Genomic DNA, 69,177 nt, shown 5'->3' with positions numbered 1-69,177 from the left:
TACTACTTTATATGCTGTTTGGGAAACATCACTTAACTCCCTAACTCGGGGTCGGTCGCCCTCCAACGGGTCCCAAGATAAATCTGAGGGGTCATGAGATGATTAATGGGAGAGAGAAAAGAAGAAAAACCTAAGTACTTTTTTGTTTTTTACTTTTCTCTACTCGTTGATTTGTTGTGATATATTGGACAATTTGAACAGCTATTGAAATGAAACTATGTGAGAAGTTTAGAGGAGAAATGACTGCCACAACTCAGACATCTGAAACATGACGAGGATTCACAACTAAACACTGATATTTCTTTTATAAGGGGTCACCAGTCAAAAAGGTTGGAACCACCAGTTTAATCTTTAACAATGTGTTTTGTTTTGTTTCCTCTTAGTCGATCAGTTGACTAATCGGTCGTCTTGGTCTTAGTCGACTAAGATTTCTTTAGTTGATTAGTCCTTTTTCTTATGTTTTTTTAATGCTGAATGACTTATTTCCAAGAAACTTATGAGCACGTCTCTGGTAAACACAAGATTTAAAGTGGTGCTTTTCTGTGATTCTTTGTGGAGAAACTCAGTTTCACAGATCTGTCAATTAAATCAACTAATTGATTAGTTGTCAAAATCGTACAAGCATTAGTCGACTAAGAATTACTTTGCACTACCTCAATTTTACTTGTGTACAGTACTTGCATTAATGTACTTAAGTACTTTCCATATAGGGCTATTAACCAATATTATATCGATATGATGATAGGAGACTAGATGTCTCAGATTTTGGATATCGTAATACGGCATAAGTATTGTCTTTTCCTGGTTTTAGAGGCTGCATTACTGTAAAGTGATGTCATTTTCTGAACTTACCAGACTGTTAATTAGACATTACATCTACATTATTGATGATTATTTATCAAAGATGGTTGTCTAAATATTTTGTCAAAGCACCAATAGTCAACCCTATATAATCTTTGCAGTGGTTTTATTTTGTCAAAAATATGGTGATATTTTATTTTCTCCATATCACCCTGCCCTATTTCCACCACTGATGTACTGTAGTTTTGTTATTTTAACAATCAAGTGCAGGCCAACAGACTCCACTGCTAATTCAGAGAAATTCAAGACGCTGTGATCTCTCACACACGACTCTGTGTATATTTAAGTGGAATTTCTTTTCTAAAAATAACCAATTATTAATATAACTCTTCATGTTCGACTAAAAGCTCCCACATTCTCTCTCTAGATCAATGGTCCTCTTCCTCGTGTAGCACATTAACCTTCTGGATGACTAGTCAATGACTGAAAGAGCAATGATTTACCATCATGATTATTAAATCTGAAAATATGCTTCTGCAGCACGTTAAGCCCGGCCATCGTGCAACCAGGTGATCTCAATTTGGTGAAATGAGAGCTCCATCGAGCGGATTTGCATTAAAGATGTATGCCCAATTTTTGCCACCACGACCTTTTAAATGTCCTTGAATCCCCCTTGAGCCAAACACGCCTACAGTACTTAGACTGAATGCATTTTTTAAAAAATGAACAAAAGAGAGGAGTGCTCTCTGTTCAGCCTGCCCGACGAAGATGCCTGCATTCATCACTGACAAATGAAGCCAAAATGTGACTGATATTGAAAATACACATAAATCCAAAGTCAAAGGCATTAGGAGGAAGTTGCTTGTACAATCATTAGGCTACAGAATATAAAACCACTGGGCTGAAGAAACAATGCACCGAAACGTGCTCTATATAAATCATCAGCTTCATTAGAGGTTCACATTGTTAAAACTTTTTCTCCATCTCTATTTCTCTGCAGTGTAAAATACAACGATATAATTGTGTCATATATCACAATAGCGTAAATATCACCATCCAACATACAAAATAAAATAAATGTTGTTATCTGATGCTCTCAGTGTCTTTGATTGCAGCCTTATAACAAATACTCTTAAAAATCCATACAAACCAAAATGAACATTGCAGCTACTCGACACCCTCACAACCCTCCCTGCTACTTTTTCAGCCATTATTCTCTCCACTCTCCCATGTGCTGTGGCAGGCGGGGCTGCCCGGTGCTGGAGCTCGGGGTGCCAAGTATTTGTGCCCTGACCTTCTGCTCTCTGGACGGGTCCGAGAGTGAAAGCACAGGAGATGGGACACTCGGCCTGCCTGGTGTATTATTCATGAGTCGCCCCTGAGTGGGCAGTTATTCAGCATCCGAATCCCAGATGTGGTTCAATCTGTGCTCCATTCAGCGTCCTGACTGCCGGCCATTGATCACGAACGAGGTACCCGGGTGCTGAATAAGCGCAGGGGCTTTATGTTAGAGGGCTCAAAGCGCCTCACTGATAGCACAAAGATCCATCACTAGACGTTGGACACGGGCCAGAGTTTGCTCGCTAGAACTGATCGGACAGGCTGAGAGGGGATGCAACATTTATTAAACAGGAGCAGCACAGCATGTGGCGGAGATGTGGCAGTAATACGTTATATGTGAGGGATCCATGCAACGTGGCAATAGAGCTGAGCGTATGCAAGTAAGCATCTCTGCTTCTGAATCAGATTTCACTTCCACAGAAGTCAGCTGCACTGTGATTATATTTATACAGCAAGAAGTACACACTCACACACACATAGAGAGAGAGGAAATACTATGATGAGGTCCTTCTCTGAAAGGTGCCAGAGGCAAGGCATCACACTCTAATAGGCATCACACTATTAATGGACAGTTGAGCATAGTGAATCATTTGTCCACTTTAATCATCAATCAAATATAGGCAGACAAATGTGGCATGACCACAACTCTTCCCTGGCCGCAATTGTCAGGATGATGATCATCCATCATCGATCATGTTGCAGAATTACTGTCTAATTTGAAATGAAATGTGAATAATAATAATAATTACATGTCAGCTCAGACATACAGGACTCACTGTGGTGTTTATTGAAACGGTCCCTACATAACAGTCTTCAGAGTTCATGTTCAGGTCAGCGTTTCATGTTAATTACTAGGGGAGGAAAAAAGAAAATTGATTCACCTATGTATTGCAATTATTTTTTTCCAGTTTTGAAATTGATGCTTAAATGCCAGAATCTATATATTTGCTTCATTTGAGTCTATGTAGAGGTAGAAGGAAGTTACTGCTTGTATTGTTGTAGTCTGAGTAACATGACGTCATATCTGTTCCGTATCCGTCAACCAAAACAAACCGCAGTCGGCTGCAGCGAGCCAAAATGAAAAAGTAGAAAACGGCGGAGGGTCCGCATGGATACGACCTGCACCCTCACATTTTAAATCCAAAGTGGTGAACACTACACATACAGTAAAGTATGGAAACACTTTGGGTTTCACACATTGACAGGAAAAGCAGAGTTAGATATCACGGCTAAAGCTGCATGCTAACTCTGTCATGGACAGGAAACGTTATCGTATTGTGGTAACGTGCGGTCGAGCCAGCCATCACTCTCATCTCCGTGGTCAAATCGTCCGACACAACAACTGTAGAGCACTCATATACTGACATTTATGGTAAATACATTCAAACGGTCCCAATAGAGCTGACCATGGATGTATAAAGAGAAGGGAGCTGACGGCAGAGCTAGCGACGCACTTGGTGAAGTTAGCGGAAGAATACATGTGTGACTACATCTGGTTTTTAAAATAAGGTGCTAACAAAGGGAACTGTATATGCAAAATACATATACGGAAATAAGATTGATTGGATTATATTAACCAGAAGAATAAAACATTACATGTCTCTTATAAATTAAAAAAGAAAATACCACTAATTTGTGAGGGGAATGTGTTTATTCTTTGATTTTTGAGTTGCTGGGAAAAAAATGAATAAATAATTCCTGATAATGACTGATATATTTGACTTCAGGACATCTCTGACTACATACATACTGAAGATCAAACATTTTTACTGTATCAAATTAGATGTTTTCCAAAATAAAAGTCCCTAGAAGTGTATGATTCAACTTTTTCCCATGGTCTAGCGTTAAAAAAGTTAACAAAAATTGCAATAAATTGTAATTTCAAATCACAATACTTAAAAATCGCAATACATATCGAAGTATTGTGATAGTGTCGAATCAGGAGATAGGTGTATCGACCCAGCCATATTATTAATTACATACTTTTTAAGATCAGTATTAAACTATTTTCCAAATTAATTTTACCTTTCACACACTGGATCTCTCTTTTGTTAGCAGATTTCTTTTTTTCTTCACATTTCTGATTTAATATTGTTTGTTAATAAAGGAGACAATCTGAGGAGTTTCAACACATTTAAGACCTATGAAAAGTTCACAACGTGGGATGCTGGGAAATGTCTGAGTTTGTTTAACAGGAATGGGTATTTTTTTTTAAAATTTAGCAAGCATTAAAAATGGCCTCAGTCTTTGAACCGAGTTATGAATCATCTTTTACATAAACATTTCTTGAGTCTTTTATCAAATGAATCACTGATTTTCTCAACATTTTAAAACACTCTTCATGCCTCTCAGGACCTTTTTGATGCTGTCAAAATAACATTACATATTCAATTTCAGCATGTTTCTGAGAGGACCATATTTCAATTCTTCCGCTCAACAACCTCAGTTCTTAAAATAAAAGCTTAGCCAACATTGAAGATGCTCACAGGTTTCTCCACAGTCTAAATAAGTGATTAAATCCTTTTTTAAAACTTTACAGTAATTAGTAATAAAAGCCAGTAAAGCCGTGAGTAAGCTATGCGTAAAAACTATATGCCTGAGACGGAGAAGTGGATTTTTGCTGTCTAAGGCGTAATGATGAATAATAGCCTTATCAACAAAGCACAACACATCCCAACACGCTGAGATCTTATCACTGCTCATTTCCTCAGCTCATGTATTTCCTGTATCTCCGGTGGGATAAATGTGTCGCGTGGTTCCCTGCACTCCCACTGACAACCTAGTCATGTCAAAAGACTCGGGCTTTATGGTAACGGTCCTTTCACGAGACAAGAAAGGAGAAAAAAAAGTGGCAGGTGTAAGCAGATGCATCAGCAGTATTTGCAAAAAGTCACCAGATTCCCACGAGGGACAAGCTAGTCATTAAAACAAACAAGAAAAGAACTGATGAGTGCATTAATCAGAGCGCGGCCAAGCATCGGCGGTGAGCTGCAGTCCGTGGCGTTCCTCCCCAGGAGCGGCTGCACCTGAGGGAGGGGGGATTAACGCAGCTCTACGCTGGAGCTCCTGTATCTGAAATCTGCCTGAGCTCATCGTTTCTGCTCCTCGCTAAGAGGCTGTGGCTGGATATCAGACTCAGGCAATCTATTCCCCTGCAGAGCGCTGGCTGACCGACATCAATGCCGTGCATTGTCGAATTATTAATTAAATGCATGCAGGCGTAATCAGATGCAGACATGGTCAGACCTCTGGGACGGCTAACATAGAATTGAAGCTGAATCTAAATTGCAGATTTCTTTCTTATTTTTCAATGCCAGCCAGCTTTGCTGTTTTAAAAATTTAGCATCACTTTGCACTTATTTAACTTAGTTTGGATGCAAATCACGCACGACCATGACTTTTCTTACAGTCCAGACAACAAGAAAGTGCATGACAAAACGGATTTACAAAAGTCTGCTTTTACAGTCAAATAATTCAGTATAGGCTGTAGCATAAATATGTTTACATATAGGAGATAAGATGTGGGTGTGTATGCTGTGTTATATTGTTTTTATTCCCTCTCCACAGACGTGCAAAAATGCCACAGCTTTCAAACGTGAAACAAAATCCTCCATATATTTCATTAACTTTTGTTAATGCAGTTGCTATGGCTCCGGGGTATTTGCTCAATGCCTGCACTTTTGCTGAAATAATAAGATCCATCAGTCAGCGCGGAGCAAAAAACAGCTTAATTTGCAGAATAAAGGTCATTGGAGCTGTTACTTTTGAGGGGCTTTGACAAGAGAACAGTGTTCAAAACAACAAACTCTGGAAGAAACACTGCCTTGAAATATTACAGTATACACTGAGGTGTTCACTTGTAGTTCTCAAAATCAGTGTCAAGCTTATAACGCTGAGCTGACTATTATGATTTGCCCTTGTGAACTGGACCCAACCCACTCATTTTCCTACAGCAGCACACGGTATATACACTACACATCTCCGTTCACACTGCCAGCAACACATCTGGCCTGTGGCGGGAAACTATTTCTCAGCATATGTGCTGATGAGTGTTTCCAAATCTTTTAATTCACATGTGATTAAGAGATTATTGAGCGTGCACGGGTCCAAACCAGCGTCTCATGAAGCGTTAATTGCATTCATTGAATATTTAAAGAATGAATCAGTGTGTCCTCTAAATCCAACAGATATTTAAAATGTACTTATACGCTGTTCTCGTATATTCTTTTCATTATGTCTCATCTACGTCGTGAATGGCTTTTACTGAGTAAAATCAAATTCCTACCATGTTTGCCAATAGAATGTGTCCTTGTGAAGTGAGAGAGCTGTCTGCCTTCCACAGCACACACACTCTCTTTCATTAATCAGCACTAATTAAACGTATTGATTGAGCCAAACATCAGGATTTCCAGTTGAAAGGGTTTACTAGACTGTAAAATGCACACAACAAAAAAACACACTACCAAATGTAGAAGCCACTTATGTGCCCTTGAAGGCTCCGTTGCTTCAGAAGAAGCTCAGAAAATGAGACAAAGATGCGTCCGCTCACTTCTCATTAAGTAATGTCAGAATTTGCGGCGTCTCGAAGGCAAATGTCGTCCTTGTCTCTACGGCGAGCTGAAGCCACTGAGGCTGAACTGAGTATCAATTTGTTTTCTGGCAGCATGACCTCTCATGCAGGATACAAAAAGTTGTGTGAAATGAAAACGCAGCTTGAATCGACCCCTAACCCTGGAGGACCACCAGATAGTATATAACAACAACAAGAACCTACACATCACAAGTTCTGATGAACAGACACTTTATTAGAGGGGGAATCACTTTAAAGCTCACTGAACATGTTACAGCTCAGTGCATGTCATCCCTCGACAGACTGAAGCTGTGTGTGGGTCTGATAAAAAAAAAAATCTTTTTGACCACATAAATGTTCTGCACACACAAACAAATAAATCTAAAAATATATATCATATAAATTTTGTTCAGACTTTTTCCATATTACCGTAAATTAAAAAAAGTTGTGTAAATGTGCATAATAAGGGGATGAAATGACCAGATATTGATCTCCAAAGACAACCATCTATCTCCAAATTAGGTGATTTTTAATTAATCAGATAAACTGATGGATTCAAAAGATTACAGTACTTCTTAAGATAAATAAATAATTGGATTAGCCGACGATTGCATTGTCACAAAGCACAAAAAGGCGGTTATTTATGTTCAAGGAAAACTGATATTTTGGAGATACCGTTCAGAGGACAGTGACGAAATATAAAAAAAAAAAAAAGAATATATGGGTTTAGTCAACTTGTCTGACAGCCAAAATTACACCTACATTAAAGTCGTAAATGAAAGAAAATAAAAACGTGAGACGTTAGTCCATGTTTTCTGTTATTCTGAAGGGCCACGATGGTCCAAAAAACACAACTGACTTTGTTTGTTGCTTCACTGGATTAGAAACTGTGAAACTGGTCATCTAACTTTGTAATACAAAGGCAAACAGCAATTATGAGATAAACATGAGTTTGCATGATGTGAATTATTTATTTGTGGATGTGTTTGTGTAGTTATAAAGGAGGGGAGGGAAAAAAAGAGGGATGTTAACATTGGGAAGTGATTAAAGACATCATTATATACCCAAAAACAAGACGTATTGTCTTATATGTATATCTTGTATACACAAAGTGTCAGTCTCGGGGTCAAAACAAAACCTGCATTGCTGTCGTGCCAAGGTACATATATGATAAATGACTTTATGACAAATTGCTATAATGCGGGGAACCCATGCAGAGCGGCTCCAGTGTATGCAGCTCCAACAGGGCAAAACAACAGTATATACTGTAGGGCTCCAGTTGCTTCAAATGAGACAGGGTGTGTGTGTATATGTGTGTGTTGTTGTGAGTGTTCACCTAATGTATCTGCCAGTTAAATCATTTTTACAAAAGCCATCTTGGTCTGTTTATTTTCCCTACAAAAGGAAATCAACAGCAGTAATGATTTCATTATTAAACCATGGTGCTAGATCTGCTCATTGACTAATAGACTAATGCAACTTTAATCAGCTGCTTTATCCTGCACTCTGTTGTCATCTAGTGGCACAAAAGTGACACAACACAACCTTTATTCAATACTGGAGCAAAAAATGTTCATCACATCACAGCTGCTGGATCCACGTCTCATCCTTGGCTTATAAGGACACAATATTATGTAAAAAAAATCCTCATTTTCCTCACAGAAATTCACCTTTAGATTAGATTGAGAAGATATTGCAACACACACACACTTGAAGCAATATTAAATGTAAAATAATTTAAGGTGAAACCAGTAAATGCAATGTTATTATCAGTCATGAAACTCATCAGAAACATAAAAAAAACGTAAATAATCTAAACTGAAGCAGTTCAGCTGCTTATGCACCCTGTAACACACTTCTCCATCATTAGCATTCACTGCATTGCAACAACAGGCTTTTAAATCTCTTTCTTTCCTCAAACTAATAGTTTTCCTGGCAGGACATGCAGCCTCGGAGCCGTGCAAAAACAACCCCCCCCCCACCAAAAAAACAATACATGTCTGCAGAATTATAAAACTCTCCGGGTGGGGATGATACAGCCCTTTTCTTTGGCACAGCACGCACATTTCCATGAGATAGACTCGCCAATAGCCTAATTAAATAGAAAGCACTATTTGTCACATCAAGCAGCCAGCAGCAGCAGAGCTCTCTCTCCAAAATGCCAAAAGGACTGCGCCTCAAGTTCAACAATACAAACAAACATCTCTTCTTTTAACAAACATCTGCAAAGCTGTTTATCATCACAGACACTGTGGTCGATGGTGGTGACATGCCTGCTGCTGCAGCATCATTAGCTTCCTCTGCAGATTCAATCAAAGACCCTTTTTGTTTTCGCGTTTGAACTCACCCTTCAGGAGACTTAGAGATTTAAAGTTATCGCCCTCGACCAGACTGGATTCAGATGCTCCACGGTGCAACACTGTCTCCCATGTTTAACAGAGAGTTAGAGCTCAAAGTGCAGGTGGGTGAATAAAGGTAGCAGGTAGTTTTCTGGAGTTGTTCAGTAGCAACACGGCGCCGAGCAGAAGAAGTCATGTGGTTGTGTGTGAGAGGAGCTCTCCGCTGCTTCCTCCTCTCTTCTCTCTCCTCTCCTCCTTCAGAGACTGAAGCGCGGCCCACTTTAAACTCTGGTGACGTCATGGGCGCTGATGCTGATGATGCACCCCCCCACCCTCCACGCCCCCCAGCACCCAGCCTCACCCAGCCTCCCCCATCTCTCCTTAATAAAAAATAATCCCATAATATTATAAATTAAATATTGCTCAATTTGGAAATGCCCCTTTAACAGGTAAACAACCTGTAGGACACTTTAAACCAGGCTATTAAAGGGATTGTTTGTAATTTCTTACAATATAAATCACCCGGGTCGGTGTCCCATGCGCGCTTGCGTGTGTCTACGTTGTTCAGACTCAGACACTAACACAAACTACACAGAAGCACCAGAACCGCAAAGTTATATCTAGTGAAGCCCGTCTTGCAAAACAGTGTTGGCCGCGGTCGGAAGACTCGGAGAAGACCGTAGCTTTGGTCTCCGTGGCCAGAGTCTCTGCTGTACACTGCTCCTCTGCTCCTCTGCCTGCTTGCCTTCACTCAGCTCGCTCCACCTCACATGTATTCGCGCACACTACACGCTGCAGAAGACTTCGTAGCTCTGAGAATATCTGGTAAATGTAGACCAACAGAGGTTTTCCGTGTCTTCTGAAGTGACGGGGCTCCGCAGCGAGGGACGTTATCGTCTCTGACCGGGTGCTGGTGTCTTCCCTGTTTCCTCCATCCGCGGCTGGGAGGCTGAAGCAGGAAAAGCCAACACTAGGATCAGCAGTGATTCATGGAGACCTCCGTCTGTCCAGCTAACATTAAGCTAACTGACTTTCGTTGACGGCCACAGGTGTCGCTGTTAACAAGCATTTATGATTCTTACAAACAGTCCCTTTAAATAGGCATTATCAGTTGCTACAATCCCCATAGATGTGGGTCAATAGGGGCCTACTACACCCACTAGTAGGTTTTATCATCTATTCACATGGTAGATCACCGAAAGAAGGTATAAAAGAACATGACAGCGACCCTCTAGCGACCGTAGTAATTATGACAAGAGCAGAAGCGAAGTCAGGCGCTGTAGTATATAGACAGAGTGAAACGAGACCGGAATTCGCATCTTGTGTGAAACCAACAATGTGTAATTGTGTTTGTAGTTATTTTAACCCCAAAAAGTGTTTGTTTGTTTGTTTGTTTTTTGTCTTAAACCTAAAGAAGTTGTAGTTTTGTTGCCTAAACCTAAAGAAGTAATTTTTTTGTGTTCAAAATGTGACATTTCATTCAGTTTTACATGTTAGAACGTGTTGCTTCTAAGTTTCATTTTCACTTTTTCAACGTAGTACGGTCAGGATATATTGACCGTTTTATAAAAATAACTTATATTCACTTATATATAAATCATATTTGCTCCATTTCTACCCACCCACAGGTGAGCAACCTTTAGGACACTTTAAAAATGCAAAAATCTTATTCCATGAAAATCTGTCAGTTTTGCCACACACGGCTGCAACACTCAAAATTATATATGAGGTGAAAGTGGGTAAATTGCCCGGAACAGCGTAATTATTATAATTAGCTCCTATATTTTTCTGCAAAAGTGAACATTTCTCCTCTGAACCAGGAGAAAAAAAGATCATGTCAGATGAGGTTTTTCTTCAAGATTGTTCAAAACCCACCTGTACTGACGTATCCTCATCTGCCTCTGACAGATTTAAGCTTCAGAGCTTTAGAGATGAAGTTGACTATAATAATTGGTCGCATAAAGTCTTTAGAAAGTTTCAGGCAACCTCACACCTCGCAATCCTGATGTCTCCCAGAACAGACAAGTTCTGCCGTTTGATTTTCCACATGGAAGATTTAGAAATCTAGCGTTGAGTCTAGTTTCTCACTCTGACATTTAATAGAGTTGTTTCTTAGTGGGAGGTCAGAGGTCGGTGCTCCATTTTTTACTGAATAATTGTGTTACGTGGAAAACATTTTAAAGGATAAGTCTGGTGATATTCAACATTGCCCTTATTGTCAGCAAAACCAACAATGATCCTACAAACAAGCATTGTCCACAGTTAATTTATAAATGCTCAGGATCTCAGAACAGCACACGTTCACCAGCTGTCAACATCTTCATCTCTAGTCATCTGCCCCACCAATCAACACCTCTGCAGCTGCTCAAATCTCACTATTGGCCTCAGATAAACTCTGCTGAGCCACTCATCTGAATCACCTTATTATTACTTTTTCAGATGTTTCTCAGTGAGATTATGTGTAATGTCAAAAATTCCAAATCCCTGAAATAACAACTAAAAATCTTTGACATTGAATTTCTCTAAATACTCTAATCTACATTTCATTGCAATAAGAACAGCATGAGAAAATGACCTGGTACGGTGGGGGAGGAAGTAACTACACCATACTGTAAATACTTCAAGCATATATTATTATAGCTAAATGTACTTAAAGGAACAATGTGTAGCAATTAGGGGGATCTATTGGCAGAAATGGAATATAATATATATATATAAGCATGTTTTCTTTTGTGTATAATCACCTGAAAATAAAAATCATTGTGTTTTCATTGAGTTGTTTATATCTACATACGGAGCAGGTCCTCTTCACGGAGCTGGTCGCCATGTTTTACAGTAGCCCAGAACGGAGAAACCAAACACTGGCTTTAGATAGGGTCAATCGGGTTTTCACTTTTCACTTTTTTCACTCAAAATGACATGTTGAAATTACATGTGTTGCTCACCCAATGGTTCAAACCCACAGATTGATTTATGACGAGGAAAAGCAGCAAATTGTCATATTGGAAAATCTGTTGATCCACTAAGCTCTCCATGTTTTGTATGTAGAATTTTAAAGTACCCTAACCAGTAACTATACCTGTGAAAGATACACTGAAATGTGGTGGAGTAGATGTATAAAGTGGCGCAAAATGGAAGTTTTCCAGTAAAGTACAAGTACAGCTGAAATGTGTACTTAAATACAACTGTATGTATTTAATAACTTTACACCACAACATATGAGTAGCTCTCGGGTGGATGCTCTCTGTGCATGTTTGCCTTGGGCAATTTCAACATACTAGTTGTCCATCCCACCAAAACAAACCGGCTCTATTCCCGGTGGTGTACCCCACTTGTGTGTTTGTGTGTGTGCGTGTGTGTGTGTGTGTGTGTGTGTGTGTGTGTATGTGTGTGTGTGTTCATGCCTCAATCATTTACAAGTGGCCTACATGTTCTGCCTCAGTACAGCTGAGTGTTGGACTTTTGTTTTTTCATACTTTATCAGAAATGTGTTTGCAGCCACATTCGGAGCGTGCCGTCCTCTGTGTACCGTCTCTGGCGCGGCTCCAGATGAACTACATCTGCCCAAAAGTAAAAGAAGACACAGTTGCCTTTGCTTCTGTATTAGCTCGCTGAGTTATCTCACCCAAACAGAAGGGCACGGCTCCACCTTCCCATTGCCACTGGCTAAGGGACATTATGCTCTGTATGAAACATGAAAATCCATTACACCACTCAAGGATCTGCACACAAATTCGTTTTCTTAGAAAAATCCTCTCCTGAAGATATTTGTATTTTTCCTCCTTTGTTTTCTTTTGATCCCTTTTTATGCATGGTTTATACCGAAATCTTTTTAAAGATTCGCCTCCATCTATGCAAGCTATTAGTCAAGAAAACACATATTACATAAAGCACATTTTAAACATTTAAATAGCACAGAATTTGGGGGGAAAGTCTGATTTAGTCTGCACCTGAGTAGACTCCCTCCTGCAGGGGGAGGACACTCAAGGTGAAGGAAACAATGATTTGAATTTAATTCTGTAAAAAGGATTTAATGAAGTGATGGTGATGCAGTGGTTAGTACTGTCGCTTCAGAGCAAGAAGGTCCCGGGTTCGATCTCCAAGCAGGGCCTTTCTGTGTGGAGATTGCATGTTCTCCCCGTGTTCGTGTGGGTTTACTCCAGGTTCTCCGGTTTCCTCCCACCAAAACATCCCCGCCTGGGTGCTGTGAAGGGGGGGGTTTGTCAGGAAGGGCATCCGACGTAAAACCTATCCGGCGTAAAACCTATATGCCAAATCACATATATCATAAAATCAGATTTCCATACCGGATTGGTCGAGGCCCAGGTTACCAAGTAGATGGAAGCAGATGATCTGCTGTGACGACCCTTAACGGGAGCAGCCAAAAGAAGAAGAAGAAAAAAGACCAACACTTGAAAATAAAGTCCACGTGATAACCTTGTGGATTGAGGAGGGAATCTCAAACACAAATGAGATTCAGCCACTGAATACAAAGGAAATAGCAGCTTAATAATGTAAAAGAACTGAAAACAGTGCAACAGAGTACCCACTTGTCTACAGTAGCTGTCCCATCCAATCTTGCACAGATTTGCATGTTTTGGAGCCCAACTGTTGGCCTCTCTCCTCAGCTGGCTGCTGTTATCGGCTGCTTCAGAAGCTGCCTTTGTGGCCGGCTGTAATCCCTGGCCACAAATCCCTGACTCCCCAAACAAAGTAGTGGTGGATGAGGCAACAGATCCACAGCATCAAACAAGACATAGCGTATTCTGGTTTTCCAGCACTGCTGCTGCTTGTCCTCCATCAGATTCAGTGAGTTTGTTCCTTTTTATATTGCATCTGCTGTCTCCTCATGACGCAGCAATGTCTGCTGAGTAAATAGTGTTGGATTGAAGCTCTGGAGCTGTAAATTGGAGGCCTATAGACGTCTGTTCTCAGTTACCATCTTTAATGTGTGTTTGCTCTGCAGTGATTTCTGCCTTCTGACTTTCCTCTTCTGACAGTTAAAGGACCAGTCCATCCAAATAAAACACATTATTTCAGACAGGAAACATTAATTGAAACAAAAGATTAAAGAAGTATTAAGAAATGAATGTATTTGATATTACATGCACAATAGGAAATGTTGAAGACTTGGCATTCACAAGCATTACATTTTTGATGAACTTACATAAACAGCCTTGGATATGGATACCATTTGAGAGTTACAAGTGTGTAGCATAAGCATCACAACACTGTAGTACAACAACCATATGCTGCAAAATAGAAACTATACATGAGAGAGAAAAGAAAAAAATAATATTAAATATATATTAAGCAGGAGACCAAAAACAGCAGAGTGCAAGGCTGTGTTGCATTTGTTTATTCCAAGTTTGACAGCAACGAGATGATTAGCGCACGGAGATTGAAGCAAAAATGAATAGAGTAGAATAACTAGTTTTATTTGCCTAGGTTTATAGATATCTGATACCTGATTTCTGCTGCCAAAAAATACATTAAAATGGAGGTAAATCTAATTTCATTTGTGGTGTTCACAGCTTTGAAAAGTGACATTCTGGAGCGATATATAATCCATAGACTCCATAGTCAACAGTTTTCATTTTAACTATACTTTCTAACAAAGAAGTATCCCTCATAAAATGTGTTGACAGCGAGGTCTGTGGATTATCCACAGGGACGCTGGCTCTGGAAAGAAATGTTGCTGCTGAATTTTTTAAAGATCCCCTCCAGACATGTTAAGATATAAAGAAAAAAACATACTCTGCTTTGAATAATAATTTGAGTCTGATGGGGTTTTCCACAAAAAAAAGATTCAATTACTTTATTAAAAATATCTTTAAAATACATCTGCTCATTCTCTCTCATTGAAAACGTCCAGAATTCAGAATCTCTATTTTTCATATCAAACGTTTAACTACTGGACACAACGGGGAGACTTCTCAGTGTCCTGGAGGTTTCATCCACATCACACAATTGTAAACTGGACTTTGATTTGCTTCCAAACAATGATGTCACAAAATCATGCTCATATGTGCGTCCTAAACTCAGATTAAAGGTGTAAAACGTTCCTCCTTCAGCAGATGAATATGAAAACAAACTCTGTTCATCATTCTGCACAGTGAAGGCCAAACAAGTGAAGTAACAATAGGCAAAGCACAATTTTTTTTGTGGAGGGGAGCTTTAACAAAATCAAAAAGAATAGTTAGCCCAAAACACCAATTGCAATTCAAATTTACAATGTTCAGATCACTACAAATGAAATTACATTAACTTTCTGTGTTGTGGGGTGGAGAGGAAATCTCAGAGACAGATGTATCTGAAAACCTGCAACCATTCTGCACGATTATCAGTAGAAGCAAACAAATATTATCAAATATGCTAATTCTGGTAACACTTCATTTTACAGGTCCACAAATTTCATGGTAATTAGGTAACAAGTAACTTATTTGAAATTTATTTGGAATTACTGCCAAACTACCCCAATATTTACCCCTAAAAATTATCAAAAATGACTTTATTATAAACATGATTTAATAATTATATGCTAAAATAATAATATAATTGTTAAAATAGGGCCCTTAGGCTTGAGAAGTGGCTGTGCACTGCAAAACTAAAAGAAGACACTTCTGATCAGGCACAGATCTCACCATTATGTGACTTATTGTCTACACAAATGCTACCTGGTAGTTAATGTCATGATTCAGGGAGTTTTTTAAAGAAATTTCAAAGAATTTATTTGATCATTATTATCTATTTAAATGGTAAATGGTAAATGGACTTGGACTTATATAGCGCTTTTCTAGTCTTCCGACCACTCAAAGCGCTTTACACTACATGTCGGTATTCACCCATTCACACACACATTCATACACTGATGGCAGAGTATATATAAGGTGCCAACTTTGCCCATCAGGATTTAATCTAAATACTCATTCACACACACCGATGGCTATGCCTCCGGGAGCAATTTGGGGTTAAGTGTCTTGCTCAAGGACACATCAACATGTGACCCGGAGCAGCCGGGGATCGAACCACGGATCTTCCGATTGGTGGACAACCTGCTCTACCCTCTGAGCCACAGCCGCCATCAGCAGACATGGAAATAAAGCAGATCAATTAACTTTGTATTCTTTTCCTGGAAATGTATTAAATAAATTACCAGCTATTTATTACTGCTTATTGGAAAATAGCAGAATATAATTATCAAATAATATTTATAATAGATATAAAATAATACTAATAAAAGTCCAGTCAGGTCCCAAGTCAAGACAGCCAAACAAAGTAATTTTCAATAAATTTTGAGGTAAATATTGGAGTGCTTTGGCAGTAATTCCAAAGAAATTTCAAATAGGTTACTTGCTTGTTGTCACCTAATTACCATGAAATTTGTGGACCTGTAAAATGAAGTGTTACCATCATTTCTTGATTAGATCGCTTTTACCCTGCTTCCCACAAGTAATATTATTAAATGATGAACTTGAACTTAAAGGTGCAGTGTGTAGGATCTGGCGGCATCTAGCGGTGAGGTGCCGTATCTTGAGTCAGTGTTTGGTTGGTGAAGATGGACCCGCTCCATATGTAGATATAAATGACTCATTCTAAGGTAACGAAAACACAACGATTCTTATTTTCAGGTGATTATACATAAAAGAAAACATAGTTCTTAATATTATATTCCATTTCTGCCATTAGATCCCTCTAAATGTTGCACACTGTTCCTTTAAACATTATGGCTAGCTGGATTCGCTGCAGCAAAAAGGATGGAAATGGAAACCTCCACATTGGCTTTTTCTTTATTAATGGTGTGGTGCATAATAGATGTATTGATAATGGAGTTATCTGTGGCAAGGATCAATGAGCTCAAACAGGAAGTGCAGGGAGTCGAGGAGGGAGGAAGCACTTGAGACTAGGGCTGCAACTAAGGATTATTTTCACATCCATGACCACTTTAAAAGTCTGGCGATATAGTGTGTATGTTAAGATTTGTTAACATTTTACATTTACCTAACTTGGGGTTTGTTTGGAGGGGAGGGGGGTTGTTTGTTTACATGATATAATACAGACTCCCAGTTGAACTTTAATGTTGATTCACTCTTTTTAGCTTTTATGTGGTCATCTCTGTCATTTTTGATGATATTATGATTTTGTTTTCTTTTTTAAGAAACCCAAATATGATGTATTTCTAACAATGTGTTAGAAATAAAGTATCGAACAGCCCAAAAAATAAATAATTTCTGTTGCGTTACTGCAACACCTCCCGCCGAGTCTGGAGGAGCCCTTGCTTACAGATCAAATGCAGTGAAAAACAATATTATTTTTGAGAGTAGAGAACAGTGGTTCCCCATCATGTCAGCTTTTGAACCCTTAATACAAAGCAGCATCCAACTGTAGTACTCGCAGCTCCTCGACCCCCAGGAAGGAAACCCACTGGTGTAGATGTTTTACGGTCCATGTGGGGGGCCGGGATTGTAGTCAGGTCTGATATGCTCGAGTGCCCACAACCCAATTTGTCAAAAGCAACTTAGGATTCACACGGTTCCTGTCCATGGGCTCGAGACAGGACACGACCAATCTCTCCTCTCTGTCAGTCCTGGTTTATGGAGAAAAAGATGATTTGGGCAGTCAGATGCTTTTGGTAAACCAAGCACGGCTCAATGGCCTTGTGTCTGTCAGGACAATGTGTAGAGACTTCAGAGCAGATTGTAAAAATGGCAGCCAGTTTCCAGCTGTGCTTAATGTCTAATCTACATGGTGCGGTTGGTCTGACAGCTGACACATCAGTCACTGGTGAAGGTGATGGGCTCCTGTCTGACAGGAGAAAACAGTCATTGGTGCTTCTGATTAATTCTTTCCACAGAGGTCAAACCGTCTGACGGATACAATATGTCCCCTAAATTAAAGAGAGAATCAGAAAGTTGAATAAATTAATAAGTACTGTTCAAATCTTTTTAATGTTCAGAGATTAATCTTGAAAGAACGATTTTGTTTTATGCAAAACCCATTGGAGATTTGATATTTTTGTAACAGGGCCTTGATGATTCCTGTAGAAGTCAAACCTTGTGTACAATATGAAAAGAATCATCAACAGCTTCTTTTAATCCTCTCAGCCGCCACAAGGAACATCAACAATAATAAAAGACACCAAATGTGTAGAGGGAAGTATTAAAGAAGGGAGGGTGTTAAATCAGACACTGAATCCTCTGTGATATTGGACAGAAATAAAGAAAACAGAAGCAGAGCATGTAGAAAATGTCACTTGATTTGTGTGAGGCTGGTGATAACCTGCAAGATGATTTTTAAAGGGCTGTCTTGAAATGGAAATACTAGTCAGTTAGAGAGGAAAATGTGGGACAAGATTAAGTTGTTTTTTTTCCAATACAGTTCTTACATTTGGCAGCTTTCACATTTTTTCATTTGTTTAATTGAAAATGGTGACTTGGTCTTGTTCACTGATCATAAATGTATCCCATCCTAATTAGAAATAAATTACATTAAATCAATCACATGAAGTGGCTTTCGAATGTGTTCCCATGAGTTTCATTCATTAAACGCATTTACACTCTTTGCATAATAATTACACACAACTTGCATGGAAGTAAACTCACATCTGTATGACCTTCACTTTTAATTTCTCTAGTAGATTCTTTTTGGCTCTTGGTGTGAATATATTTTGTGCTCACATCTGGTAAAATGGTGAATTACCTGAAACAGGATCGTTGAAATAAAAATACATTTTAGCATTAAGATTATTGGAAGGTCCAAGGACATCATTGTTATTCCGGATTTTGGATAATTAAACATTGAAGGGAATATAATGCTGGGATGAGAGATCCTGAATAAAAATGTTTTATCTTATGAGCTAAACTTGCATCTCATTTCTTGTGTAACTGCATTAGAATATACAGTTTTTGTTTTTTTGCAGTAATTGACTCTGTCAAGACAATTTAGTAGCTGTTATTAAAATGAGGAAAGCATAATTAATACAACTTTTATAGAACATTTATTATACTCCACTAGAGGGAAATATTGGATTCTTTACTTCACTACATTTATTGGATGCAGATTGATAAACCACAATGTAATCAACAAATAAATTATGATGTAGGCTGTTATTAGCCTACATGTTGTTTTTAATGTTGTTTGACCACTTCTTAAAATCTCTGTTTCTATCGCATTTTCTGTGTATGATGTTCTTTAAAAAAAAATGTGAAGCACCTTGTAACTCTGGTTTCGAAAGGCACCACAGGAATAAAGTTTTTATTATTATTATTATTATTTTTATTAATAGCAGTAGTAGTAGTATTGGTATTGTTATCTTTACTATTATTATTATTATTAGTAGTAGTAGTAGAAGTAGTAGTAGTAGCAGTATTGTTATTGTTATCGTTACTATTATAATAATCATTATTATTATTATTATTATTAGTAGTAGTAATAGTAGTAGTAGTAGTAGTATTGGTATTGTTATCTTTACTATTATTATATTATTATTATTATTATTAGTAGTAGTAGTTGAAGTAGTAGCAGTAGCAGTATTGTTATTGTTATCGTTACTATTATTATTATCATTATTATTATTATTATTAGTAGTAGTAGTAATAGTAGTAGTAGTAGTAGTAGTAGTAGTAGCAGTATTGTTATTGTTATCGTTATCGTCACTATTATTATTATCATTATTATTAGTAGTAGTAGTAGTTGTTGTAGTAGTAGTAGTATTGGTATTGTTATCTTTACTATTATTATTATTATTATTATTAGTAGTAGTAGTAGTAGTAATTGAAGTAGTAGTAGTAGCAGTATTGTTATTGTTATCGTTACTATTATTATTATCATTATTATTATTATTAGCAGTAGTAGTAGTAATAGTAGTAGTAGTAGTAGTAGCAGTATTGTTATTGTTATCGTTATCGTTACTATTATTATTATCATTATTATTATTAGTAGTAGTAGTTGTTGTAGTAGTAGTAGCAGTATTGTTATTGTTATCGTTACTATTATTATTATTAGTAGTAGTAGTAGTAGTATTGTTATTTTTTATTGTTATCGTTACTATTAGCAGTAGTATCATTATTATGGATAAATGTAAGATTGTATTGATCCTTTGGTGAAATCCACAAGCTACCTGGCAGTATATATAGTAAAAACATTATTAAACATTAAAGTAATTTTCATATTAATGCATCATATAAGGTGCATTATTCTGTAATGGGACATTCTGCATAGTGAGTACTTTTCCTTTTTGTATTTTAAATATATTTTGATGATAATACTTTTGTACTTTTACATAAATATTTTGTTTATACTTGTAACAGAGTATTTCAACACTGTGGTATTATTACTACATGCCAGCCCATTCACTAAAAGCTCTGAGTACTTCCCTGGTGGTAGTACCATCCATCCCCAGCAGAGGGCGCGCTGCCACCAACCTCAGCCATGCTGTCCGGAAGACCAATGTAAATATTTTCGTGACGTTTCATCTCCCGGATCATTCACATCCACCCATTAAGAAGAACATCTCCAGCTCATGACTGCAAGCACAGCTGTGTGTTATTCTGTCAATCTCTGTCGACTAACCTGACTGCTCCTCTTTGATACCACAGCTCTGTCTCTTCCTCCTCGGTGTTTCTTTCTCTTCTTTCTGCTGTAGCTGCTGTGTGTTTGTGCACCAGCTGGTTGGTTGTGTATAACATGCAGAAGAGAAGGAAGCCAGAGCCGATCCAACTCAACCCGATCCCAGATGGAAACACTATCAACGGCACTGGAGCCACAGAGTGAGTGTCTGCATTATTCATCTACTAATGATGATGCTCAGACTCAGACACAGATCAATGAGGGAGAGTATTGATAAGGGATCTCTGATTGATTGATTGATTGATTTATTGATTATGGCAGATTCATGTTCAATATGCTATAAAGGCTCGTGACAACTGCAGTAACATATAGATACATGAATAATCCCTTTACAGTGTGTGTAAACTTCTTCTTCCTACACTAAATGCAGTACCTGTGAGGGTTTCTGGACAATATTTGTCATTGTCTTGTGTTGTTAATTGATTTCCAATAACAAATATATACATGCATTTGTATAAAGCAGCATATTTGCCCACTCCAATCATGCGATTAATCGCGACTAAATAGTTTAATCGATTGACAGCCCTAATCTCAATATAATTCTGCATTCAACTTTTGCATTTTCAACAGCTCAGCATTTTAGTTAAAATTCATAAAGGTGCAAGCAACAATTGTTTTCAATTCATCTCCTAAGTATTTTGTATATTGATCAGTTAATCGTTTGGACTATGAAATGTCAGAAAACTGTCCATTCGTAAAGGAAGGTCTTCAAATAGCTTTTTTTTCCTTACCAACAGTCTGAAGCAGAGATATTACTTTATTATAAGAAAAGCTGCAAATTCTCACATAAAAGGCTAAACCAATATTTTTACAGCAAACAATTTATGCACATCAAATTAATGAAGTCACTAATTCTCCTGAAATCATTATTATTAAGTATTTATGTTCACACATGAGCCATTACAGAAATTATGTACTTACAATAAGTGTGTGTGTGTGTGTGTGTGTGTGTGTGTGTGTGTGTGTGTGTGTGTGTGTGTGTGTGTGTGTGACTAATGATCATCATCATTACTATGGATTTAGCTATTGAGATGCAACACTAAATTGTTCAATCAATTAGTTGTCAACTATTAAATTAATCTGCAACTACTTTGATAATCGATTAATCGGTTTGAGTATTTTTTTATTAAGAAAGAAATTAGAAATTCTCTGATTCCAGCTTAGTAAACAATAAACTGAATATCTTTGAGTTGTGGACAAAACAAGCCATTTGAGGACGTCATCTTGGGCTTTGGGAAAAACTGATCGACATTTTTCACCATTTTCGGACATTTTATAGACCAAACAACTAATCGATTAATTAAGAAAATAATCGAAATATTAATTGACAATTAAAATAATTGTTAGTTGAAGCCCTAGTATTTAATAAATTGATTAATTGACTATCTAGGTTACCAAATATACAGTATCTTCAAATATATCTTATGTCTGACTAGTAGTGGAGATGCAATTAATCATTTACAATGTAAGATATCAAATAATCACCCCCTATAGCTCAAGTTGGCCACTTCAAACAGCAGTTTCAGTCAGACTAATTGTCCTAAACACAAAGCATTTATGCTGATAAATGTGTAAAACAGTGTGTAACATTTCGGGGGATCTATTAGTAGAAATGTAATATCTTCAGGGAGTCCGCCATGTTGCTCCGCCATGTTGCTCCGCCATGTTTCTACAGCAGTCCAGAACAGACAAACCAAACACTGGCTCTAGAGAGAGCTTAACGTGTTTTTACGTTACCTGAAGGCCACCGTAGTTCTCCGACACGCTTGTGAAACTGCGGTAACGTGAGCCACAGAGTGCAAAACCGTGGTACCGCCAGCCGCCGTCTGACTTCCGTTGCTCCTAAAGTAGTGTTATTATGGTAAGGATGGCCTCTGAGCAAGGAGAACAGCGTTACCACGGTTTTGCACTCGGCGGCTCACGTTACCGCAGTCTTGGAAAAAGTTAATCGATTATCAAATTAGTGGTTGATAAATTTTTTCGTTGATCAAGTAATCGTTTCATGCACTAGTTTACACTTAATATTGCAACTGCTAAAACTTTCCAAAAAATGACTGTTTTCATGAATTAATCACATTACAGTCAATAGCCCTTTTTTACAGAAGACGTTTTGATACATCGCAGCAGGAAAAGCACAGCTGTACATAATAACACTGACTGAATTCCATGTAGGTGAGCTAGATCCTGATAGTGTGCATGCTGGCTCTTTGCCTAAAGGGACACTGGATGGAACTGATCCATCATTAACGAAATGTGCATCACCTGTGTATCTGCCATGAAAAAGCTCTATAATATAATGTGCAGCTCTCAGGGCCTCAGGTCGTCTCTTCATGGTGTCATGGATGCGCAGGTCGCTCCATCACTCTAACAACCCCCTTTGTGTGGATAGTGATTAGTCAGAGATTGACCTTTGCTGGGAGGCAGCCAGTAGAATAATGTTCCTGTGTGTTGAAGAAGTTCAGTGTAGACTTGTTCCCACCACCGTTCGTTCAACAAAACACAGTAATGGAGATATTAAATAGTTGTGACACCGTGCTCTAGTTCTCAGTTCTCAGCCAGCCAGTCCAGCAACAAGCTGCATCAGTTGAGAATTACATAACATGTCATCCCTTGTGATGGCTGGTTCTTCTACTGTGTTTTAGATGTGGAATATTTCATTGTTTCATCATTACATCATACATCTGAAGGCCAGTTGTGTATTAAAAAGTAATGGATTAAATCCAAACCGGCATTAAATCTCAATTAGGGTTGTCAAAGTTAACGCAATAACGCGCCACTAATTTCTTTAATGCATTAATGCAATCGATATTCCGGAGGTTGTACCAGTCGCAGCTTTGAAGCTAGAGTAAATAGTAAGTATCACATGAAACTAAAAAACCTAAGGAATCCATCGGTACCAACCATGTCATACTAGCTTGTGAAGGAGGCTAAATAACGCTCCAAACGTACGCTAAATTTTGGTGAGGAAAAACTGTCATGTCCATTTTCAAAGGGGTCCCTAGACCTCTGACCTCTGGATATGTGAATGAAAATGGGTTCTATGGGTACCCACGAGTCTCCCCTTTACAGACATGACCACTTTCTGATAATCACATGCAGTTTGAGGCAAGTCATAGTCAAGTCAGCACACTGACAGCTGTTGTTGCCTGTTGGGCTTCAGTTTGCCATGTTATGATTTGAGTATATTTTTTTTATGCTAATTGCAGTACTTGTGAGGGTTTCTGGACAATATTTGTCATTGTTTTGTGTTGTTTATTGATTTCCAATAACAAATATATACATACATTTGTATAAAACGGCATATTTGCCCATTCCCATGTTGATAAGATTATTAAATACTTGACAAATCGCATTTTGAACAAATAAAAAATGTGTAATTAATTTGCGATTAATCGCAGTTAATCATGGATAACCATGCGATTAATCGTGACTAAATATTTTAATTGATTGACAGCCCTAATCTCAATATAATTCTGCATTAAACTTTTGCATTTTCAACAGCTGAGCATTTTAGTTAAAAATTCATAAACAATTGTTTTCAATTAATCTCCTAAGTATTTTCTATATTGATCAATTAATCGTTTGGCCTATGAAATGTCAGAAAACTGTCCATTCGTAAAGCAAGGTGACGTCTTCAAATTGCTTTTTTTTTGTCTCAACGACAGTCTGAAACCGAGATATTACTTTATTATAAGAAAAGCTGCAAATTCTCACATTTAAGAAACGGGAACCATCACAGGGGGGAGTTGTGCCTCCCCTTGGCTTTGTTTGTTGATGATGACATAATGTTTGGCTGGAGCCGAGCTGTAACGGGCCGAGGAGCAGCAACAATCAGGAACTCTGAATGTTTGTATGTCTCTGCTGTTGAGGGAACTCACAACGTCTTTGTGTGTGTCCAGTAATACTGCTGTATTGTGCACTGTGACACTCAGACTGACACGCTGCTGACAGAAAGCCATGCAGCACCTCTTTTCCATAGAAAGACAGTTTTATCTGAGTGCACACGTTCAGCCGTCTGAGGCTCTGAGGAATGGAAAACCCATTTCAGGCCAGGGATGGTAGATGTCTGCAGGCACACACAATATGCACACATTTTGTTCCTTAACACTGCATGAAATCAAACTCTTGCACACCCACATGAAAAAGGAATTTGATTCATCATAGTCACACAGTTACAATACATTTTATTTATCTAATGATGAAACCACATATATATGTTTTATCTCAGATGCCAAAGTAACCAAATACATTTTCCAACCAATTGGCATCTGAACTTGTAGGTATTATGGAGAAGTAGGCCGATGCCTCTTCCAAAAGTTATTGTCCAACAAGGCAAATATCTCTACCTGATTTCTTAATTTTAGCTCTGCAGGGGCCTTAAGGAACCAAAAGGTGTAAGGGTGATTTATTTGCAGAGCGCTGGAGCTTTGCCAAACATATGCAGATCAGTGAAGGGGAAGACTGGATTTAAAGAACCAGGCTTATTTTGCTCCACATGTGGTATAATGGGATGGGGGTGTATGTTTGGGGCTAATTGTGATGTTAAACATTGGAGGAAGAGGTTTTTATTGGTAACAAAATCAACAAATTCCTTAGGATGCAGCTGTCCAAAGGTGTTTGTTTTGAAGAACATGTTATTCTGTACGTATTAGCTTCAAGGCCAAAATGCATTAAATAGTGTCAGACTTTTTGTTAGGTGTCCATGTAACAGTAACAATTACACAGCCATGGCTCATCCTCACAGGTGTTTTGTATTTTTGGCTGATTGCTTCTGTCAGTCTTATTGGTACGCTGTGTTTAATGACCTCATGTAATTCTCAGCATAGCTCCATCCAATAGGCCTTTTCCCCGTCAGACATTTTAATTGTTCACAGTAGAAAAAGCACAGGTGTTACTAATAACATTAATGATGCTCTGTTAAGTGCAAGTCATGACATTGGCTATGTTCCAAATCACATACTTTTTCTTTTTACTTTTAGTGCATACTGCAGCTGCCCTTACAAAGTACGTACTGTTGCATGCAGTATGCACTCAATTGGGACATACTACTTCATCATAACATTGCTCCTTGAACTTTGACCCTCTTGCTCATATGGTGCCTTCGAACGGGGTCGTGTTTACCGTGTTCACGAGAAGAGTCCATATGAACGCCCCCCTCTTGTGGTATTCACGACCTCGTAAGTGGAAAGCTTCTGAAAGCTCCGAGTCCACGAGTTGTGACGTGTTTGTTGACGTTGTCAGAAATGGCGGAGGCCTTGGAAGTTCATTTTTAGGTACATAATAAGTTAACATATTGTAATTTTAGTCGTATATTGTTTTTCTTCGTAATTTTACGTCTGAAGAAAATGTTGATATTCCCAACAGCCTCATCTTCTTCCTCTGTCATTATGCATTTACTGCATTATGTTACCCACTTGCTAGCTTGCTAAATTGTTAGCCTCTGTGGTTTCTAGTTGCCGACAGTAACGTTAATATTGCTGTTGCTTAGCAGCGGTGTTCTCACGACTTAACCACTTGAACGCCACGCATATTGTGCACACAACTTTGCATGTCATAAATACAAGCTCACGAGTTTCATTAGAAGGCACCATCAGAATAGCTAAAGCATGCTGGCTTGCATATTGCAGAATGGGACTGGCTGTAGTAGGACGTCCTGGTATGTTTGGCATTCTGCATTTGATATACTATGTATTGGGACATACTAAATATTTTTCTGGAATACTAAATTGTATGGTGTGACAGCCAGCATGCACAATACCAGGACCCTGAAACTGAAGCAGCTACATGGTATTCAACCATCATTCATTTTACATTTACATTTAATTTTTTTCTACTGTGACATGTCAAAATGTGTTTTGTGAAAAAAGAAAAAAAAAGCCTGTACTGTATAAATATGTTAGATAATCCTAAATGACATCTAGTCTCTCAATATAAACTGAAACTAAAGAAAACCTGCCAGTTGTTTTGAATAGAGAAGGGAGAAAATGATCATGTTTTGCAGATCATGCATTTGGACCAGCAACACAGGAGGATGTGATGCTCATACTAGCAGCACAGGTGTTGCATATTGGCTGCAGATGATCTTAATGCGATCAATGAGCCTCTTATTGAAACCAGAAAATTCCACTCTGGTGAAAAGGAGTTGCCATTACAGCCCGCAAAATGCTTTCTCAGCGTGAAATGGCTGGCAGCCATGGGAGAAATGTACTGAGTGGCCCACATAATGCCAGCCAAGCATGTAATATTATCAGAGGAGATCTGAGAACAAATAAAAACAACCTTGTTCTGGATAGACCTGTTCAGGCTATTTGCTGTTTGCTAACATCCTGGATACAATCCTACTAACAAATGCATCCAAACGTACAGCCTGTGTTGTTTAGGGAATCTTTATAGCTGTTTTATTCAGAAACGTGTTGCTGTTCATTCTTTTGCATATGCTTGTTGTGAAAGAAAATTAATGATTAACACATACAGCATAGCTGACCATAGATTGTGGTGCTGATACTTCATTGGTTAGATAGATACCACTTACTATATCCTGTTTTACCAGAAAGGAGTTGATATACTCAGAGATATGCACGCTTGATTGCAAAAGCATTAATTTGCCTTCACATTAAACACTGTTTTGTTTTCTTGCAGAATAAAATCTATTGAAAATACAATGATGCCTTCCTTGTGACACATCAAACTATACTATTTAGGTGCATTTTGCCTGAGTTTAACCCAGGTTTTATAATGGAAATTAGTGTTGTGAAAACTTCAATCAAAGGGCTCAATCCTCTGTATTAAAAAAGCATTGATGTTATGATGATCTATTTCCCCTGGACCTCTTTCAGTCCACTGTGATCTATGTTATATATTTGGTGGAAAACAGCAGACTTAGGCCTCACACCACACGCAGCACATCTGGTTTCATTTATTTCAATTTAATGTCAAATAACTTCTGTTTCATAGTACTGTAAAGAAGGTGGATGCTGTTGCACCCCAAGTCACAAGGCAAAACAGCGATGCCATCTTCTTTTCAGCGCTTTGTGGCAAGCTGAAGAAATATTTTGTCTTTTGCATTCAGCTTCTACGAAGTGTCCTTGGACATTGTGTGGATGGAGCACAAAAGGCAAGCTTCGTGCTCACTTCCTCCTGCAGGGTGGGGGGGGGGGGGGGGGGGGGGGGGGTGCTGCAGTGTGTAGCTACTGTAGTCCCTCCCACATACGTATTGTGAGGAGAGTTTGTCCTCAGTATCTCCAGCCTCCTCCACCTCCAGCTCTTGTCGACAAAACGCCCACGCTGCCCACAACCAGCTCAAACTCAGCACCTCGTCTCCATGGATATGCAGGCCTACTGTCAAAAATAAAAGCACTTAAACCCTCTCTTTGCTGTGTGCTGGAGCAGCGGAGAGGAGAGCGCACTGCCCTGTTGCTCTCCACTGAGTCGTGATTAAGTACAAAGATTTTTATAAAAGCATAATTACCACTGAGCTTAAAGAAAACCATCATGTTATCGTCATAATAAGCATGCAAATATGACAGACTACCACTTAAAGATGAAACGCCTTACAGTAGCTTGTACACCTGCAGGCATATGAAACGTCCTTATCATCAAGTCTTGCATGCTTTTGTTTTATTCTTTAGCTTTGCATTAAGAACATTTACTCAAAAATGCTCATTTGTGCCTTGTTTCCATTAATCTACATGAACATCTACACTCGCCTTACTGGTCCTTATATTACCTCCTTATAAAGTTACTGATAAAAGCTTAGGCTGGCTTTGTGTTACAGTGTTTTGAGACAGTGGAGTGGGAGGGGAAGGAGAGGTCAAAGAGCAGCTTGTCAGAAGTGTTCGTTCCACAATTGATTTCTCAAGGAAATGCATCGCCATGACAACAGCACCAGGAGAGTGGCGTCAGCGCTCAGAGGAACTCCGAGCTTCCTCACACTGGGATCTGGGAAAGAACACTGAAACACACCCTGCCACCATTTCTGTCTTCCTGCTGGCTCTTCGGTTGGTCGCCATTGTTCCCAGATGCACACACAGCAGTAGATGTCACACACAAAGATCTGTCTTAATAGGTTTCAATAGATGCAGTAGATCTGGACGCATTATTAACTCAAGGACCTTTTTATTTAGGGAAGAATACATTCATAATATATGAATTACTCATCTTTCTCTCTGTCTTTCTTTATCCTCTTGCTAAGGACTAATTTGGAGGCGCTGCAGAAGAAACTAGAGGAGCTTGAGTTGGACGAGCAGCAGCGGAAACGCCTGGAGGCCTTCCTGACACAGAAGCAGAAGGTGGGAGAGCTGAAGGACGATGACTTTGAGAAGATCTGTGAGCTGGGGGCCGGCAACGGGGGAGTTGTCTTCAAAGTCTCCCACCGACCCTCTGGGCTGATTATGGCGAGGAAGGTGAGCTGTGGCCGTGATGGCCGGTTGGAGGTAGGGCTTAAAAGGTTTCAGGAAGCCTAAACTGTGATGGTGTACATTGGAGTTACATACACAATATATAATAAACAAAATGTTCTTCTTCAGTATGTCAGACAGGCATTTTACAGGCATCATCACTGTTTTCAGAAAGTGTGAAGTCAAATTTGTCTCTCATCGTCTTTTATCAGGCCATTAAATAGGCGTTATCGGTCGCTATAAGCATCATAGATGTGGGTCAGTAGGGGCCTACTACGTTGTAAAAGTGAAAGTGAAACTTAAAAGCAACTCGTCACTTTTTGAACACAAACAAAAAGGCTTCTTTAGGTTTAGGCAACAAAACTACAACTTGTTTAGGTTTATTTTAGGAAAAGAAACAGTTAAGTTTAGGGAAAAACATTGTGTTTTGGGTTAAAGTAACTACAAACACAGAGACAACTACATGTGTTTGGTTTCACACAGGATGCAAACTCCAGTCTCCTGGATGAAAACCATGTGTTTTGTGTCCAATCCATCATCCCCAACCTCCATCCCTACACTGTCTATACTACAGGGCCTCACTTCCGCTTCTGCTCCAGTCATAATTACTACGGTCGCTAGAGATCACTGTCGTGTTCTTTTATACTTTCTTTAGGTGATCTACCATGTGAATAGATGATACCACATACTAGTGGGTGTAGTAGGCCTCTATTGACCCACATCTATGGGGCTTATAGTGACTGATAACGCCTATTTGATAGCCTGACAACAGTCTAATCGGCGGCATTTTCCATGAATAACATGAAATGTGGGTTAGTGGGACAGCAGTCTGTCACAGCGTCTATGATATCCACACTGTATGATATCATACAAGGTTGAAATACCAACCGAAACATGCGTCCATATTAAAACATTTTTCGTTATGATAATGTTTTGATAATAACGTGTAGTATATAAGGTGCGCAGAAGTCCCAAAGGAAGACTGAATCTCTTGTATTCATGTTCTATGTGGTATAATGAGAACATAAATAAAACCTGAAGTCTGCTGTATTCCAGCTGATCCACCTGGAGATTAAACCAGCCATCAGGAACCAGATCATTAGGGAGCTGCAGGTGCTACACGAGTGCAACTCCCCCTACATCGTTGGCTTCTACGGAGCTTTCTACAGCGACGGAGAAATCAGCATCTGCATGGAGCATATGGTACTTATCTTTAATAAGTTCAGGCTGCCAGTGTGTTTATACAGCGTTCACTTTGAGTGCTGCTTTACAGGCTGTGCTGAAAGTGTCTGGCATGCTTTTTTCTTCCATGCACAACCTCATTAGTATTGAAAGAAATGTTGTTTAATTGTGTTGCTTTTCAAAAATGTTGCTTTGAATTTCAAAGAGTCCTTTGAGTAGATGCTCTCCATTTTTCTTCTCTCTGCTGACTGTTAGGACGGTGGCTCCCTGGACCAGTCGCTGAAGAAGGCAGGCAAGATCCCAGAGCAGATCCTTGGCAAAGTCAGCATCGCTGTGGGTAGCTCCAACACCTCGCCAACCAGTTTCACGCTCTGGTCCTCACACTACAGCTATATTTGTTTTGTTTTTGGATATAAAACTGGGTTCATCACTGATGCATATGTGCTGGTATTATGTCTTTTGCACTACTAAATAATAGGGATGCACCATATGCATGTTTTTTCAGCCGATATCAATAATCGATAATTACCTGCTTCTCATAACCGATACGATAACATATAATTACCTGCTTCTCATTGCCGATACCGATAAGATAACCAATAATTTTAACATTTTTGTATTTTAAAAAGAAGTTCATAACCTGTAGTTTATTATGCACACCTGAGGTGGATGGTTTAATATTCCAATATATGCATATAATAGATTATTAACAGTTCTGACTCCTGAGTTCAAATGTTCATTTATTTTTTCTAGTAAAGCACATAAAAAAACGTGTACTGCAATTGCCATCATGTTGTCTTCCTCTGGAACTGTGAAAAACATCCACACCAGCGACGTCATGGTTGGCTCTCTACTCAGCATGCTGCTCTTGTTCTTCTTCTTCTTTTCTGTGTTTATTGGCAGATCGCAAACCATCTGTAAAGGTGCACTTACTGTATTGGTGTGTGTAGATGCTGCACTTGTTAAACAATGTTGCTTTGTATTATCAGCTGAGAATTTATCGGCTGTAATGTAATTATCAGAATAATACATAATAACACAAATATCCCATCATCAGCTGATGATTTAATCTAAAATCTTACTACGCTGACATGCAATATTTGTCTTTCCAGGTCATTAAAGGGCTCTCCTACCTGAGGGAGAAACACAAGATCATGCACAGAGGTCAGTTACTATTTAATTTACTAAAAGAAGTTATCAATATGATACAAGACCTTTACATTTATGAATGACTGTGTGCTTTAAATAGCTTGAGTCAGAGTATTGATCTTCACCTTACAGTTATTCCCTACCCAGATGCATAGACTAGATACTTGCTGCACTCAGTGTTGTACATATGATGAGAGGAAGTGGTAACAGACAAGCACACAGCATTCACTGAGGCTTTGCAGCAGTTTGCTCTGTGGTGCTCTCTGTTCTCTGTTGAACAGTTAGTCACCATGTTCTCCTAAATATACTGCATGTCCCTCTTTCAGATGTCAAGCCCTCTAACATCCTGGTGAATTCCCGCGGTGAGATTAAACTGTGTGACTTTGGAGTGAGCGGACAGCTCATCGACTCCATGGCCAACTCCTTTGTGGGCACGCGCTCCTACATGTCGGTGAGTTCAAACGGACACACTCCTCCTTCACTACTGCTGCTGTCATTCACACATTATACCCTTTAGGATGCCTGTTACAATTACAATACGTCTCAGATATTTATATGTGTATGGCAACTGGAGTCCCCAGTTCAGACTCAATTGCCAATTTTGATGACTCGAAAATCAACTGGGACTTTATAAATAGGTTTCAAGTCAAGTGGGCCAAATATCTTTTCAGCATCAGCTATGTTAAAAGTGGGCCATGCACACGGAAACATGTGACAATAAAAAACCCAGAACATTTAGATTTTTTCATGTGTATGTCATCTGTATGTAATGAATTTTAGTTCTGCTTTAGACAGTTCTCTTTTGCTATCAATCAAACTTTATTAGTATAGCATCTTAATAAGAGTTAGTGCAGTTTAAAATACTTCACAGATGACTGACAAGCCGGAAATAAGACAGGACAAGTGTGGACCGTGAAAACAGAAAAGACAACAAAAAAAAATCAACAATTTGATCATTTGAAACCAATGCACGCGGCAATAAAATGATAATGTAATAAAATAGGATTAAAAGCTATAATAACAGTAATAATGTGAAGTGTGAAGTAAAACCTAGATTAATAAAATTATACAAATTAAATACAATAGGTTTTTAATATAATAAAAGAATATAATAATAAAGTTTGCTATGCTGTGTTTTGTGTGTAACTTTCTAATATTTCACAATCCACTAGTGATATAATTGCATGCATGTTGTACAGCCGGAGCGCCTACAGGGAACCCATTACTCCGTTCAGTCGGACATCTGGAGTATGGGTCTGTCCCTGGTTGAAATGGCAATTGGACGCTTCCCCATCCCACCGCCTGATGCGAGGGAGCTGGAACAGATTTTTGGCTTCCCGCTGGAAGGGGAAGCAGCCTGCAGCGAGTCCTCCCCAAAGCCACAGCCCCCTGGGCGACCAGGCAGCTGTAAGTCTTTCAACATGATGCTGGTTCATCCTGTGATTCTGCAGTTTTTTTTTTTATTACAGAAGCTTTGACTGAGAATATTTCAAAAGGTCTTTTGTAATAATTTACCACAAGAAATCAATGACAGTATTGTCATGAAGTGACAACTATTAGTGACCTTGAATTATGAGGCCCTGATGTTTTCCTTCCCCAGCATACGGACCTGACAGACCACCGATGGCTATATTTGAGCTGCTTGACTACATAGTCAATGAGGTGAGTGTGCCCATTATATGACATCATCCTAACATGAACATACTAGTATACATGGTGATGTTGTGATGCTTTTGCCAGCAATTTGAGCGTTAAATTTGATCCATTCAGTGCTGACTTGACCTTTAAATTTTCAGCCTCCACCAAAGCTGCCTGGGATATTCAGCCCGGAATTTCAAGACTTTGTGAACAAATGGTATGTAATGTTTAGTGACAAACACCAATTGAATGTGCTCATCAGACTATATGCCATCTAGTGATGTCAAACTGCGTTACGATCGTTTGTGTCTCCGTTGCAGTTTGGCTAAGAATCCATCAGAAAGAGCAGACCTGAAACAGTTGATGGTAAGTGTTCATATTTATTCCCCAAATGTTTCTTCACCTCTTTAGCTATCTTACCCACTTTCTGTTTCTTCAGGTGCATTCTTTTATCAAACAGTCCGAGGCAGAGCAGGTGGACTTTGCTGGCTGGTTGTGCAGCACCATTGGACTCAATCAGCCTGTGACACCCACCCACGGTACAGCAATGTGATGCCCCCATATGCCAAGATCCTCTGATGACCGGGTGTGTTATGGATAAAATGTATCGGTTTATTCTAAATGGGTTTAAAAGTTGTGCAATCAATAGTTGTATATTTAGTGTACAAACCTACATGCCAAGTGAAATTAACGATGTATTGAACAAGTCTTTGGGCTACATTGAGGCCTGCCTGAAAAGCCATCTTTTTCTAATGATCAAATGATTTAAATCATGACCAATGCTGCTCAACCTGTGTGCTTGATACTCCTCTCTGCCTTGTGTCTTTAAAAGCGCCAACAGTCTTTGTTAGCTTATGTGAAATAAATAGTCTTGTGAATCAAAATGTTGAATGACAGGTCTGACTCGTGCATTTGAAACAAATGATTTATTAATCACTGAAATCTTGTCTGCTTGTATAGAGATTTATGCCGTGGGTTTGGCAGGTGCTCCTTTCTTTCCAGGCTTCTTCTTGGCCATGATCTACACAGAGAACACACAAGATTTCACAGTCACAATCAGCTATTTAAAGAGGACATATGCTTATTTTCATGTAAATACTTGTATTGTGGGTGTCTACTAGAACATGTTTACATGGTTTATTTTACTCATGCCAGCTGTGCTGCAGCACCTCTTTTCACCTTGTCAGAAACGCTCCATTTGAGCTCCTGCCCCCTCTAACTAGCTTTCTTTGAGGGCGTGCCAAACTAGCCACTAGGCAGGTATTTATGCAAATGTGTTACGTGGTGATGTCACCACATTACAGTAGAAAAGGCGGGACTTCAAGCAAGGTGTTTCAGGCCAATCAGGAGCAGTGTTTCTATGGGGGAGAGTAACTCCCTTTGGCCTGGACTTTGGGAATTATAACTTTGCAGACCTTGCACAAAAACTATATAACACACTAAGGAAAGGGAAAAAGCCCAAAAGCATTATAGCTCCTTTGTAAGCCTACAAGTTTTGCTTCCAGCGCCAACTGTTTAGGTTCTTACCGCATGGTCAAGCTTGAGGACGGCATGACCTCAAGCTTGACCTTAGTATTGGCCTAAGGGTTCACTTTGAGTATCATCCTCAAGTTCTTCAGAAGATTCTTCAGCACTCTGCGGTTGATCTTCTTGCTGTAATGACAATATAAAGTCTTAATAATGTGAACTTCTGCTAAACTACAAGTTTGTAATAAACTTTATGTCGCTCAGGACTTCCATATAATCAGGGTTCAGAAACACGGACCTGAAGTGGGAACATCATCATAGTTGACGAGCTAAAACACATTTAAAAGTGAGCGCCACTTACTTAGGTGTAGGGTTCAGTTGAGCATTATTCTCAAGTTCTTCAGAGGATTCTTCTTCAGCACTCTGCGGTTGATCTTCTTGCTGTAACGACAACATAACGAAGTCTTAATAAAGTGAACTTCTGCTAAACTACAAGTTCATAATAAACTTGGTGTTGCTCAGGACTTCCATATAATCAGGGTTCAGAAACACGGACCTGAAGTGGGAACATCATCATAGTTGAGGAGCTAAAACACGTTTAAAAAGGGAGCGCCACTTACTTAGGTGTAGGGTTCAGTTTGAGCATTATCCTCAAGTTCTGAAGATTCTTCTTCAGCACTGCGGTTGATCTTCTTGCTGTAATGACAATATAAAGTCTTAATAATGTGAACTTCTGCTAAACTACAAGTTCATAATAAACTTTGTGTCGCTCAGGACTTCCATATAATCAGGGTTCAGAAACACGGACCTGAAGTGGGAACATCATCATAGTTGACGAGCAAAAACACATTTGAAAGTGAGCGGTGCTTACTTAGTTGTAGGGTTCAGTTTGAGCATTATTCTCAAGTTCTTCAGCACTCTGCAGTTGATCTTCTTGCTGTAACGACAACATAACAAAGTCTTAATAAAGTGAACTTCTGCTAAACTACAAGTTCATAATAAACTTTGTGTCGCTCAGGACTTCCATATAATCAGGGTTCAGAAACACGGACCTGAAGTGGGAACATCATCATAGTTGACAAGCTAAAACACATTTAAAAGTGAGTGGTGCTTACTTAGGTGTACGAAGTGCTTTCTGGATCTCCTCACTCTTCAGGATCCTGCTCAGGTCTTCTGATCTTGTGCATGGGCAGGCTGCAATAAATAAGGCATTACCAATTTAATTCCTCAAGTTGTAAATTATTAAAACAGTAAACCGACAAGTGATGCTCGAACTCAGAACTTCTTTAAATATCACAGTTTCAAAAACACGGACCACGAAGTGGAAGCTCATCACTGACGTGTTCGACAAGATTTACTCGTGCTAAAGTGTGATTGCTCCTTAAATACTCACTTGTAACCGACCTTCAGGGAAGCAGGTTTACGTCAGGTGCTGTACAGCTCTTCCAGATGCAGAAGCCTTCAACGTGGCCACCTGGGGCGAGCCTCAGGAGGTTCCCTTTGTTCACGTTCTGCAGTGACAGCAAAATCATTTAACACTACACCTACCAGACAAGATCATTATGTCAACCAAAGATATCCACACACACACACACACACAATCTTCTTGAGACTGTCACACACTACAGTGTTGCCAGAGCTTGCTCAGAACTCAAAACACATCAATACCTTGTGACAGCTTAGAGACGGCAGGCTACCGTCACTGTTCACAGGCTCAGACGCAAATTACACCATCATGGCAAGACAAATGTTAAACTGTACTTTAAAGAAGTTCAACAAGTATTGTTTTTGGAGCTTACCTTTGGACATCACCAGTGCAGGAATGGCAGAGGCAGCCACGGCAGCGCAGATGGCATAGCGCTTCTGGGTCATGTTGATTCTGCGGCGCCAGGTTTTGGTGGGGGCAAACATGCGACCTCCACGACACATCTAGACCAAAGTTAAGGAGGGTTGACAACTGAAGTAGCATAAGTACTGAAGTAGCTAAAAACCTGCTCAGACTCAATGTTCGTCAGCCATCTGTGCCAGCATATGACAGTAGGCATCTGTCACTGGTCACAGAGTAAGTCGCAAATTACACCATCACTGCAAGCGTTTTGTTTCAGATTGAGTTTTCACAGAATAATTAAAGAGAAAAAAAAGGGAACGCTTCAATTTTGGTCACAAGGATACATTTCCAAAAGCACCCTGGCCTTAGTTCACGTTCTGCAGTGACAGCAAAATCATTTAACACTCACAGGTTGAATTATCTTATTTAAAAGTCATTTCTAAATGTAGTAATACACTGCATATGAGCGATACATTCATAGGTATTACATATAAATATTAAGATAATGTTCTGATATCCATTTACCTTACAGTAATGAATTCTACATTTGAACAAATGACACACCTGGAATATTTCTGAAGAATTTGGCTATACCTTAGTTGTAGATGATGGTCCTCTGCGTTGGATCCTTCTGCGATTCCTCATTTTACCCGTACTAGCACACATACGCAATTTTTCCATCATACACACCTTTTCTTTTCTTCAAATGCATCCCTTTATCAATCAGTCTGAGGCAGAGCAGGTCGACTTTGCTGGCTGGTTGTGCAGCACCATTGGACTCAATCAGCCTGTGACACCCACCCACAGTGCAGCAATGCAAGGACCCCATATCCCAAGGTCCTCTGATGACCGGGTGTGTTATGGGTAAAATGTGTTTATACAGAGTACTAAATGGTTTCAAAGTTGTGCAATCAATAGTTGTATATTTAATGTACAAACCAACATGCCAAGTGAAGTCTTTGAGCTACATTGAGGCCTGCCTGGAAAGCCATCTTTTTCTAATGATCAAATGATTTAATCATGACCTGTGTGCTTGATATTCCTTTTTCCCGTTGAGTCCTTAAAGCTCCAACAGATTAAAGTCTTTTGTTAGCTTGTGTGAAATAAATAGTCATGTAAAAATGTAAAATTTTAAACAAATGATTTATTAATCACTGAACTCTTGTCTGCTTGTATAGAGATTTACGCCTTGGGTTTGGGTTTGACAGGTGCTCCCTTCTTTCCAGGCTTCTTCTTGGGTTTCAGCATCTTGGCCTTGATCTACGCAGAGAACAAACAAGATTTCAAAGTCACAATCAACAATTTAACTATAATTTTTGCTTCCAGCTTCAACTGTTTAGGTTCTTACCGCAGGATCATGCTTGAGAATGGCATGACGTCTTGCCGTCTTGGCGTAAGGGTTCAGTTTGAGCATTATCCTCAAGTTCTTCAGAGGATTCTTCTTCAGCACTCTGCGGTTGATCTTCTTGCTGTAATGACAAAATAACAAAGTCTTAATAAAGTGAACTTCTGCTAAACTACAAGTTTGTAATAAACTTTGTGTCGCTCAGGACTTCCATATAATCAGGGTTCAGAAACACGGACCTGAAGTGGGAACATCATCATAGTTGACGAACTAAAACACATTTAAAAGTGAGCGGTGCTTACTTAGGTGTATGAAGTGCTTTCTGGATCTCCTCACTCTTCAGGATCCTGCTCAGATCTGTGTTGGTCATCTTGTGCATGGGCAGGCTGCAATATATAAGGCATGAATTGAATTCCTCATGTTGGAAATTATAAAAAATAGTAAACTGTCAAGTCTTTTGATGCTCAAACTCAGAACTTCTTTAAATATCACAGTTTCAAAAACACGGACCTGAAGTGGAAGCTCATCACTGATGTGATCTACAACAGTTTCAATTGTGCCAACATGCGATTGCTTCTTTAATACTCACTTGTATCCGGCCTTCAGGGAAGAAGGTTTACGCCAGGTGCCGTACAGCTCGTCCAGTTTGCGGAAAGCACTCTCAGTCCAGATGCAGAAGCGGCCAACGTGACCACCAGGGGCGAGTCTCAGGAGGTTGAGTTTGTTCACGTTCTGCAGAGTGATGCCTTCAAAAAAGCACAATAATTTAACACCCACAGGTTGAATTAGCTTGTTTTTAAATGGTCATTTACCATTTATGACCAAAGTTTCAGAAACTAAAGGACAGCACATAAGCTATGTCACTTAAGTTTGAAATACCTAAATGTATAGTTCCCATTCAGTGGGTATTAAATATGAAGACTTCTGATATCCATTTACCTAAATAATGAATTCTACATTTGAACAAATTACACACCTGGGATATTTCTGAAGGCTTTGGTGACACCGGCATCCTGGTTGTAGATGATGCATGGTCCTCTGCGTTGGATCCGTCTGCGATTCCTCATCTTACCCTTACCAGCACGCATGCGCTGAGAGGCGTAGACCTGAGAAAACAAAGTTTCTTATTTCAATACACCATTAAAAGAAATGAAACCTAGTAAAGACTTATAAATATACTAAACCTAAGCAGTCATCACAGGCAGAGGAACGGTTATCATTTAATCCTACTGAAAGTAACAACTTCAATCTGAGGTCTCAGCCGGTGCTGCATGTTTTTTTGTTTTCCGATCTTCAGGTGAGTAAACTTGCTCTAGGGATTCCTCACAAATTGAGGAGACTGCATAAAAGAGCTATGATTCCTAAACTCTATACAATGTGGCTATGATCATCTACCATCCTTCAAGCTGAAATCAAGACTAAATTCATGATAATTATGGTTCCATTTCAAATCATTTGTTCCCCAATGGAGTGCCGTGTCCAGCCAATAGAGAAGATGAGAAACATTTAGATTACCTTCTTGATATCATTCCAGGCTTTAAGCTTCTTAAGCAGCAGCACTGCCTCCTTGGTCTTCTTGTAGCCCTCAACTTTGTCTTCAACCACCAGTGGGACCTCAGGGATTTCCTCAATACGGTGTCCTACCAAACAAGATCCATCATGTCAACCAAAGATGTCCACACCCACAATCTTCTTGAGACTGTCACACACTACAGTGTTGCCAGAGCTTGCTCAGAACTCAAAACACATCAATACCTTGTGACAGCTTAGAGACGGCAGGCTACCGTCACTGTTCACAGGCTCAGACGCAAATTACACCATCATGGCAAGACAAATGTTAAACTGTACTTTAAAGAAGTTCAACAAGTATTGTTTTTGGAGCTTACCTTTGGACATCACCAGTGCAGGAATGGCAGAGGCAGCCACGGCAGAGCAGATGGCATAGCGCTTCTGGGTCGTGTTGATTCTGCGGTGCCAGCGGCGCCAGGTTTTGGTGGGGGCAAACATGCGACCTCCACGACACATCTAGACCAAAGTTAAGGAGGGTTGACAACAACTGAAGTAGCACAAGTACTGAAGTAGCTAAAAACCTGCTCAGACTCAATGTTCGTCAGCCATCTGTGCCAGCATATGACAGTAGGCATCTGTCACTGATCACAGAGTAAGTCGCAAATTACACCATCATTGCAAGCGTTTTGTTTCAGATTGAGTTTTCACAGAATTATTTTTTTTTTTAAAAAGAGAAAAAAAGGGAACGCTTCAATTTTGGTCACAAGGATACATTTCCAAAAGCACCCTGGCCAGAGCGGTGTGTACCACCACCTCTCACACGAGGGATACGGGCTACAGCTCTTCCTGTACCCCAGGACTCGGCACTGGTCTGGTGACCTGAAATAAACACAATCACACACTAACATTAAAAAACAATATTCATCTGATTTGTGAAAACATAAGTCACCATCTCAAAATATTTTAAACTATGATGGTCAACATGCCAGTTCAACACAAAATATACACTCACCTGCCAGTTCACTGACTGCATAAGGCTGGCGGCTGTTCTTGCGCATGTTGGTGTGAACGAAATTCACAACATCAGGGCGAATAGGAGCCTTGAACACAGCAGGCATGACCACATTCTTGCCTGAGGATTCTCCTTTCTCGGAGTAAACCGAGATCAGGGGTCGGGCACAGGCCTAGGAAGCAAAGCAAACAACGTTGAGCTTCACAGAAACACATGTTGACTTTGAGAAGGTAATGCTAGATTTGTTGCGACAACGATTTGGAATTGAAACCAATAACTGTATTTTGTGATGATACTGAAACTACTGATCATTTATTTTTTCATTGCATGTATTCTGGAGCTTTATGGCTTTATGATATACATGACTGGCTTTTCACAAAAGTTTCTCATCTGGGAAACTTCTCAAAAGGTGATTGTGGACAACAAAGATGACTTTCTGGTGAATAACTCATTCTTGGAAAATTTTATTTGCACAAATCCAAGTATATGAAAGTGAAATCTAGGTTTAATGTTTCATTCCGAGTTTCTTTCTAACATAAAAGCCCTTAGTCATGAAAAACAAAAATGCATTGAAACTTTTTAGTATAATAGAAGAATATGAATTACAGGTGCAACCCTTAATTTAATTTATTATTATTTTCATGTATAATTTTACATATTTTATGTGTTCTTGTTCTTTATGCACCTTGTCCTTTTACTCTAATGCAATGATCTATAAGCCATGTTGTTTGTAAATTTGAATTTGTTCAATTAAAAAAAAAAAGAAGGTAATGCATACTCTGTAGAAGATGAGTGGCTCTTTTGAGATGATGTAAATTATTTAAAACAACGTGTCATTAAACCAGGCCATCACATCTCCTAGGATGACTGGGCCAACAAACAGCTAACCAACTTTATAACGAGGCTGATGCAACTCGATGCAAATGGTTATGACGTCAAATCAAGTGCACCGTGCACTTAACAGACAATAGCACCGGGGGCTGCTCATTAATAAACAGCAATTAGACAAATTCGCCGAGAAATCTGCGGCTTCTGATCTTAACTTAGCTCCATTATGCTAACGTCACTTAGTAACCAAGTCTACACGTTACACTGTCCACTCATTATAGATGAAGTTCACACTGTTAAGAGCATACTCGAATGCCACAAGTAATATCTACGACATTAATATAGATGCCATCTAAATGAGGGGCATCTAGCTGTTTGTTACAGATCTCTCAGTGAGGCCAGACACACACGTGTCACTGGGTTGATCCAAAATGGCTCCTCGTGTTAGCTTCGTTAGCCGGTAGCACTCCGACTAGCTGCTGTATTAAACCTGAATTTAAGCTTCCCACATACACATAACACGGGTTTATTTAATGAGTACAAACAGCGAGATACATCCCACGTATTATACAGCGTGTTATTAACGACATAAGTGCAATTTCTCACCATTTTCGTTAGTTATCTTACGGCTCGCCGGGATTCACACTCCTCGCTGTATGGCGGCCACAGTAAAAAGGAAGTAAGTGCATCACCCGAAATGTTTTTAAGCATCCGCCTCGACGGATATCACTTCCGCCGACAGATTTCTTTTTCACAATTGTTTTGTTTACTGCAAAAAAAACACGAGTAATAAAATGTGTATGAATGTAACAAACAATTAGCATCTTCAATGAAATTCTCATGGCTAAACAAAACCACTTTAAAGTTAGTTGCTTCAGCTGGGACTATTTCTTTACGCCGTGTTGGCGCAGGATGAATGTAAAGACGGAACTATTTTCTTCGTAACATTTATTTTTTTTAAAAATATTTTTTAATTTGTTTACATTTCCAGTTTATGTTTTTTTGAGATTGTTTATACACTTTTCTGAGTCAATAATTAATTTCTGATTTGTATACGTATACATTTAATAAAAAGTGATGACCTGTGACCTCATGACGGAGTATCAAATTATGTGTCAGTATATACTACAGAAATATTGGCAATATTATTGGCCCTGCAGTGGATAGAGGAGAGGGAAATAAAAAACACCGTTATTGCATCTGACAGTTTTTCAGCACTCACAAGCATAGGATCTGGTAGATCATCAGTCAGAACGGATTTAATTAATGAAATATTTCTCATTATGTATAGGATGGAAATAAAAGGCACAGGTACACGATTCATATGGGTTCCTGCTCATGTTGGTGTGGAAGGAAATGAGCAGGTAGATATTCTGGCCAAACAAACACTAAGAATTAAGAATATAGAATTACAAATTCCATTAAGTAAAGCTGAGGCTAAACCATTCATCAAGAACTATGCACAAAAAGTATGGCAGGAGTACTGGGATGAGCAGGAAACTGGAAGGCATATGTACAATATACAGAAACATGTTGGAGCAGGGAGAAAGGTGGGCTGGAAAAGAAGGGAAGAAAATATCATCACTCGACTAAGAATCGAACATACAGATCTTAATCAAACATTATATCGAATAGGCAAGCACCCAACTGGGAAATGTACACACTGTAACCAGCCAGAAACTGTTGAACACGTACTGATACACTGCAGTAATTACACTATCCAGAGGAATCACCTTTTTCAGACACTAAGGAAGGCAAAACATCACGACTTTTCAGTGTCAGGTCTATTGGGGAATAAAGCAGATAATATATACAGTGAAATTATTCAGTTTTTGAGAAAAACTGATTTAGTTAAAAGAATCTAGAGTTTTCATTATCATTTTTTTTTAATTATTATTTATTTATTTAATTTGTTTTAGTTCTAGTTTGTTTCTGCACAATCTTCTGTTCCACACTCCAGTAGTCCAGATGCTGGCGGTAATGCACCTCTAAGATGGTTTGCCAACCGCCAATAAACACCAAAGAAGAAGAAGAAGACCTCATGACGTCACCGCCCGAGTGAGCGCGCGACAGTCAAAACATCAACAGCAGCAGTCAGAACTGTTACCACAGCAACAACTCTGTTAACTTCTCCTGTGTTGTCTCTATGTTACTGGAGTAAACTACTGGTTCTGCAATGGGCTCCAAGGTGATATCCAGTGCTAAGGAGTTTTATAATATTCTTCGGTGAGTTTAACGTTACTTCCGATGCTTAACGTTACTAATTGTTTAGCGTTAGCTACCTAGGCAGTAACCTTAGATGAGTTGTTAGCCTTTAGCTTAGCTTCATGTTCACCATCTGATTGCTTCATTACCACTAACTAACTAACTAACTACTCATCTCGCCGAAGTTAAGGTTAATGTGTGTCGTTTGATTGAAGGTCTCTTCAAGATGAGGAAAGCAAAGGTCCATGTACATATGAGGTAATTTCATTTTACCTAGAGTAAAATCTGTCTGTAATTTGGTGTGTATATATCTAAACATGTGTTATATAATAATGATGTTGAGCTTGATACAGTATCTGATTGGTTTCAGGAGGACGTCCAAGTGTTAAAGCTGAATGGAGACAGAATCCCTGTGCTGAATATGTACTGTGGCAACCAGCCAGTCTTCATCTGTGAAAAAACTGTGAGTAGCCTAATCTTAATGCTGTGACACATTAATTATCTGATCTGATACCAGCGTATACATAATCAGCTGTATGCCTCACTGTGTGGAAGTGACTTGGATCATTCTTTTATGTTTAAGAAAACATCAGGCTTGACTTAAGCACTGCTTTCCTAACTCTGTAAAACAAAATGTAACAAATAAATACATAGATTTACATTTACTGAATTGTTATTTATTATTATAATAATAAATCATACATCAACTTGGTAAAAAAAATCTTTGAATTACAATTCAAGTGTAAACATTTTTAATGCAGCAACAAATTGGTCAAAGCTTAAACAGGAATTAAAATCCCAGTATATAATGTATATAGTATATAAACATAGAATTTAATTCATTGGATTAAATTCTATGTTGTCACAGATATCCGATACAGCCATATGAGTAAGTATTGGCCCGATATCTGATCCAGTATCGGTACATCCCTAGTAAAAACAAGGAATATAACTCAAGATACCTGCAGATACCTGTTTTTCATACCATTTTATTAAAACACCTCACTAATGTTCACCATGGGAGCATGTTTTTATTTCTTGATTTCATAAGGTTCCCAAAATACTTGAACCTGATAATCAATCAATGACCGAAACATCAAACTGCACTGATGATGATGCTGAGGATGATGTCAATGCTCTCCAGACACAATTGGGACCACAGCCGCTCACAATCATGAAAGCCAGGTGACCAGTGCTATGAACTTTAACACTTCATCCAAATGAAGCCAGTGCTAGTAGGATTGTATAACCCATGTATCTAACACACTGTTGATGACAATCAAAATGTTTCTTTTTTTTATAGGCAGTTGCTGTCTTGGTACACATTATCTCAAAATGCTAATGTGTCAGCTGTGGACAACAACCCTGCCTTACACCCTATGTGGGTGCGATGTGACATGTCTGATCCAGCTAGAACAACCTGGTTTGGAGCTGAAACAATCTGCTTGGGCAATAAAGTGTCTGGCGTCAAATTATACTCTGTTACCTGCAAAGGTATAGCTCAAATGCTTCATACCGCTTTGAATAACCCATCCTTGAAACATTATCAGTATGGTGAATGTTTGTTTCTAATTAACTCCTGCGTGATTTTGATGTTTGAGGCTCAACTGTGGACAAAAGATCTCTCATAACCTTGGACAAGCTTAAACAAGAGCACAAGAAAAGGCACCACCCACCCTCGGTAAGTGAGTGTGCATCCTTTCTTGTAAGTTAGTATGAATGAATGTTCATTCACTTGCGCCTGTCTATGTTTCCAGATGGCGATTAAAGGCAGTGCCAGGTTCGTGTTGTTTGGCTCCACTGTTGTTGAAAACACTATGATTGAGTCACAGAGTAGTGTGACAGTGGATTTCAAATGGAGCAATGTGGAGAGTATCCTTGAGACCCCACCGCTGTCCTCTACAGCAACACTGGTACGCACCAGTCATTCACACGCAAAACATACTTTATTGCTACCATAAATACTTACCTTTTTATATGTATAAAGTTGACTTTTGACTTAGTAATACCAGAGTGAAGTGGTACATTTTGTATACTAGCCTTGTTTATCTTTGTTCACATGCAGAATATCAAAGTTGCCAGTGGGGACATGAGGAGCCCGATGTACGAGATGTACAGGGAGCTAGAGTTTCTCCAGGTTTGTGTCCCACGGTAATCTGAGATTGAATGACTGTGAGTATCAATACACAAACAGACAACTAAATATATCAGATTACCCTTATTTCAGACTCTTGCTGATGGTTTGAGAACTGGTGAGACTGAATGGATGGAGCCTTTGGAAAGCACGTCAGCTGTAAATCTGACCAAGGCCTTCCTGGAAGGTATCTGCTTTATTGAATCAATGCACCTTTGTTATGATTTTATGCTAACAGTTAGTGAAGAAGACTATTTTCTTTTTTTCTATTCTTCTTTCAGATCTTCAGGGCACGGCAAAGACACTACAGGGCCAGGCGGAAAAAACAGCCGAGGTATGATATATATTGTTAAAATCAAGGGACTTTTCACAAATTCATTGATTTCAGAATAAATGTGGTAGCTTCTTTGCTTCTTTGCTTCGTCATCTTTTCTTAAAGGCCACAAAGGTGAAGACTGAGACGGACGTTTTCAACTCTTTCTTGGAACGAGGCGATTTGGATTTTGTGGAGCAGCTGTGGGTTCGGATGCGAAAGAGTGAGTCAGTTCCTCTGTTAAGGAAACTAGGATGCACTTGATTTAGCATTACAAATAGATAGTGACAGCAATTTTCCTTCATTTTGTTTTTCATTAAAGGCGTGACTTCATATCAAGACATTGGAGACTGCCTGAAATTGGTTACGGAAGCTCTAAGATACGGTGGCATCAAACCCTGGGTATGAAACGATGCAGCTTCTGAAAACTGTTCATTGCTGAGAAAAGATTGAGGGTTTTTGAGTGTAACGTTTTTTTTTTTTTCTCCAGATTCACAGAGACAGCAGCAGCTCCCTCAGCAAGCTCATCCTGCAGTCTTACCACCAGCAGATTGACCACGTGTCTCTCACAGGTGTCACCCCCGTCCACATGCTGCTAGAGATGGGTCTTGACAAGATGAGGAAGGATTATATTAACTATCTCATTGGTAACCTCTTACTTGTAACTCGGAAGCTCTGTATATCTATGTCCTCTTTTCACATGGGATTCAAGTTTTACAGAAATATTTAACCTCAGTACAAACTTTGCTTTGATATTCTTCTATTTGCAACTTTTTAATTTTTTCTCAGGTGAAGAACTGACGACTCTTAACCACTTGGTAAGCTTAAGACTATTTTACTGACAACTTTTTTCAAATGACTGTTATTGACTGATATTCTAAGTTTGAATATTTTACTCCATAGTGTTACTACCTGAGCACAGAGGTTGATCTGCAGGAGCAAGTGATCCGACTCAGAAAACTGCACCATCTGCTGGAGATAATCGTGACCTGCAGTACCTTCCTGGCTTTGCCATTCGACCGGCTCTTCTTTCTCACACAGTAAATGCCTTTTTTTCCCCAGGGATGTATGAGTGAAAAATGAGTGAACTTTCCTGAAGATGACATTAAAGTAGACAATTTAATTTCCCCATAGATCGTGTTTGCAGCACTACAAAACACACCAATATGATGAGGAGCATGAATTCAAACTGCAAATCAAGCCCGCGCTGATCAGCCATTTCTACCAGAAGTAAGAAATACAACACTTTGCACACACCAACTGCTTAATTGCATCCAAAGAAAATTGTAAATGGAATTGAGACATTTGTCTTTTCATTCATGTTTTAAAGGGGACATATCATGAAAAACTCACTGTTTCAGTGCGTGTGCATTTAGGTATCAGGAGTGCCTACCAACCCTCAAACTGTGAAATAAGACAACCCAGTCAGTTTTTTGTGGGCTGCCTCGATGAGAAAACATGTGATTCAACAAGCCATTCAGATTTGGCTCCCCTTCCTATGTCACATGCTGGCTCATTAGAATATGTCGGCCACAGCTTGAGAACTACCTTTGCAAAGGCAAGGCTATTGAATGATTGCAGGGATGCCGTGTAACTGGAGCTGCGATGTTTGAGAGTTACAGCGGATGGTCCTAGAAATAAAGGGATAGTGTCAACTCAGGTGCTCCTTGGGTGCGTCCAGCCTGACAGAACTTTTTGGGTACGCTCGAATGGATGGTGGCTGATATGCAATAGAACGTCTTCAAATAGAAATCATTTGTTTATGGTCTTTTATTAAAGATCTTTTTAATAATTGCAGAATTGTCATTCTCCCGCATGAAGTGGGCTATTATTGACACCCTTCCTGGGGACGCCACGATGAAACAAATCAATCATCCTCATGTTATGTGATCGTGCTCCAGCAAGTGAGCCTTTCGGCAAGTGCAGACCAGATTTTACTGCGTATGTTTCGTACCCCAATGGTATGATGCGATATGGCAACATCTCCTGTTTTAACCCTCCTTGTGCAAAGATGCACCATATTTTTCTCGCAAGCCAATCAGAGCAGACTGGGTTTTTGAAAGAGGGTGCTTAAAGAGATGGGCGCTAAAACGGAGCGATTGAGACAGATGGTTAGTATGAGAAAAATTATGTTTTTTTGTACATTAAAGCATGTAGACATGTTCTAGTAGAACCCCAAAATACAAGTATGGACCTGGAAATGAGCATGATATGTCCCCTTTAACACAAACTAGTAATGTGTTTCACCCAAAAAAGAAGGTAGGAGAAAGGTAGTGGGGGCCATTTGGGCCTTGCATCAGGTATGAAATTTAAAAACTTGCCTTAGTCGTTTTACAGAAGCAAGTCAACTGTATTCAGGTGGTTTGTTGTGCTTAGTATTTTGAGAAACACATTTGATTCCACAGTTTTCTCATGTGATCACAAGTGCCTCCACAGGATTCAAACCCACTGTATCCTGTGTTTTTTGATCACCTAATATGCACTTAAGTGCCAACTGTACGGTTTTAACTTTATATGTTTATATGTGTGTTCCACAGAGAGCACCCAGTGGTGTGGGGTGCCGAGGTGTCCAGTGGCCATGGTCCTCGTGATGTCAGGACCTCCGTACAGCTCAGCGACAGGCCGCTGGTTGATCACATCATCTTTGACACAGGTCATCTTTATGCACTACTCCAACATATAGTACATGTCATATAATATAATTACAAGTGGTTATTATCCCAGTAAAGTACAGATGACATGTTTCTTCTTTAATGCTCTGTCTTTAGATTACCCAAATGAAACGGTGAATGGGGACAGTGAGGATCCTGCCTTCTTCTCCACCCAGGTGTGCTGCAGTCTCGTCAACTTTGCGTGAATTTACACAAAAGCACAACTAAACAACAAAGGAGGTGTTTGTCATTTTTATATTCCCACCAGCAATTAACACGTTTTAAAATGCCAGAAGAACTAGCCAGATTATCTTATACTACATCACAAAGTGTACGTTTCTGTTAATATACTCTATTTGTGTCAAATGTTTTGAATAAAATTTCAGTCCGTTCTGTGACGCTGTCATGGGTTTTCTGATTGCATCTTTATTATCACATTTGCTGATTTTTTTTTATATTCAATATAGCAGTTGAAAGATTTTGAAGCGTTTTTTTGCTGAACAACTCAAAACACAACAGTACAATAGATTACAAGTGCTGTTTGCAATGGTAATATTCCACAGCAATATTGTAATAAGAAAATCCAACATGTTGCACCACACACTGTTTGAGTATCTGGTACTAAATTCATTATAAAAGGCTAAATCAATATTTTTACAGCAAACAATTTATGCACATCAAATTAATGAAGTCACTAATTCTCCTGAAATTCAGTTTAAATCATTTAAAGGTATTTATGTTCACACATGAGCCATTAAAGAAATGATGTACTTACAATATGTGTGTGTGTATAGCTCGTGTATATGTGTCTATTGATGATTGTAAACATGCACACTGTCTAGTTGCGCCTCCGCAGCAGGAACATGAGGAAGACGGCGCTGAGCAAAATAGAGAGCGTGCACACGGTGGGAACAACGATCTCAGTTACCATCTCCATGTGGCTGGTCAAAGGGTCTGCAAAGCACACACACACACACACACACACACACACACACACACACACACACACACACACACACACACACACACACACACACACACACACACACACACACATTAACAACCCACCAGCATTATTATGTAGTTCTTCAGACATTGCTTATGAAGCGAATGATGATGCTCAAGCACAGCACTCAAAGGGTTAATCGTTTACCCCCTAAATCAAATAATCTCTTATCTGATTTATGGTGAGCATGAGTGATTCCTTACCATGTATAAGTCTTAGAATATTGGCAGCAGTACTCCGCTGTTCCTCTAATAAAAGAAGAGAAAGTACTCAGAGTTGATTAACGGCACTTTAACCCTTTGAGAACTGCATGCAGCTACTGGGGAATATTTCAGAAAGCAGTATTTTCCCCATGGCCAGATAACTATTTATTACTAGTCATCAACTGGCTGAATTATGTTCTTTAACCTCATGTTGAAGCTTTGTTTTCTAGACTCAGTTCCAATAGATCAGACAGATTCACTGATACATTTATAATCCTGCTTTGTGAAATACCCTGTGGGCACAAGTCCACAGATAAGCTTTAAGCTTATTGAATTTTTGTCAAAGCTGCTGGGAGTGTGAAATCAAAAGGGCCGCTCTTGGTTGCAAATTAGACTGAAGCACACGAGTAAAACTTGAGATAAATGATAGTTTCACACTGTACACAAGGAGTACAAGCTTGTTTTTCAGAGGCTTTTGTCTTAGTGTTAAACTGCAGCAGAGGCTTCATTCTGTTAGTGGGATTTAAAAACAGCACGATCACAAAGCAACAGCAAAGAAGACATATACCCTCAAGTTCTAAACTTCATCATGCACTGGCCAAACCTTTGGCATTTCTGCATGTTCCTTGGACTGTCTTCTAGCTGGAGGGGCAAACAAAAAAGATATCTCAGATATTCTGTTACAGATTTTATTAATTATGTTTTATACTTCCATCTAATAATTTGTCCATGTGTTTTCTGAGGTGCAGCAACACACATTTAAATCAAATTATAATTCTTGATCTTATTTGCATTTAAAATCTATTGGTTAAGTTTTTGATATTTAGGTCAGAATCTTTATTTGTTTACCCCAGCTAGTTGTTCACCCCTGATCATTGATAAACATGGTCAGGGATGTTCTGGATGAACTGACCTGCAGCTAGCAGCTGGTTGCTGGAGGAACACATCTCAACAGCCTTCCTCCTCCAGTTTTCAACCTGTGGAGGTTTACAATGCAATCGCATATCATCAGCGAAATGATTTTTGTGGCACAATAGAGCATCAACCAATTAATCGTAATGTTTTATCTGAAAAGTTTGTGTGGAAAGGATTAGAGGCATTACCTCTCTCTGATTGGGAAATCCATTGGAGCTGATGACGCGTTTGTAAAACTGAACCGACGCTTTGGGATAGCGAGGCTTGTTTTTGTTCCTGAAGTCCACATAGTACAAGCCGAACCTCTCGGAGTAGCCTTCGTCCCACTCAAACTTGTCCAGCAGGGACCATGCGGTGTAGCCCTTCACATTGACTCCATCTTTGATAGCTGAGGGACACCACAGAGACGGAGTTGACCACAAAAATTGGAATAACTTTGCTCCTAATTGCCAAACAAAAGAAAGTGCTTATACATGTGTGAGCTCATTCACCTTTCAGCATCTCATTGATGTAGTCTTTATAATACAGTATCCTCCACTCATCACACAGCTCTGTGCATAACATCTTCTCAGAGACTCCGTTCTCGGTCACATAAATCATTGGGTTTCCATACTGAGACTAGATGGGGAACAAAACAATATGCAAATGAGTTTCCTTACATAATTTATGTCAACAAACCTGTTCTGCATCTTACACCATAAGTCACCTTGACAAAATTGAGCAGACGTCTGAAACCCCAAGGCACGGAGTAGAGCCACTCAGAGCCGGGGTCAGGCCACCGTGGGTCAACCAGCTCAGCCAGGTCACGGTCAGTGAAGTAGCTGCTGGTGCTGCGACCTGACGGGTGGTTCTTCTGGGTGATGTAGCGGGTGGTAAAGTGGCCGATGCCGAGGAAGTCACAGGTCCCCTTGATGTAGCTCTTCTCCTGGGGGGAAAATGTGGGCAGGCGAGACGTCCCGAGGCCTTGTTGGACACTCTTCCTTCCTGCACACATAAGTAGTGATGAGTTAAAGAGGACCTATAATGCTCATTTTCAGGTGCATACTTTTATTTTGGGTTTCTACTAAAACATGTTTACATGCTTTAATGTTCAAGAAACGCTTTATTTTTCTCATACGGCTGTGCTGCAGCACCTCTTTTCAACCTCCGTTTAACCCCCTCTCTCCTGAAAAGCCCAGTCTGCTCTGATTGGTCAGCTGGCCCACTCTGTTGTGATTGGTCAACCAAACTCTTTGGATTCCGCTCCAGCTCCGCTCTAACTAGCTTTGTTTGAGGGCGTGCCAAACTAGCCCCTAGGTAGGTATTATGATAATGTGTTACTTGGTGACATCACCACGTTACGAAAGAAAAGGCGGGACTTCAAGCAAAGTGTTTCAAGCAATTCAGGAGTTTCTATGGGGGAGAGGAACTCCCTTTGGCGTGGACTTTGGGCACGAAAAACTATATAACACACTAAAGGAAAAACAGTAAAGCATGATAGGTCGTCTTTAATTCCTCAATGACCAAAGTTACTTCAAGATGAACTGTTTACAATTTAACTTACCAATGAAGTCTTTCATCACTTGAGGGTAGTCTCCGTGGAAGATGGGTGTGGCGAACCAGCCCAGGTAGAACTGGACGTACCTCTCAGCTGCTTCAATGTCTTTCTGGTTGCTGATGTCCACCGGCTCTCCCCAGTCTCCAGACAGAGAGACGCCGACAAGACCTGCAGATGTGAACAGCAGCTCTCGACACTAAGACACACAGTACTGTTTTGAAAGGCAAACACTGAATTAAGTTACATTCAAGAGTTTGTTTACCTTTTTGTTTCCCCCTCCATTGTGTGTCATAAGTGTGCCAAACTTTAGCATGTGCCTATGAAAAAGATTATTATTGTTATGAATATGATTTACATTTCAGTTCAAAGTGGCACATTAGGGTTTTTGATGACTGAATATATTATGCATTATTCCTACCTTGATTATGTGATGAGCAGCTCTGTACGCCCCTGTTCCTCTCAGCCTCAGTCCAGGAGCATGCTCACCCGTCTCGTAGCCTTCAACTGCTACAGACTGAAGCAGGTCAGCAGATTATGGATTATTAGTATGATACTGTCAGTAACAGGTAGGTACATATTAATCCAAGCTCCATGATAAAAAACAAATCATATGTTACGAGGCAGGTGTGAACGTAAAACCTGCAAAATCATTTATGTTGAACCTACCCATGGGTTGTTGAAAGTCATCCAGTACTTGACTCGGTTGCCAAATCTTTCAAAGCACAGGTTAGCAAATTCATTGAAATGGTTGACCATGCTTATGTTCTGCCATCCACCATATTTCTCTTGTAAAACCTAGAAAAGCAAAGAGCACAGTAAATCGTTAAAGAAGAATAGTGCTGTAATAAATTAGGGGTTATCAGAATTTAGTTTACCAACCTGTGGGAGATCCCAGTGGTACAGAGTAACAATGGGAGTGATCTTGTTCTCCAGCAGGTGGTCAATCAGTTCATCATAGTACTGTATTCCTCTTTCATTTATATGGTCAGCTGCAAATGGTATCAAAGTGTGCAAAATTAACAAATTAAATCATACAGTATATGCCAGTTCAGTTCCAAAAGGCTTGAATAAACTCACACTTGATGCCAGTGGGGATGAGTCTGGGCCAGGATATGGAGAAGCGATAGTGGTTAAGCTTCAGCTCCTTCATCAGAGACACATCATCCTGTACAACACACACAATGGAGTGACATATTATGATTTCATTTGGCCCCCCCTCTGTTCCCTCCATATCTCTCAGACACACCTGATCACCCCACCTTGACTTTGTGGTAGCCCTCACAAGACGAGTCCCCGGTATCATTTTGTTGGATTTTGCCTTTCTTATGACTGAACACGTCCCAGATGCTCAGTCCTTTTCCATCTTTGTCCCAGGCTCCTTCTGTTTGATAGGCTGAACTGCCGGCACCCCACGAAAATCCTAATAAATACAAAATTGACACACAGGAAAAAAAAGGCCTCTTCAAAAGTAAGTTAAAAAAACAATAAATACAAAGTGTTTTGCTTGTAATAAGTAAAACAATTTGCATGTTAAGATTTCTTGAAATAAGATATAATATTTAGGCCTTTCAATTAGGGCTGTCAAAGGTTATGGCACTAACTTCTTTAACACATTAATGCAACTTGCGATTTTTAGGTTGTAGCAAGCTGAGTTTTGAAGCTAATCCATTGTCAACCATTTCATACTAGCTTGTCGCAAAGGAGGCCTTGACCTCTGACCTCTAGATATGTGAATGAAAATGGGTTCTATGGGTACCCACGAGTCTCCCCTTTACAGACATGCCCACTTTATGATAATTACATGCCGTTTGGGGCAAGTCATAGTCAAGTCAGCACACTGACACACTGACAGCTGTTGTTGCCTGTTGGGCTTCAGTTTGCCATGTTATGATTTTAGCATATTTTTAATGCTAAATGCAGTACCTGTGAGGGTTTCTGGACAATATTTGTCATTGTTTTGTGTTGATAATTGATTTCCAATGATAAATGTATACCAACATTTGCATAAAGCAAACATATTTGCCCACTCCCATGTTGATAAGAATATTATTAAATACTGACAAATATCCCTTTAAGTACATTTTGAACAGATAAAATATGTGTGATTAATTTGACATTAATCGTGATTAACTATGATTAGTCATGATTAAATATTTATAGATTTATAGATATATCGATATGACAGCCCTACTTTCAGGATAAAAAGAGATCTTGAAATTAACTGGGAAAACTTATTTTGAGCTAAATTATATTTCACTAGTATTAGGAACTGTTGTGTGTCATAATAAGCCTGTAATGCTCAAAAGTATTTCTTTTTTTTCACATAACAAGATATTCAAGATGCATTGTCTTAAAACAAGTCCATATATCTCACTGAAATGTTACTTGTTAAGTGATTGTGTCTTATATTTAGTGTTATGAGATATTTTGAGTAATTGGACAAATATACTTGGTAAGATTTTGCGTAATATCAATAATTACTAAATAATTAAAATGCATTCCCTCTATCCCAGAGGAGAAAAGAGCAAGTTGTGTTTACCAGCTGGAAAAGTGCCATAATAGAAGGAGCCGTGCTCGTTCTTTGTCCAGTCGAAGTCCTCAGCCGAAGACAGACACAGCACCAACACAAACACATGGCACACACTGAATGCAGAGCGGGGCAGCATGGTAGTCCTGAGCCTGCAGCACGGTCAAGGTCTGGTTCTGATCCAGTCTGCACACAGAGGAGAACCATTCAGCATCACAATAACAAGCTGGGCAAACATGTTGTTATATACAAGACACATTTACACACATGCTTTCAACCCTCTTTTCTAAAAAAAATAAAAATAATAATAGTTAGATACATTTTTGTTTAATATAATCACAATAACCTTTCATCAAACAGTGTGAAAGCATCCAATATGATGGACTACGGGGGGGTCCCGCATCCTATAATGCAGAGCCAAATGCCCCCTTTCAAACTCAATGGACTGTGAGTTCATCCTGCTGAGGCAGACAGATCCCATACAAACTACGGTTTCACCTCTGTAAGCAAAGCTAATGTCAGAGAGGTTGATATATTTACACAGTGCACAATCACATGACAGTGGATGAACCTTCATAACCTCATCATTTGACAATTATACGGATATTAATGTTACATTGTCCTGGTTAATGTCCAGACTTCAGACTTCAGTCCTCACAGCTCGCAGAAAATAAACACAATTCTCTCTTTAAATAATTTAAATTCCAGGTGTTCAGGAGCATCATTATCACATTACAGTCTTATAGTCTAATAATCCTGCAATCAGCGGGATACACAGGCTTTATAATACAAGGCAGAATTGAAGATATTACACTATGATTACTATGATAAATATGGTAAAAGCTTAGACATACTGTAACCTAAAAAATCTCCTGCAATTATGAATACTAATTGTAATACAGTACCTTTGTTTTTATATCATTTCTCACATTTTTGTTTCAGTATTTCTACTGCAAATTATATTTTAAATGACAAATGCACAATCCATCACTCAATAAAATTTGATTCACAACATACTGAATAAGATGTCTGATTACCTGTATGCCTTATGAAGAATTCATTTGCAGCAGATGTGTGTGTGCTGAGGGTGAATGGGAGCTCTCCCGGAACAGCAGACCACGTAGAAAGCTGTATATATATATATATCTCTATTGGTCGCCTGTTGCAGCACCACCCTTCTCCAGAGCTGTCCCTGCTGTCAGTGTGAAAGCTGGCCTTATTGTGAAGCTCACTGTATTGTTTTAGCTGTTTAGAAAATGCTGAATGGTTTGCTAGTGGAAAGTGTTTGCACTGCATTACCCATTGGCCTGGGTACTGTTAGAACAATTTTACACACCTTAATTGAAAATAAGATGTTTCCACTTATTGCCCACATGTAAACATTCATTACGACTGAAAAACATTGATGTCTGTTAGGAAGCATGTTGGCGTAAAACTAGAAATGTAAATTGTAAAAATCAGTCAGATGAACCCTATGCAAAACATTTTATTTTGTGCTTACAATTATCATTTCTTACATACACGCTATCTTCTCATATGGCCCAGCCATACATTTAAATGCTAATCCTCAAAATGCACATTATGTCTAGTAAGCTAGAAGCACCTAATAACACTGTCTTACTGCATTTCAATGAGACATTTCTCACAAAATTTGACACATGAATTCTAACATGGTTTGTTGTGGATGTAACCGGAACTGTTACTCGCTCCAAACAAATAAATTAAACTCCATAAGTGATAAACAGGTGAACAACCAAACAGATGTCCGTTTACATGTGGTTCTTCCTTCAGTGTTGCAAATACTGAAGCCCCATGAAAACACTGAGAATCTCAGTAATCATCCTCATCATCCTCCTCAGGCACAAACTCAAGCTCATTGTCTTCGTCTTCTTCGTCATCCTCTTCGTCTTCCTCCTCCTCTTCTTCCTCCTCCTCCATATCAAAATCTACGGCGGCATTCAGTAGCAGTTTGGTTCGATTGATCTCGCCCTCATCATCGAGGTTAATATGAACCTGGAACAAATAATAAACATAAACCCGTTCACCACTTTTAAATTATATCTTGCAAAGCGCAGACTAAGAGTGCAGGATAAAACTTTAAAAACAGTTTTGTAAAACAGGAAACAACCTTTGTAAAATATTATCATGCTGCTAATTTTCATAGTTAGTTATAACTCTGGGCAGCTTTACATTTTCATGACAAAACAAAACCAAAGTGGGAATGCACGTCCAGCTGCAGTAGGATGTCTTTGTGATTTACTTTTAATTACTTTTTACAAATAATAAGCACCTATATGACTCTTGTAGTTTAGCTTCTGACTGTGCACATTTAAACACTTCATGGGCAAACCTGGTTGTGCCTTAAAAGTAATTAGTAGCAATTTTAGTCTAAAACTGTGAGCAAACACATGCAGACTTGTTTGAAATATAGTTCAATCATGATCATGTCTCTTAGTGTATATTAGTATATAGTGCATTAGTTGCAGAAAGGAAAGAAGAAACGTTTCTGATTCAGAGTTTTAAAACGATACGGCAATTGTCTAGAGAAGACAAATAAAACCATTTATAACATTCTCAGTGTAGTAAACAATTCAATACCTGAATCCCTGAGTGACACAAACAAGCTTCATAAGAAGGCTACATATGTCTGAGTAAAAGGAAAATAATGAAAACAGAAACAGTCCTAAAATGTTTTAGTCAGTACTTTTGCGTGCACCGTAAGAATCTGATTATTCCCAATAAATAACCTACAGTAGTAAACTCAGCAACATTTCTGCGAGAGAAATATGATTGCATGGCTAGTGTATGTATACCTTAGTCGTGTACTGTATGTAAACTGGGGCGTTAAAGTAATCAGATTACTGCAACACACATGAACATGTTTACCAATTTCCTGTCTTAACGTTATTACTCAGAGTAACCTGGCTTTTGTGTGGATGTAAATATAATGTGGTTATGCAGGCCTGCAAACTGTATCACCCCGACAAGACAGTAGAGTCTGATCTCATCTCCAGTTTCAACAAGCCAAGTTAAGCGTGAATTAATCAACAATCACAAGAAAAAAAAATACTACTGAGAATATCTTTGACCTCTGAGCATTCAGCAGGGTTGATGTTCTCTCTGGTGCAGTGACTTACCTCAGTTTCTGGGGAAGAGCGTTGAGAGGCTCCTTCTTCTGTTTGAGCACTAATGATCGATTTCAAAGCCCCTTCTTCAAACTGTAACACAGAGCGAACACATAATATATAAACCACATGAACCACAAACAGGCATAAACCCCCTACACTCAACTGTGAACTCTCTCTCTCACTCACCTTCAACCTGTTCAGCTGGTCTTGTAGCATCACTTTGATTTTCAGGAGAGTCTCCTCTTCCTTCTTCAACTCCTGCAGACGGCTGTGCATCTTTACTGGTACTGCTGCAGTCAGACCATTCCTCAACACTGCAAGGGAAGAGATCAGTAGTCAGGGATACAGGGAGTACTCCCTCAGATATCGTGGTGTACAAATATGGAACACCAAAATACATGTTATCAAGAGCTCGTTATCCTTAGAACATCTTTAAAGGAAATTATCATCACATTGTTTTTTGTATGTATTTCATTGTTTTATTGGATTGTTTTCAACTGTTTGGTTTGGTTTTTCTGCACATTTTGTGTACTTCTTGTTGTTGTTGTATTTTTAAAATTCTGTTAGTTTAGATCTTTCTTCCTTTTTTGTTATTGTTTTTTTTCCTCCTGGGGTTTGGGGGAGGTCCTTTGTATAAGCCTGTTGGCTTCTTGACCTCTCGCTTCTTGACACATTTCTTTTTTTTTTTTTTTTCATCGACTGGATTTTATGCAGTTTTATATATGTGCAAATAAATAAATAAGATAAAAATGCTATAGTAGATGAAGTATATAACCTCATACCACTGTAATAGGGGCATTTGCATAATGAGTAACGTTACAACCAATACTTGACTGATTTGGTGGTAATGCTGTATGTTTACAGTGTACTATGAGTATTTAACACAGCCTATCTTCAAGGAAGCTACATTTACTTCAGCAGTTTATAGCATAAGCATTTTAAACTAAATACTTGGATATACTTTCACTGAATGGATTTTGTGCAGTTTTATATATGTGCAAAAAAAATAAAATAAAAAAAGATACAGTCATGTGAGATTTTATGCTGATTACAAAGGGGATGTTTTCAACCTGTCAAAATGTCTTATAAGTTGTGTTGAACAGCAAGTCAAAGCAATCAATCTCATTGGAGGTGTTTGCAGGTATTGCTCGTCCAGACTGGTGTAGATAGTTTTCTGTTTTATCATGTTACTGTCTCATATATTAAGATTTAATTTAACAATAATCACAATTCATCAGCTCTGCTCGTCAGCCTCCAGCCACTGTCACGTTAGTCGGCTCAAATGAAGTATTTAATGGTAACATATAGCAGTGTTTCTCACCTGTAGTTACCACACAGCAGCACAGACTGTGTGACATGTGTCAACATGTAAACAGACTGTATTGATGCTGCTAACGTTAGCTAACACTGCCTAAACAATATGCCTAAAGAGCGGTAACATTACACCTAAATAATCATTTACACACATGCACGAATGAAACCCAGTCTGAGACTGTTACCTTTGTTTATAACTTCTGCCTACAGCTCCATAATAACGACCAAATCGGTTTATTGACAAGAAAACAGCAGCTTTTGTTGTGAATACTTGCTGTTAGCTTGTTAGCTGTTAGCTGTTAGCTGTTATGCTACAGACACAGCTACTAGCGAAACTTCCCGTGGTTATGAGGTCATATCCGGTCTTATTGTTTACTTCATATCTATCGGACATTTTAGCGTTTAGTCTCGATGTGTCAAATATGACTGTCACAGGAGAGGTTTAGTATCTACAATGACTCACTCGAAACCTGTGGTGCAACTACAATTTATTATTGACAACGTCTGACAGTGAAAAGTCATTTGTTGTTTGAAGGTCTGAAAGTTTTTATGAACCTGTTGCCAGAAAACAAGTAGCGTTTCGAAAGGAAATGGCTTTATACATCACAGAATTAAAAAAAAAAAATCTATTTATCATACTTGTTTATTTTGTTAATTGATATCAATTGAAATAATCCACAACTCAAATGCCTTTTACAAATAATCCATAATTCACATGCCTTTAAATCCAGAAATACGACCGAACAAGAAACACCTAAAGGCAGCATTAATAGTTGAGGAACGTTGGTTCTGGCGACATCCTGTGGTCAAATGACGGTACTGGCCGCTACTGGCCCTCTGGGGTGAAAAGAGAGATTGTTTGATCATTATTTGAATTAAATGTGGTTGTTAGACGCTAAAAAATAAAAATAAAAATGAAAATGAAAATGAAAATGAAAATGAAAATGAAAATGAAAATGAAAATGAAAATGAAAATAAATAAATAAAAATAAAAGTAAAAATAAAAAATAAAATAAAATAAAATAAAATAAAATAAAATAAAATAAAATAAAAATAATAATACAATAATAATAATAATAATAATAATAATAATAATAATAATAATAATAATACAAAATAAAATAAAAAAGAATAATAATAATAAAAAAGAATAATAATATAAATTATAAATAAAAATAAAAATGTTAATAACATTGTTTCTGTAATGTACATCAGTTACATAGCTCATGTTAAATAATTGTTGTTTTGAATTACTGTCAGTATTAATAGTAGTGTCAAAAGTAGGCTGAAAGTACTTAGTCTACTATGCAGATTGGCTCTTTTCAGGTGTCTTATTATTAAATTCATTGTATTATTACTGATGCATCAAGGTGCAAGGAACATTTTAATGTTGTAGTTAAGGTGGAGCTAATTGCTACTATTTAATTCACGTTTGGGTAGTTTACTTTATAATTACGACATATTTTTGAGATCTGTTTCAAATGTACAGTCTTAACCTACAAAGTAACAAGTAACTGCAGCTGTCAGATAAATGTAGAGCAGTAAAAAGTACAATATTTCCCTCTGAACTGCAGTAGAGTAGAGATAGAGTCTGAATATGCTACTTGAGCAAATATACTTTATTACTTTTTACCTCTGATGACTGGGAATGGCTACTAGTGCCTTTTATAAGGTATTTACGCTCAAAAATTTGGGAGATAGACAACATTAAAGCAGCTACAATCGATTTTTTTATAATAACAATTTATGAAATGAGAATATGAAAGCAATGTGTCAATGTGAAAGTTATCTCTGGTAGTGATGAACCTACAGAGAATAATCAGCTGAATCTGCTGACCCCAAGTGGCCAAATTAAAAATGTTTTTGCAGATTTAAAGCTATGTTACATTGTGATAAAACAAAATATCAGTTTAGTGTCATATCTCCATCAATATTATATTGATAAGTATGTTTGATGGTTATATTTGTGACTCACTTCGTTAACTTGAAAGTATTGTCTTTTTTGTAACCGTCCGTTACAAATGTTTGGGTAAACAGACATGCATAATACCATACACCAGAGCTACTTAAAGTTTGTTATAGTGACTGTCATCTTATAAGTGCTATGCACAGTTAATGTTATCCTATTATAGATCCCACTACAGTTATGGTCAGTGACGAAAATCTCACCCTCAACTATAAAATACAAAGCCCAAACCTAAATCTAAATACTCCAATCAAAGGTAAAAACAAAAAAAATCTTTAAGAAAACAAAATTATTTTAAAATGTCAACCTAAATTTAACCCCCTAGTCAGGGCAGGGGTCAGCAACCTGCAGCTCTGGAGCCACATGAGGCTCTTTAGCTCCTCTCCAGTGGCTCCCTGTGGATTTTTAAAAATGGAAATGAATAACTGTATTTTGTTTACATTTTCATCTTTATTTATCATTGTTGTAGGTCTATGGTACAATGGAGTATTAGGGCCACATTGAGGAAAAAAAATTAATCTGAGATTTCGAGAATAAGTCATAATATTACAAAGTAGTAATTTTACGTGTTATTTTCTTTTTTTCTCCGAAAGTGATGACTTTATTCTCGTAATATTAAAATAAAATTCTCGTAAAGTTATGACTTTATTCTCGTGATATTACGACTTTATTCTCGTGATATTATGACAGCTTGGTCATAGCAGAGGAAGATCTATAATTGCATGTGTTTTAAATGTGTTGAATTTTATGTTGAAATTTAATCAAATCTTGAACTTAATCCGATTAATTTACAATTAAATGAAGAATGTGACACAATCATGCAATTATAACTTTTAACTTTTCATTTAGCTCTTCAGTTTTACTTCCATGTCTGTCTGCCTGCCTCGTTCCTATTGGCCACGCAGGCTTACGTCACTCCGCGGAACGCATAAGTTCACTTTTGGGCGCTTTGCCATGGCAACATCTTTGTCTGAACGGAAGTCAACGAAGGAAGTCTGCAAGGTGTTTTTTTAGCTATTGTTGTTGTTCCCGGCCGAATAGTTCGTGGTGCACACAACAATCCAAGATATTAGGCTAAACTATGGCTCACACTGAGCAATAGCTAACGTTAGCCGGGTTAATGAATGTGTATTAATGCAGTTATTTCTTTGTAGTCGGTTATCAATGGCGTCCTCCTTTCCAAAGAAAGGTTTGAAGTGGCAGGTGTCAACTTTACAGCACTAGGAAGCCTAATTTGTAACAAATGTAGTTCATGGTGTTAGTCTCCCTCATAAAACATAAGGGTCACACTATTGGAAGGCAAATAGGCCTTAAAAGCGAGGCCTGCTCGGTACCTCACCAGACTGTATGCTGGCTGTAACTGTGCTAATATGCAAAAAATTAGCCTTTCATGCTGGCGTGACTCCAAATCGTGGCTTTATTTATGATTAGCAGGACTAGAAGTGAGTGACATTTAAACCACAAAAGGTTGCAAACATGCTTAGAGAATGAATGTGTTGGATTTATGACCTATAGGCTGTTTGTGAGAGTTTCCATGCATGTTAAGGAAGCTGGGATTGTTTTCATGGTACAGAAACACCTAGGATGTCCATGTGTGCTCAGTGTGACAGTGATGGAGCATATTTATTCAATCTGAGCAAAGCAAATATTCAACAATCTTGCATATTACCTAGAAAGCATGCATGTCTCCCCTAAATCCCTAAAACTAAACCCCTATTACATTGAAAGGGAGCAGGTAGGCCTAACGTAGATAACGCATTCAGTGAAAACTTAAATAAATCACAGATGGAACTCATTGATGTGAACAAGATCTGAAACGGCTCTTAATCAGTCTTCAAAAATGTTAGAAGAGCCCATTAGGTTCTTTATAGGATTCCTTGACTAAGTCCATCCAGATGTGTGCGTTGATAATCACAGCAGGCAGGCAGGCAGGACTGGAGACTAACAATGGAGCCCAGCCAAAAGGAGAGACACGGCCTACCTGTCTCTGTTCGCATACACATGAGAACAGCACTGCTGTAGCATGTAGGTTCCTCTCATTTCAACAACCCAGGTCATATGTGGTGAAATTGTAAAATTGTATGTGTAGAATTTTGTCAAGACTGATAATATAATTGCTTTATTTCTAAATATTCTGTAACCAAAATACTTATTTTCGCAAACATTTACTTGGTGTACAGTATAGTCATGTGCTATTTTATTAGGATGTAGCTCAATTACCCTCATGTCACTTGTGTTAATGGCATAGTAGTCATCCTTAGAGCCTAAAATTTCACTTTGTAGAAATACAAAGGTGGGAAGCAGATCTGATACAGGTTAGGTATCAGGTATACCCGTCAATACTGCTCTGAACTGTGCTTCTCTGAGCTGTGCTGCAGCAGACGTGTGCTAATATATCGATTTTTTTGGCATTTCTAATTAATTTTATAGTGAGAGAGACAGACAGGAAAGGCAGGGCAGAGAGAGGGGATGACATGCAGCAAAGGGCCGTGGACCGGACTCGAACGTGGGCCACTGCGGTAAGGACTGAGCCTTAATGGTACGCGCTCTACCTGGTGACTTACCAGGGCGCCCTGCCAGTATACAGATTTTATAGTACTTTGTAATTATTTTTGCCAAAATTATTGCACTACATTTTATCATACTATGTCAGATTTATTTAAGCGTAAAATGTGATTAAAACATCCAGTACATCGGTGACTTACAAGACTAATTTATATTATAATGATACATTTTAAAACTTCTTGCAGTGTAAAACAGTTTAATAGGTTTTAATGACTACTGTTCAACAAAATATTGTACAACATACTCAGAGGTGAATTGAAACATTTGAAACCTAGCAGGTTTTCCCAACATGAGGCATGATCTTTGCAATGAAATAAACCATGCAGTAGTAGGGAAATAGTCAAGATTCGCATCCATTAAATTTGTGTCCGTCAGCTAGGACTAATTGCCTGTTCATTACAGCACTGTACATTTGCCATGTTGTGGTATGTGACCGTGTACAAGAACATTATTGTTTTTAGAGCCGAGCACATAGTGAGCCTTGGGAGGGTGAAACTGGAGCTGTGTGTCGGTGTACTAGTAGAGACCTCAAGGATTTGGGGGTCAGACGAAAAGGTGCTCCGAGGCCTGCGCCCCACTATCGCAGCTGCCACCCGCCCAGCGCAGACACGAGAGGCCCCACTCTGGCATGAGGGTTTTACTTGGAGCTGGTTTCAGCAGCTCGAAGGTGACTAATACTGTACAGTTATCACTCCGCTCCTTGAGAGCTACAGTTGCTTTTTCCTTGTCATCACGGAGACTCTGTTGCTGCTACATTGCAATTTCTCCCCAATCAAAGCTCTCCTTGGCAGGGCTCGAGCCGAGCGCTGAGGCCTGGTGGCAGCTGAGGCCGGGGGCTCAGTCGCCCTGCGTGCCGCCGCGAGCGGTGCTTGTGCAGCGTTTGAAGGTGCTCCCACCGTCTGTGGAATGCGGCGCTGGGCGTGTTGGATGAGGGGCCTCTCAAAAGGGAGAGGAGGCGGGGGAACACAGAGGGAGAAGAGGGGGGTGACCTTTGAACAGTGCCGTCAGGAAGTTATGACTCAATTTTCAATCGTGGCAGTAAAACACAGAGTAAGAGCATGGAAATAGAGGAGGGGGGAAAGATGGAGAAGGAGAGAGAGAGAGGGGAGATGATGATACAGATTGTAAGGTGAGGCCCGTAGAGATAAGATTGTAAAGCAGCGGTGAAATATTTGTGAAGTCAACGGGGTCGTTGAGTCACTGGGGAATCATCTGAGGAAAACCAGATCATGGCCAGCATCGCTTGTCATTTGTCACTGGTTCAAGAACAAGAACACCCAGTCTAACAGACTCTGACATTTGCTTGTGTGTACCAAAGTTTTTAGCCAATGTTTTACATGACTGTGATACACTATAGGTCAATCCATCTATAGGAGGTGAAGGGAAAGGTGGGGGTGGCAGCTCCAGGATGTTCCCTCTTGAACGTTACAGTGACAGGAGCCTCAGGCGCCTACAGTATGAAAGGAAAGAACTCATGTGGAGATGCGGAGATGTGGAGGAGCCTTTGTTTCCAAGGAACTACCTTAACCTCTACGTTTCCTGTCCTGAACTCCCACGCACACACATATATTCATGCAAATTGGCACGCACACACAGCCGGACAAATGTATCGGAGTGCAGTCATTGTAATCAGCAGCACAATCTTGTGCACGTACACAGAGCCAGAAATATATGGACGCATACTTTGGTGGAGAATACGTGGATGTGTAGGTGTACTGATACAGATCCATGTGTGCACAACATCAAAATGTGCTTATAGACTCGCACGTACTTGCGGTGCAGTACACAGTGCCAGAAGAAGGAAACATGATCGTATTTCATTTAGGAATCCTCTACATGTAAGTGAAGATGTGGAATAATGGTCCGGTTTGCTTTAGCGCTTTGCACATTATAACTTTTCACACTGAATCAGTCAGCTGCTTAATCCCAGTGGGCACGCTGTCACTGCTTCACAGAAGATGATTGATAATAGTGTTAATCACCAGACTAACCACAGCAGTGTGGTATGATCCACAGTGTGGTTTTTGTCTATCAACACTGTGTACGTGTATAGCTAGGTGCCCACTGCAGCTATGACGCTGTCCTCATATGTCAACACGTGTAGTAAAAGCCAAGCGTCACTCCCTCGTCCAACTGGAAATCTGATCATTGTTGCCGTCAGCGTTTTATTATCTGAAGCACTTACTTACCAGGAGACACTCTTGGTTCCGTGCCTTATTCATGACAAGCTCAGGAAAGCATTTATCCCAGATTTGATTTCAGTCCGCTTATGTGGTTTTTATTTGGCTTTTATAGTTAAACTGATGTGTCTAGAGTGGTTTAAGTACATTCAGTCCAATTGGAAAGGATGTGCAACATGTTGTGATCCCACTGGGAAGTGAAAAAGCAGAGTGACAGAGCGGTGGAGGTCTGGTTCTCAGACGTGCGTCGGACACAAAAAAGGGGCTAAAAGTGCTGGCAGATCCTGGATGTGTGGCAATCCAGTGTAACCACAGTAAAAGGCTGTTGATTTAGGTTGAGCTAAATCGAGTGAGGTTCTCTATGTTGCAGCCCGGGGAATGCCTCAGATCACGGCATGAGGTTTGGGCCCTGATATGATGTGGTTTGGTCAGGGATGGCAGCGGGGAGTTCGGGGCCAGGGCTGAGGAGAATGCCTCTGTCACAGCTGAAGTTTGTAAACTAATTGACCACCCATACACAGCACCGCGACTGGCCTTTCTCTCAAGACCGACAAACAAACCCAGAACTCAAGAACACCTCCACCAGACCAGGCCCACTGACTCTAGTGTGATTAATTACATTTTCCTCTCTCTCTCTCTGTGTCTCTCTCTCTCTCTCTCTCTCTCTCTCTAAGTCCTGTGCCTGGTGTATTAGCCTGTGTAGTTCACCTCCCCTGGTACCCTAAGTTAAACATCCTTGTAATGTCAGACCAGCCAGAAGGAAATCCACTGTTTTCCTTTTCTGCTGTCGTTTTTTCTTTTAATAATGATTCATTATTAGTAACTCTGCAGGCTCATTTTTCTCTTTTAGTGAGCCTTTTCAATCTCAAATATCCAACCGCCTGGTTACAGAATGAGGTGAAAGATGTTTCTGGAGAAAGAAAAAATAAACAAATCCTTTTAACCCTATTCACCACGACCCAAAAGAGTGAAAGAGTTCAGGCTAAGGCACGGGGCAAAGGAAAGTCTGAGCTGCTGATGCCAAGGATAAAGGTCAAATGACAACACAAGGTCAGATTACTCCCATAGGACTGGCTGTGATTGTGACATAGCATCGGCTAGGTAACGGAGTGTAATCAGAGTTTGTCTGTGTGGGGGCTGCGCTTCATGCAAGTCAAACATTTGGCTGGTTAATCTGCAGGTTAGAATTTGTGCCTTTGGGCTCAGTGATTTGGATGGCATCCCAGTTGTAGTTGGTGAGAGACTGAGCTGTTCTTATCATTTCATCTAAAGCAAGTATTGACTACAGAGGTTTGAGCATTCCTCGCATTCCTCATTGAAGGACCATAGCACAGGTACTGCACTCCTGATTTCGTCGCTCTCATTAACCAAGCCCTCTGATTCCTACTTTTACCACCTCAGCCAAAGGCATACAGTAACCTTTCACAGAAGTAATTGGCATTGTCATGCTTGTTGATGTTGTCATTGGCACACTTGGTCCCAAATAGCCTGTTTCCACACGTCAGTCACTGTGTTATGTTTATTCATGCAAACAGCCAACACCCTAGGTGCAACAACAGTTTAGGTCCGTGTTGCAAATGCCTATTGTTACAGACGACCCCTCTGCCAGGTTTTGGTTTCCCCTCAACATGTGTCTCGCGCTCTAATTGGCTGTAGCTTTCTGACAGACTGCCCAACAGATCCAGATATTTGGCATGATAGATATCTGGAATGTGTCTGCAAGGCACCGGCGACACTCATATGATTTTGTTGACTAATCGATTAGTTGATTTAATCGACAGAACTGTAAAACTGAGTTTCTCCACAAAGACTCACACAAAAGCACCACTTTAAATCTTGCATTTATCAGAGATGTGCTCATAAGTTTCTTGGAAATAAGTCATTGAACATGAAAAAGCTTAAAAAAATGAAAGAAATCTTAGTTGACTAAGACCAAAAACTACCTATTAATCAACTAATTGACTAAAAGTCGGCAGCCCTAGTCCAAATGTAACAAAATCCACGTACCTGCAACTCTAACACTCACTCATTAACATGTTACATCTTGTTTTATTTAATCTTTACAAAAAACGATGTGTAGAAACGGCAAGTTTGGCCGGGAGCAATGACTTCGTAGCTGTGGCTTCACATTTAACGGGCAGACAAGTGAGAATATTTCCAGAAAATGTCAAACCGTTCCTTTTTTTAAAAAACTATTTCCACGATTGTGAAATGTTTACTTGAATAGATAACTGTATGTCATTTCCATGTCACCTAAATGATGTTATGTTGCGAGTATTGTTTTATTCCCTCCGTGAAGTCCGCCTGTATGTGATGAGGTGATGTCAGCAGTCAGCTGTGAGGATGGCAGCCTATGCTAATAAGGCCGAGCAGGCCCATTGGTCGGAGGAATGTGTGAACACAGTGACAAAACCATTTATTTACAGGCACTTCCACCGTGAGGTCTAGCACCCGCAGCCCAAGAGCAACCCCAGGGAAGACACAGCTGCGTGTGAACGTTGTAGCGCCAGCCCCGCTCGCTTTGATCGCCCCGACATGAGAGCGGCCCTGATCTCTATAGGAACACCACCCATCTTGTCTGATATTCTGAGTGCACAAACTGAGACATTCCAGACGTGTGAACGGCCCGTGACAAATGATCACCCTTTGGGTTTTCAGCTTTCACATGCTGCGGGCCTCTTGGCACGGTGAAGTGGGTCTTGGGCTGAGAGTTTTCCCCTCTCTGCGACTTCAGTAACTGGAGCGGCACCGCAGAATGTGGACAAGTCCTGGTGTAGATTGTTATGTTAGAGAGAGCCTCAGTTCAGGGTGGGGCTATGATTTAATATTGACTTTTTTCAGCACTCAGAGCACTGACAGGACTGTGGGGACTGTGTGTCATTCAGTGGACTGTTGACTGGATTAAATCAACTCAATAATACAGATCATAGGCACAGCACAAAGGAAGTTGGTTTCGTTTTCAAGCCATAACCCTTGGAGAAGCGAGAAGTGAAAATAACATCTATTACTGCCAGATTAGTCACTGCATATTAGGGGGTGATGTTGGTTTTGATTGGTTTCCAGCTTCGCTCCAATTTCTTCTGCGGTCGCATGAAATATGTCCTTTCGTTAATTCACAACTGGAGTCACGAGGTGTGCTCCATGTTTTAAAAGGCGTTATAGAAGCCCATTGACTTCTCCATTTCATTAAACAGGCCTCGCACTGTGCCATAACTGATGTCATTCTACTGTTTCCTGTCATTTTCCAGCTCAGGCACTGCTCCACATGCCCTTCTCCAAAGTCCGTCCAGTCAGACCCCGACATGATTGATTCTTTTACACTTCATTTGGAGCATTCATCAAAATTCCATTGAATCATGAAACTTTGGCTGACTACTGTCCAAAGTAATCTAACCGCAGCAAAAGGAACGCTAAGTCCTCTTGGGACATAGATTTCCCACATGAACTGATGACGTTTGGTAATAGAAAGAGAAAAAAAATACTGCATGAAAATGTTCTGC

The 69,177-nt window shown here is 39.3% G+C and overlaps 6 protein-coding genes, 11 non-coding genes and 1 pseudogene across 27 annotated transcripts in view; 2 read left to right on the top strand and 16 right to left on the bottom strand.

Annotated features, from left to right (window-relative positions):
- Positions 1–9,304, bottom strand: part of megf11 (multiple EGF-like-domains 11) — a 91,400-nt gene extending 82,096 nt beyond the window's left edge. For all 8 annotated transcript variants that reach the window (XM_074632796.1, XM_074632804.1, XM_074632797.1 and 5 more), the window contains exon 1: positions 9,060–9,304. The gene's annotated coding sequence lies outside the window, so the exon portion shown is untranslated. The remainder of the gene's footprint in view (positions 1–9,059) is intronic.
- Positions 9,305–20,514: 11,210 nt separating this feature from the next.
- Positions 20,515–33,928, top strand: map2k1 (mitogen-activated protein kinase kinase 1). 2 transcript variants are annotated; one of them, XM_074632811.1, is made up of 11 exons: positions 20,515–20,819; positions 28,871–29,111; positions 30,132–30,278; positions 30,513–30,590; positions 31,370–31,421; positions 31,733–31,857; positions 32,606–32,813; positions 33,007–33,068; positions 33,203–33,261; positions 33,365–33,410; positions 33,484–33,928. In XM_074632811.1, the coding sequence occupies exons 1-11, from the start codon at positions 20,737–20,739 to the stop codon at positions 33,595–33,597; spliced, it is 1,215 nt and encodes a 404-aa protein (XP_074488912.1). In that variant the 5' UTR covers positions 20,515–20,736; the 3' UTR covers positions 33,598–33,928. The 2 variants fall into 2 exon arrangements, with proteins under 2 accessions (XP_074488912.1, XP_074488913.1); XM_074632812.1 differs by having other exon boundaries at positions 20,518–20,819; positions 28,871–29,081.
- Positions 33,929–33,953: 25 nt separating this feature from the next.
- Positions 33,954–36,297, bottom strand: LOC141766187 (large ribosomal subunit protein uL4-like; annotated as a pseudogene).
- LOC141767151 (small nucleolar RNA SNORD18) lies at positions 34,768–34,835 on the bottom strand. Its single transcript, XR_012593804.1, has one exon. It is a non-coding gene; the product is annotated as a small nucleolar RNA SNORD18 (small nucleolar RNA).
- LOC141767146 (small nucleolar RNA SNORD18) lies at positions 35,026–35,093 on the bottom strand. The gene has a single exon (XR_012593800.1). It is a non-coding gene; the product is annotated as a small nucleolar RNA SNORD18 (small nucleolar RNA).
- Positions 35,278–35,345, bottom strand: LOC141767150 (small nucleolar RNA SNORD18). Its single transcript, XR_012593803.1, has one exon. It is a non-coding gene; the product is annotated as a small nucleolar RNA SNORD18 (small nucleolar RNA).
- Positions 35,522–35,589, bottom strand: LOC141767148 (small nucleolar RNA SNORD18). Its single transcript, XR_012593802.1, has one exon. It is a non-coding gene; the product is annotated as a small nucleolar RNA SNORD18 (small nucleolar RNA).
- Positions 35,783–35,852, bottom strand: LOC141767145 (small nucleolar RNA SNORD18). The gene has a single exon (XR_012593799.1). It is a non-coding gene; the product is annotated as a small nucleolar RNA SNORD18 (small nucleolar RNA).
- On the bottom strand, positions 36,153–36,252 carry LOC141767156 (small nucleolar RNA SNORD16). The gene has a single exon (XR_012593809.1). It is a non-coding gene; the product is annotated as a small nucleolar RNA SNORD16 (small nucleolar RNA).
- A 206-nt stretch (positions 36,298–36,503) lies between the features above and the next one.
- LOC141767153 (small nucleolar RNA SNORD16) lies at positions 36,504–36,601 on the bottom strand. Its single transcript, XR_012593806.1, has one exon. It is a non-coding gene; the product is annotated as a small nucleolar RNA SNORD16 (small nucleolar RNA).
- An 862-nt stretch (positions 36,602–37,463) lies between these two features.
- rpl4 (ribosomal protein L4) lies at positions 37,464–41,797 on the bottom strand. Its single transcript, XM_074632813.1, has 10 exons — positions 41,640–41,797; positions 40,206–40,377; positions 39,966–40,072; positions 39,571–39,709; positions 39,200–39,324; positions 38,661–38,790; positions 38,274–38,430; positions 37,987–38,070; positions 37,688–37,808; positions 37,464–37,599 (listed from the first exon to the last, which is right to left on the bottom strand). Exons 1-10 carry the CDS (start codon positions 41,640–41,642, stop codon positions 37,522–37,524), a joined length of 1,116 nt encoding a protein of 371 aa, XP_074488914.1. The 5' UTR covers positions 41,643–41,797; the 3' UTR covers positions 37,464–37,521.
- Positions 37,882–37,949, bottom strand: LOC141767147 (small nucleolar RNA SNORD18). Its single transcript, XR_012593801.1, has one exon. It is a non-coding gene; the product is annotated as a small nucleolar RNA SNORD18 (small nucleolar RNA).
- LOC141767144 (small nucleolar RNA SNORD18) lies at positions 38,151–38,219 on the bottom strand. Its single transcript, XR_012593798.1, has one exon. It is a non-coding gene; the product is annotated as a small nucleolar RNA SNORD18 (small nucleolar RNA).
- LOC141767154 (small nucleolar RNA SNORD16) lies at positions 39,413–39,512 on the bottom strand. The gene has a single exon (XR_012593807.1). It is a non-coding gene; the product is annotated as a small nucleolar RNA SNORD16 (small nucleolar RNA).
- Positions 39,776–39,873, bottom strand: LOC141767152 (small nucleolar RNA SNORD16). The gene has a single exon (XR_012593805.1). It is a non-coding gene; the product is annotated as a small nucleolar RNA SNORD16 (small nucleolar RNA).
- A 1,309-nt stretch (positions 41,798–43,106) lies between the features above and the next one.
- On the top strand, positions 43,107–48,734 carry zwilch (zwilch kinetochore protein). The gene is made up of 18 exons (XM_074632805.1): positions 43,107–43,259; positions 43,454–43,496; positions 43,609–43,701; positions 44,290–44,423; positions 44,542–44,732; positions 44,840–44,919; positions 44,996–45,151; positions 45,304–45,375; positions 45,466–45,559; positions 45,654–45,706; positions 45,812–45,908; positions 46,008–46,087; positions 46,176–46,332; positions 46,475–46,503; positions 46,589–46,725; positions 46,820–46,915; positions 48,223–48,338; positions 48,454–48,734. Exons 1-18 carry the CDS (start codon positions 43,210–43,212, stop codon positions 48,540–48,542), a joined length of 1,767 nt encoding a protein of 588 aa, XP_074488906.1. The 5' UTR covers positions 43,107–43,209; the 3' UTR covers positions 48,543–48,734.
- Positions 48,735–49,024: 290 nt separating this feature from the next.
- lctlb (lactase-like b) lies at positions 49,025–55,689 on the bottom strand. 3 transcript variants are annotated; one of them, XM_074632806.1, is made up of 15 exons: positions 55,562–55,689; positions 54,537–54,710; positions 53,257–53,417; positions 53,075–53,162; positions 52,877–52,986; positions 52,664–52,792; positions 52,416–52,511; positions 52,260–52,314; positions 52,004–52,165; positions 51,167–51,444; positions 50,952–51,078; positions 50,649–50,848; positions 50,459–50,522; positions 49,546–49,590; positions 49,025–49,290 (listed from the first exon to the last, which is right to left on the bottom strand). In XM_074632806.1, exons 2-15 carry the CDS (start codon positions 54,661–54,663, stop codon positions 49,175–49,177), a joined length of 1,758 nt encoding a protein of 585 aa, XP_074488907.1. In that variant the 5' UTR covers positions 54,664–54,710; positions 55,562–55,689; the 3' UTR covers positions 49,025–49,174. The 3 variants fall into 3 exon arrangements, with proteins under 3 accessions (XP_074488907.1, XP_074488908.1, XP_074488909.1); XM_074632807.1 differs by lacking the exon at positions 49,546–49,590 and having other exon boundaries at positions 55,562–55,688; XM_074632808.1 differs by lacking the exons at positions 49,025–49,290; positions 49,546–49,590 and adding an exon at positions 50,114–50,187 and having other exon boundaries at positions 55,562–55,688.
- A 305-nt stretch (positions 55,690–55,994) lies between these two features.
- snapc5 (small nuclear RNA activating complex, polypeptide 5) lies at positions 55,995–59,321 on the bottom strand. The gene is made up of 4 exons (XM_074632814.1): positions 59,152–59,321; positions 57,839–57,966; positions 57,662–57,742; positions 55,995–56,537 (listed from the first exon to the last, which is right to left on the bottom strand). The coding sequence occupies exons 2-4, from the start codon at positions 57,926–57,928 to the stop codon at positions 56,355–56,357; spliced, it is 354 nt and encodes a 117-aa protein (XP_074488915.1). The 5' UTR covers positions 57,929–57,966; positions 59,152–59,321; the 3' UTR covers positions 55,995–56,354.
- Positions 59,322–69,177: the final 9,856 nt, after the last annotated feature.

This window comes from Sebastes fasciatus, chromosome 4 (assembly GCF_043250625.1).
Source record: "Sebastes fasciatus isolate fSebFas1 chromosome 4, fSebFas1.pri, whole genome shotgun sequence".
NCBI lineage: Eukaryota > Metazoa > Chordata > Actinopteri > Perciformes > Sebastidae > Sebastes > Sebastes fasciatus.
Note: the sequence above shows the minus strand (reverse complement) of the source record. Positions and strands in the feature narration are given on the sequence as shown.

Coding starts and splice junctions, on each gene's coding strand:
- rpl4 (XM_074632813.1), bottom strand. Junction 39,710..39,965: donor GCCAGGGTGCTTTTGGAAAT/GTATCCTTGTGA, acceptor ACTTTGGTCTAG/ATGTGTCGTGGAGGTCGCAT. Junction 37,600..37,687: donor TTCTCAAGCATGATCCTGCG/GTAAGAACCTAA, acceptor TTCTCTGCGTAG/ATCAAGGCCAAGATGCTGAA.
- snapc5 (XM_074632814.1), bottom strand. CDS start 57,928: ATGCACAGCCGTCTGCAGGAGTTGAAGAAGGAAGAGGAGACTCTCCTG. Junction 57,743..57,838: donor ACCAGCTGAACAGGTTGAAG/GTGAGTGAGAGA, acceptor TCTGTGTTACAG/TTTGAAGAAGGGGCTTTGAA. Junction 56,538..57,661: donor GCTCTTCCCCAGAAACTGAG/GTAAGTCACTGC, acceptor TATTTGTTCCAG/GTTCATATTAACCTCGATGA.
- map2k1 (XM_074632811.1), top strand. CDS start 20,737: ATGCAGAAGAGAAGGAAGCCAGAGCCGATCCAACTCAACCCGATCCCA. Junction 29,112..30,131: donor GCCGTGATGGCCGGTTGGAG/GTAGGGCTTAAA, acceptor GCTGTATTCCAG/CTGATCCACCTGGAGATTAA. Junction 30,591..31,369: donor TTGGCAAAGTCAGCATCGCT/GTGGGTAGCTCC, acceptor TTGTCTTTCCAG/GTCATTAAAGGGCTCTCCTA.
- zwilch (XM_074632805.1), top strand. CDS start 43,210: ATGGGCTCCAAGGTGATATCCAGTGCTAAGGAGTTTTATAATATTCTT. Junction 43,702..44,289: donor TCTTCATCTGTGAAAAAACT/GTGAGTAGCCTA, acceptor TGATTTCATAAG/GTTCCCAAAATACTTGAACC. Junction 45,909..46,007: donor GTGGGTTCGGATGCGAAAGA/GTGAGTCAGTTC, acceptor TTTTCATTAAAG/GCGTGACTTCATATCAAGAC.
- lctlb (XM_074632806.1), bottom strand. CDS start 54,663: ATGCTGCCCCGCTCTGCATTCAGTGTGTGCCATGTGTTTGTGTTGGTG. Junction 52,793..52,876: donor ACCACTGGGATCTCCCACAG/GTTGGTAAACTA, acceptor TTGCTTTTCTAG/GTTTTACAAGAGAAATATGG. Junction 50,849..50,951: donor CATCAATGAGATGCTGAAAG/GTGAATGAGCTC, acceptor GGTGTCCCTCAG/CTATCAAAGATGGAGTCAAT.